The sequence below is a fragment of the Eleutherodactylus coqui genome, chromosome 6 (genome assembly GCF_035609145.1).
Source record: "Eleutherodactylus coqui strain aEleCoq1 chromosome 6, aEleCoq1.hap1, whole genome shotgun sequence".
Lineage (NCBI taxonomy): Eukaryota > Metazoa > Chordata > Amphibia > Anura > Eleutherodactylidae > Eleutherodactylus > Eleutherodactylus coqui.
In genome coordinates, this window is record NC_089842.1 from 48631893 (window position 1) to 48703981 (window position 72089).

Sequence of the window (72089 nt, forward strand, 5' to 3'; positions counted from 1 at the left end):
GCCGGAAGGAATGTGAGGAATGCCACGTTCATAACAAGACGGCCGGCATGAGGTGAGGTGACCGACCCGGGGCACTGGAGAAGCTCAGTCATGAGAAGATGTGGTAAGGATTTTGATGGGGAAGAAATAGGTGAATATAGAAATTTTTTTAGTAATGGCAAAACCCCTTTTGGCCTCTTTCCCATGAGGAAATATCAGCCAGCCATTTTATCAGCCAATGCATCAGATCACATGGCCATATCCCTGAGATGTAAAAGTGCCCGGGCCGGTGAATATAGCGCCAGGCATTTTTACATCGGGCCCAAAAGATAGTCCTGGAACTAACTTTTGGGGTGGAATATGTCAGTTGCTGCATGGGCTCCTATGGGAGGCCAGGACAGTGGCCGGAGGTGGGAGAGAGTTTAGCAGCGTGGCTGCTAAACTCCCTCCCTCTGCTCTCCTCCCCCTCGCAGGCTCAGCTCTGCTCTCCTCCCTGCTGTCTTTTTGCAATGGAAGGGGGTGGGATGGAGCGTAGCTGGCTCCGCCCCTCCCTACCCCCTTAGCTGTAGCCAGAAATGGGAGGAGGCAGGATGGGGCGGAGCTTAGCTCTGCTCCAAACCAGCCACCTCCCATTGTAAAGAACGAGCAGGAAGGAGTGCAGAGGTGAGCCTGCGAGGGGGAGGGAGGGGAAAGGGTCGACAGTATGGTGACCTCGGGGTATATGCCCCGGAGACCATGCTGTGTGAATGGGCGCACAAATGGTAGATTTATGCGCCCGTTCAAGAGCTTCTACACCCAAGATAGATATTACTTACACTATAGATAGGTAATAAAAGTCTATTTTAGTACAACTTCTTTAATAATTTTTTTACCTATTTCTGAACCCCCAAGTGTGCTGTATAGCAAAGTACAGCAGTTATTCCAACCTTTCTTAGAAAACTCCAGGACAGTGATGGAGTTGGTATCCACATCCTTCATAATATAAGGCAGTTAAGGAATCAAAATTAACATCTATGTGGTCTAGGGCAGTGAAAAGTTTGAACTCAGGATCCCTGGTGATCTAGGGCAGTGAAGGAGTTGATATCAGCATCTACAGTGCTCTTGGACAGTGAAGAGTTGAATAGCATCCTTGGTGGCTCAGGAGTTAAAGGGGTATTCAGGGACATTAATAGAAATAATAAAAAAAAAAAACTAATTCACCTTTAATTTCATCATCTCATCCCTGGTGGTCTAGTGTAGCATTTTGTAAAGTTTCTAAGACGGATACCCCTTACTCAGTTAAATTAAATCAAAGCATCCCAAGGCTATGACAATATAACGAGGTTTCCCCTAGAGACATATGGTAGAACCTAGGATCAAGGGTGAAAAGGGATTTGAGGTTTTCTGGGACTAAAATATGGCTGACCTATCCTCAAGAAAGGTCACCAAATTTTAGATCGGTGAAGATCCTCCACTCAGGACCCCTGCTGAACAACTGTTTGAAATGACTGTGGTGCTCATTCTGTCTCTTCACATACCAGTGACGTCACATACATTCATTACGTGTGTAGTGTACAGAAGTTGATGTGCACATGTGTTCTGGAAGTTTCTGGATGGTCTATGTTGTTTTGTGTTTCTGTGTTTTTCCACTGTCTTCTATGTGTATGAATATGATGTGTATTGCACTTTTGCAGCACTGCATGGGTCACTGTCTGGGTTATGTCTGGGAAAGTATCTATTTGTATGTCTATATGTGGATGCAAGGCGCATAAAAGTGGTTGTTTGCGTGAGAGAGGAGTCAGTGAATTCTGAGCTAGGACAGGACTAGGCCAGTACTCAGACACCTTCAGTCTGAGTCCTAGAAAAGATGAAAAAGACTGAGCGGATCCCCCTATAGGCCGCGAACCCCTTCTCCTTCCCCTTTTTCTGTGGAATACAAGTGGAGTTTGCCCACCGTGCAATGTGAGGTGAAATAGGTTGCAAAGACCCATGAGAGTGGACTGGTAGAGTGGTGGTGGAGTTTCTCCAGAGTTGGTGTCCGGGACCAGGGAACCACAGATAACTAGGCCTGTGTAAGTCACTCTGTTTTTCTCGTGTTTCCTCTCTGTTGCTTCGCGTGTTCTGAACCCTCACTATTTTTGCCGGTGGATGTATAGAGGACTGTTGTGAACTGTTATTTCAAGTTTACCGACCATTCCCGGTTTGGCCTTTTGAATTCTACCCCGTGTGTGGACTCTTATTTATTCCCCTTGAGAGATCACTGTGGAGGAAGGAACGGTGGCGTCTCAAGTGACAAGAAGGACTCAGGTAATACACTTGTGGGTTTCTTTATTTAATATATTCTGCCCATGCCCCTTGAATGTGTCCCTGGTTACCCTCCGGGTGGGAGATGATAGAGCCACCGTGACAAATGAACTACTCTACCCCCGCTGTCTCCTAGGCTGGGGCTTGCTCCTCGGATGCTGCACGTGGCCTTAGTGCAACTCAGACCCATTCAATTCTGTGAAACTGAACTGCTATACCAGTCATCACCGTTATGAAATGTACAGTGCTGTGCCTTGCTTGCAGTGACGAGGCCGCAGCGCTCAGACAGTTTAAACAGCTGATCAGTGGGGGTCCCAAGCACAGGCCCCACCATGGTTGTCTAGGCTGCATCCTTGGTGGTCTAGGACAGAGAAGTTAAAGAGAACATATCACCAGGTTCATGCTAGTAGAATGACAGGTAGCACGAACTTGGGACAGGGATGTACAATAGATTGCAAGCAAGTATTAAGAGAAACCTCTTTTTGTATAGGGAGAGACCTGTCAGTCTAGGCAATACGGCAGGTAGCAGGCCTCCGTGACTATCAGCCCGGTTCGGAATGGATTTTTAATCCGTCATCGACATCCACTGAAGGTTTCTATTAAGTCACATCATTCAGCACCATGTCCATCACCGACATAAATAGTGGTCAGCAACAAAAAAGTTGCTTGCTCTTTGAACTGCCAACCACGCAAGGGTTAAATAAATGTGATTAAATAAAAATGCATTTCAAGACATTTTTCCATATAACCATCTTTTTACCTTACAACATACATCGTGCTTCAGGAATGCATAATATCTGGCTGTAGGGACTATAATAATTGAGTATGCACACATAAACAAAACTATATCACGAGAGAGAAGACTAGAGACGTCCCGTTAATCAAAACATGGATATCAAAAAGGAAAATAAATGGCACCTTCCATTTTTTGATAAGTTGATATGTGAATAGTGCCATCTAGTGCTGGACAAGAATAGTACACTGCATCTGTCCTGCACTGTAACATTTTACAGCATAGCCCAGGAGTGTGGAGCGGTGTGGTGATCTGCAAGGCCATCTACACAGGAAATACACACCTGGGAAAGACCTAAGGGCAAAACACATGGGTGCATGCGCTAATACGCTATCCCTACAGAGTGTATTAGCGCATGAACTGGGTTTGCTTTCTTCAAACTCAGACCTATTTTTTTTTTTAAAAAGCAGGAAGATAGGTCCTGCCCTTTCTTTCTCGCGCGGAGTATTAACGCACAAGAATCCCGATAATGAAAAGATTGAAATCAGTAGTTTCATTTTGACCCGTTATGCGGCCGTGAATATCATGGACACATGACGGGATTAAAACACACCGATGTGTTTCCCCAAGGTACCAAACGGGACAGCCATTTGTCCCGCTTTCGGGACGTCTGCCCTGCTTTTGGGACGTGGGTTCACCATGAAGGTGATTACCAGCCAGGGTGCTGGCTGGTAATTGCTCACTGGCGCTGCTGAGAGATGTAAACAATTACGGCAGTCTGTGCATCCGGGATCTTCCTCCTCTGACTTCTCCTTGTATCCGCAGGAGGAGAGGAGAAGGGAGGAGTCCGGGCGCACACACTTCCGCCAGCAGCAATGCCAAGCAGAGGAGCAGCGGCACTCTGAAAACCAGGAGAAGGTAAGTATATCGGTTTCAGGGGAGGTCTATTACTACCGGGGCTATTGTGGGGGGTCACTGTTACTACTTGGTTTGATATAGGGGACACTATTACTACTGAGGACACTGTGGGGGTCACTATTACTACTGAGACCGCTTTGCACATGGCAGCATACCTCAAGCTGATTTAGGGTATGTTGGCACTCTGAAGACCAGGAGAAGGTAAGTATATCGGTTTCAGGGGAGGTATATTACTACTGGGGCTACTGTGGGGGTCACTGTTACTACTTGGTTTGATATAGGGGAACACTATTACTACTGAGGACACTATGGGGATCACTATTACTACTGAGGCCGCTTTGCACATGGCAGCATACCTCTAGCTGACTTAGGGTATGTTGGTATTAGTGTATCTTGATGCCACCAGAAGCTAGAGGGTTGAGAGGAGGAATGCCCCTCTCACACCCCTAGCTCCCGATTGGCTCAAGCCTTGAAGGTCCTTCTCCATTGCTTTTAGCCAACCCTACTGCCTTAGGTTGAGGGTTGTGTTTCAATGTAGCCTTACATTATCAGCTTTACAGTGGGTAATGTACGCCTAAGAACAAAACTAAGCCTCACCCTAAAGCAGCAAGACCGGCAAAACGCTATGTAGACGCAGCAGCTGTGACTCTCACCACTGTTTCAGCCAGGCGCTTGTCTGGAATGGCTCCTGGCCACCCGGAGGATGACCCCTCAGTCACTGCCGACGGCTGTCCGTTGCGTTCCGCCGGGCGGCTGCCTGTTCCCTGCTGGGCCGCGGAGCCCTGTTCCGTGACGTCCATTCCCCCGCAGTCATTTACTGCCGAAGTGCTGCCACAGACGCTCCTCTTGCTCCTGCAGCTGTCCCGCGCCTCCTGCAGCTGTCCCGCAGCTGTGCACTGTGATCAGTGATGTGCTGCTGCACAGTGCGGCTGGCCTGCTATGACACTGTCTGCCCACGGCGCTATGCTCTCTCTGCAGAAGGTCAACATCTGGTGGGGGGGAGATGGGTCCAACCGCCCTGGGTCTGCTGCTGCCGGAGAAGAGCTGGGTCGCCGTGCCTTGAGCTGCAGCCTGCTGTATGCTGCCAAGCTCCAATGAAGCCTTTCTTTGTGTGCTGCTAGGACCTGCAGCACAGCCAGACGTTCAGCCTATCAGGAAGAGGGGGCATCACCCCCTGTCAATCTTGACTCCACCAGGACTTCCTGGTGGCGTCAAGACACACTAATACCGGATATGTTTACACATGGAAAATTTTGCAGCATTTTCGTATTCCAAAAAACAGTGAAAATCTGCACCATTGGTGTGGATTTTGACTTGAAATCAGCCTCATATCCGCAGCTGATCTCTAAGGTGAGCAGATTTTCCCAGAGTCAAAGCGGGACAGAGAGCTGTGGTCAGGGGTGGGGCTTATCACGAGGTATGATTTTACCTCTGACATTATTAAAAGTACAGGGCAGTTTCAAAACAAAACAGGGAGGAGACACTATTACTGCTAGGGGACAAATAGGGGGCACTATTACTACTGAGACAATTCTGCAGATGGCAGCATACCTCCAGCTGATTTAGGGTATGTTTACACGTGGCTAATTCTGCAGCACTTCTGCATCCAAAAAACAATAAAAATCTGTACCATTTCTGTGGATTTTGACAGGAAATCAGCTGCGTATTCGCACTCCCCTCACCTCCAACAAAGGTTTCCCGCTGTTAGCTCTCCCCGACTTTCAGTTCCCAGCGGCCTGCAGTGGTCTCACCTGACCAGCAGCTGCACACCTGACCAGGTCGCTGGGAACCGGAAGCTGGGGAGTGTGGACAGTGGGAAGCCCTCAGAGGAGGAGAGGGAGAGCGCCGCTGCGTATCTCCAGCTGATTTCTAATCAAAATCCGCACCAATGATACAGATTTTGACAGTTTTTTAGATGCAGAATTTGCTACATTGTGTAGCATTTCTGCCGTGTGTGAATATACCCTAAGTCTGCAACACCCCAGAGGGATGACCACGGACACTTGACCACTGTGCAGAGCTGGGAGGGATAAGTGTTGGCTTGTCACAGCGGCACTTACCAGGCTCTGGTCCCTAAGGGACATCACATAGCCATGGCCAGAGCAGGATCGCAGGCCACCTTCAACACCCATAGGATAGGGAATGCCAATAAACAGGTTAATGGGGGTAGTAGTACTTATCACTCGTGATGCCACCGTGGAGAAATAGTACAGAGACTCGTGTATTGTACCTCGGGTCCCCAGGAACGGTTCGGGCCCGGTATAACTTTACTTGAAGATTTAACAGTACAAAACAGGTATTTAAAGCAAGACAGGTACAATTCACTTTCAATGCTGGCAGGCTAGAGCTCAGAGAGGATACACAGGATGAATACGGTTCTACAGTCCACGTTATCTGTACGGTACCACTCCTGGACTGGGAACACTCCAGAGGAGGAAGGGGGGTAGGGGTCACTTCACAGACACTCCAGCAGACAATTACTGACAGGAAGGCTTACAGAATAAACACCCTGCATGGCAGGCGTGGGTGTAACTCAGTCGCGTACCTCTGTGCGGTGATCCTGACTTTGGACGGCCGCACAGGAAAAGCCTGTAGTGTGAACTGGTACCTGTACGACGGGTTCCTCTATACAGAACTATTGTAATATGCTGTCTCTCACTGATGGTGGGACTCACTCCATTCACATTCGAACTCCAAACGCTATGGGATATCTCTCCTCTTCCTCCATCTTCAGCTACATGGAAGCTGAAGGTGCTTCTATGAGGCTCTGTGTTAGGTCAGTGACTCTGGTAGCAGAAAAGAGGGACTGCTTTCCAGCTCTCAAGCACTCCTATTTATACTTTTACTCGTGCCACATGACATGACAAACATACATTTACAGACAAGCAATGATTTTATTACTATTAATCTCTCAAGCGCCACAGTTGCGCAACAAACACACACACTAGATATGACAGGACAAGCTTTGTACAGTGCATCTACAGGAGACAAGACATGTATGACATTTATGGAGGGGACCAGAATGCTGTTCTGGGCCACTACAAGTCAGCTTGAGGTATGCTGCCACGTGCAGAGCAGCCTCACTAGTAATAGTGTCCCCTATACCAGCCCTCAGCAATAATAGAGACCCCCACAGTGACTCCAGTAGTATTATTGCTCCGTTATACCAGCCCCAGCTATAATAGTGACCCCTACAGTATCCCCAGCAATAAGTGACACCCCACAGTATCCCCAGCAATAATAGTGACACCCCCACAGTATCCGCAGCAATAATAGTAACCCCCACATTGACCCCAATAGTATTATGGCTCCCCTATACCAGCCCCAGCTATAATTGTGACCCCCAGAGTATCCTGGGCAATAATAGTGACACCCCACAGTATCCCCAGCAATAATAGTGACCAGTACTGGTGTATCTTGACGCCACCAGAAGCTAGAGGTGTGACAGCTGTCACCAGGAGTGAACGCCCTAGTCACACCCCTAGGTTCTGAGTGGGAGAGAAGATACAGCAGGGACCAGGGGAACTTCACAGCGCTCATCTTTCCTCCACCTTTCCCCTGTAGCTTCTGTCACTATGCTCCCCGCTAACCTTCTCCCTGTGGGTGCCGTAACTCTGCTCGCCGTTGTCACACTCAATGCCGGCTGTGTCTGACCATGTGCCCCTGCCGCCATCACTGTCTTTCCCGCTGTTACCCTGGGGCTGTACATCTCCCGCTCGTGCATGGCGGTCCGCCCTGCAGGCTGGCACTCTACATCTTCAACCCCCCCTGCCCCTGCAGGGGACCAGTTCCGCAGCCGGACACTAACAGGTACGCAGCAGGCAGGGAACAAGCGGGCCCGCTGCAGCAGTGAAGAGGGGAGCTAGCCGGCGCACAGGGAAAACTTACAGCGTGGGAGCAGTTCCGCCGCCAGACACTCACAGCCGCGCAAGCACCAGCCAGGGAAGAGCCCCGGCTGCCACTGCTGTGAGGAGGGGAGCTTGGCGTGCTGCTGGACACTGACAAACCGTCAGAAAAACGTGAGGGAGCAGCCAGTTCAGCAGGATGCGGGATGCGAGGGGGGCGTGCCCTTAAAGTTTCCCTGGTCCCTGCTGTATCTTGCTTCCCTATCCGAAGCTAGGGGTGTGACAGGGGTGTTCACTCCTGGTGACAACTGTCAGACCCCTAGCTACCAGTGGCGTCAAGATACACCAGTACCATAATGACCTCCCACAGTATCCCCAGCAATAATAGTGACCCCCACAGTATCCCCAGCAATAATAGTGACCCCCCCACAGTATCCTCAGCAATGATAGTGACACCCCACAGTATCTCCAGTAATAATAGTGACCCTCCACAGTAGCCCCAGCAATAATAGTGACCCCCACAGTATCCCCAGCAATGGTAGTGCCCCCCCCAAAGAAGCCCCAGCAATAATAGTGACCCCCATAGAAGCCTCAACAATAATAGTGACCCCCACAGAAGCCTCAACAATAATAGTGACCCCCACAGAAGACCCAGCAATAGTAGTGACCCCCACAGAAGCACAAGCAATAGTAGTGACCCCCACAGAAGCCCAAGCAATAGTGGTGACCCCACAGAAGCCCCATAGTATTATCTCTCCCCTATACTAGCCCCAGCAATAATAATGACCCCTACTGTAGCCCAGAAGCATTAGTGCCCCCCTATACTCGCGCCAGAAATAATAGTGACCCCCACAGTAACCCATAGTATTTGTACTCCTTTGTACCACGCCAGCAATAATAGTGACCCCCACAGTAACCCATAGTCTTATAGTGCTCCCCTATACTTGCCCCAGAAATAATAGTGACCCCCACAGTAACCCATAGTATTAGTACTCCTTTGTACCAGCCCAGCAATAATAGTGACCCCCACAGTAACCCATAGTCTTTTAGTGCTTCCCTATACCAGCCCAGTGACTCACACACAGTGACCCATTTTACCCCCACAGTAGCCTTAGCAGTAATAGTGACCCTCACAGTGGCCTCAGTAGTAATAGTGACCCTCACAGTGGCCTCAGTAGTAATAGTGACCCTCACATTAGCCTGAGTAGTAATACTTTTACTATGGAGCTGATATAGGGGGCACTATCACCAATAGTGTCCCCTATATCTACCCCTATACATCCCAGAGCAGCGCCACAGAGTGATTACCAGTCAGGGAGCCGCAGCACCATGGCTGGTAACCACCTTCAGGCTGCTTTCGCACATGCTACAAAATCGCGTGATTTTCTCGCGATGCGGCAATACTACAAATCACATGTATGTGAAGCCCATGCTCTCCAATGCATTCTTTGACATTAGCTATGTTTTGTCGGCTGCTACATTGCAAGAATACAAAATCACGACCTGCTCTATACAGCCGCGATTTCCTATTTTTTGTAGCCCATTTTTCCCTATGGAGCCTCTCTGTTTATCGCAGTGCATTGTACAAATGTGCGATTTTCGTGCGATGCAATTTTAACATTAGAAGGTCCTATTAACCGTCTTGTGATAAAATCACGTGATTTTATCGCATGAGAAAATTGCGGGTAGCCGCGACGTAATGCGAGATTTTTTCACAAGAAAAAGCATAGTAACATAGTTCGTAAGGCCGAATGAAGACATTGTCCATCTAGTCCAGCCTGTTATCCTCCTGTGTTGTTGAGGAAGGCAAAAAACCCCAAGAGCAGAAGCCAAATAGCCCTTTTGGGGAAAAAATTCCTTCCCGACTCCCTAATGGCAATCAGAATGTTCCCTGGATCAACCCCTAATAGTTCCTACCTGCCTGTATACCCGGATTAACAATTAACCTAAGATTTATAACCTATAATATCCTTCCTCTCCAGAAAGACATCAAGTTCCCTCTTAAACTCCTCTATGGATTTTGCCATCACCACGTCCTCAGGCAGAGAGTTCCACAGTCTCACTGCTCTTACAGTAAAGAACCCCCTTCTGTGTTGGTGATGAAACCTGCTTTCTTCTAGACATAGAGGATGTCCTCTTGTTACCGTCGTAGTCCTGGGTATAAACAGATCATGGGGGAGATCCTTGTATTTTCCCCTCATGTATTTATACATAGTTATTTGGTCGCCCCTTAATCGTCTTTTTTCCAGGGTGAATAATCCCAATTTGGATAGCCTCTCTGGGTATTCCAGTCCTCTCATTCCATGTATTAGTTTAGTTGCCCTTCTTTGAACCCCGTCCAATACCGTAACATCTTTCCTGAGCACCGGTGACCAGAACTGTACACAGTATTCCATGTGAGGCCTGACAAGTGCCTTATATAGTGGGAGGATAATGTTCTCGTCCCTCGCCCCTATACCTCTTTTAATGCACCCCAATACTACTGATACTACAAAATCTCGTGTATATTGCAGCGATATCGCAGCGATTCTGTAGCGCCAATATCGCTGTTGCCTGTGTGAAAGAGGCCTCATGGTGACCCCATGTAGTAAAAGCAGGACAAATGGCTGTCCCTCTTGGGACCATGGAGGGAGCAGGACACAGGGTCCCAAAGCAGGAATGTACCGCCTAAATTGGGACGCCTGGTCACCTTTTGCGCTGGACACATAAAAGATTTGAAGCCAGCTCCATATCTGACCGCAAAAACTATTCGAAATACGATTCTGTATTGACTTCTGTTTTGTGTTTTAAACCGCAAACAGGTGGATGACAACAGAGATACAAACGCACACAAATATGTACACTTTCATGTACGTAAACGTGTTATTTTAAAAAAATAAATAAATAAAAAGAAATATATATATATATATATATATATATATATATATATATATATACACACACAAACACATCTAACCCTACTACTAATCACTATTACAGCACTTGCTGGGGCTTTTTAGTCCTGCAGATTACTGAAAAATACATGTAAAACCCTTACAGGAGATTTCTTTTTTTTTTTTTTTTTTTAACTAACTTTATTGACTGCGCCGCGAACAAACACTGAATTTGTGTCTGGCAGACATGCGCGCTGTACGTAGGTGACGTCGTACGTAACGTCGTGACGGGGTCGAAGGGAAAGGAAGGAGTTTCGGGGCCTATCGTTCAACATGAAGACGGAGGTGTCAAAATAGGAAGCCTATAGAAGAAAGCAGCGGACGGCGGGTGAGTGCCCAGAGGAGGAGGCGGCCGCCTGCCTGTGCCGGTACTGAGGGGTCAGCTGGTTACTGTTTGGAATGTCGGTTGTCTCCTCGCTGGTGTGTGCAGCGACCAATCAGATCTCCGCTCTTATGGGTGTAGGGCAGTTTTGAAAATGTAAGAAGAGCTGTGATTGGTGGTTGCGTTCCTCACACGTACACTGGGGCAGCCGGCCGTTTCTTGTAGGTCCCAGCAGGACATGAACGGCACGTTTGTCCACCAGTAACCTAAAGCCTGTCCTGACTGCAGCTGTTGTTTCCTGTTATCAGCCAGTTAAGAGAGGCCGACTCTGGTGTTCTTTAATGGAATTACCGACAGGAAGTGCAAAGAATCCACTGCACGTGCGGTTTACGAGATGCCGCGGTCCCCCGGCGCCACGTCCTGTCTTTACCATGTCTGTGGGATCCGCGGTCACGCACTGTGTACTCGCTGCCGCACATGGCTCTCTCGCGACTCGCAGACCGTGACCATGATCCTGCAGCGGTTTACACGCACGATCATGTGACCGAGGCACCGCGCTTTTCTGGATCCGTCGTACTACAACCCCCAGTACTGCTTGTCTGACGCCGCTCTCGCCCAGCCCGCTCTTTACCACGATTAGCGCGGCGTTTGAATCGCGGTACAACGCCTCCATTGATTTCAATGGAGCTTCGCAGACGCTTGAGGCGTTTCTATTGCCGCAATTTTCGAGTGTTTTAGCGCACCACATCACATTGATGGAGTGCGTTGAAATATGCAGTACGTTTTTTTTGAACGCACGCGTGAGAGCGTCCTTATAATGGCGTCTGGTCACTCACGAGCCCGGCCCTGGATGTCTCGTTATTAAACGCTGCGGCGTTTCAGACTGAACATGTTTCGATCGATTGCGACTGTCTCTCCGAGTCACCTGACCTGCGTCCGTGCTGCCCGCGTATCGGCTATTGTGAGAGGTGACGGCTTCCTGTCGTATGTCCGTACGGGGCAGATATTCCGCAGTGCAAAATTTGCACCGTCTGTTACAGATCTCACCCCCTCGTTTACAGGGTTGCCGTCCGCACCGCAAATCCGCTGCAGCTAGTTGACGTGCTGCGGATTTAAGTTCCGCATCGCGCGTCTGTTTCCACGCGGATTTTCTCCACGGTGTGAGATCGAGAACGCTACCGTAAATGCGTAAAGTCCGCACGGGGAATCGCCAGCAAGTCCGCGCCGTGTGGACTAAAGGCGTTATCCGGGAAGGAGAGAATTGTAGGAAACGGGTCAGAGCGCTGTTAACGTAAAGGCCAGCAGGGTGACCGCTCCCTGTACCCCCCCCCACTGCGCGCTTCTGCATGCTGGAGTCAGCCAGCCGTGATGTCCCAACACCAGGGACATGTGACTGCTGCAGCCAATCACTGAGTCAGGCCACTGGTTCACTGCAATGGTCAGGGACAGGGGAGTGTATGGTCTGCTATGTTTCCTAAATAGTTTTACTGCCAGGATAACGTATTTAATGGTACGCTGCGCCATTCTTGAAGATGTGACAGAACTGTAGCCTCTGATGGCAGTGTGAACAGAACCTAAATGCCTTCCTTATTCTTTTTTTGAAGGCACAATTAAAAGGGTTTTCCAGGACTGCACCAAGGCCGGCTTCACACAACCAGATTTCAATTGCGGACTCTGCGTTTGTCACCCACATGGCGCTCCGCACCTGTTGAAAACAGAGAACATTTGTATGTCTGCTCAGATGAGCGGAAAGCCATTGCGATTTCCGCAAGCCGGATTGAAAATCGCAGCATGTTCTCATTTTTTGGCAGAATCCACTCGGACGGCTTTAATTGAAGCCATTGGAAGCTGTCTGACCCGCAGCCCATCTGCAGTTGATATTGTGGATAGGCTACAGGTACTCGTGTCATTGCCTAGCAACGGTGTGGGAAAAACAAATATTTCAAATAAAAAAATTCTGTACTGTGCATGACAAACAGCGAGCATCCGGGGTCATCCGCAATGCAGAAAGAGAAGGTATGCGGTGCCGCCGGCCGGGGTCAGGCCCGGACTCTGCTGCGGGCTCTCGCATGCGGAATCCAACTTGTTCATGTGCAGTTGGCCTAATTCTAACCTCTAGGATATCAATAGTTGATTGACGAGGGTCCATCACTCAATCGGCTGTTTGAAATGACAGCAGTGCTCAGGTGATGCCATATCAAACACAACCCTATACACTTTAGTAGCTTTGCCTGATATTGCAGCTCTTTCCCATTCATTCGGGTCATGTGACCAGTGAACGTGTTGTCACATGCTGATCAGTGGCATCCCAAGCGGCAGACCTCACCAATCAACTACTGCTCACTGGTAGTAAAGTCCCGGAAAACCCATAGCGGAAGTGTTTTCACGGATAAGAATATGACATGCAATATGCATGGTTGGTCCAGATTGGACAGCACACGGATGGGTGGACCTGTGCAATGATACTTGGCAGCATGCATATGCCTATGTGAATAGTCTCTTACTGATGATTAGTGCGATGCGATCTTTAACATTAGAAGGTGCCATTGACATTTGCATTTAAAAAAGCGCAGCGATATCGCAGTGTTCAAAAAAACCCTAGTGGGTAAAAGCCCTTACAGTGACGAAGATGATAGTTCATCCTCCCTGACTGCACACTTAGGCCGGCTGTCCACGGGTGTTGCAAAGTCCGGCGGCAGATCTCTGCCACAGGAGCCGCCTCCAAATATCGCCGGTCAGCCCTATCTAATAAATAGGCTGGCCGTGGAGAATCGGGGCATTTTGCAGCATGCCCCGAAATGGTTCAGGCTCTAGCTGGTCATGTGAGCCTTTGCTGATGTGTCATGGGATTGGTAGCACAACAGAGGAAGAGAAAACATGGAGAATTCTCTGCATCAGGCCGTATTTATAATAATCTTTATTTGTATAGCGCTAAGTTATTCCGCAGCGCTTTAGAATGGATTTATACAACCGATAGCAAGTCAAGCCCGAGACTCGTATCGCACAGAACGCTGACACCGCCTCCGTGTTCTGCGGGACACTGCACATTTGCAAGTACTTTTCTCATGCACTACTGCTGCAATTTTTCTGTATCCCAGTAAAAGAAAACTCACCCATGTAAATAGACACATTGCAAACATTGGGGTCTGTTTTCGTACACCTCAATGCACAAAACTCGAGCGAGAATATCAACCAGGTAAATACGGTCTCAGGATTGTCACTGATAAGTAGACAGGAGGCTGCAGTATACATGGGAGTCCAGAGTGTGTCAGGCGGTCAGGGGAGGGGTACAGGGATGAAACAATGTGTTGTCACTAGAGTGCTCTTTGGGTACATTCACATTTAGCAGGAACCGTGTGCATTTTCCTCAGCAGAAAATCTGCACCCAAATTGGTGTGTTTTTTTGAATGCAGGTACGCAGCAGATGTCACCCTTGAAGGGGTAAAGTCTGCTGCGGATCAGAGTCAAAATCTGAACCAACAATGCAGATTTTGATGCAGATTTTCCACTGTGAAAAATCCGCACCATGTCCACTACATATGAATCTACCCCAACATGAGAGGGTCTGCATCCAAGTGTTCAACTATCGCTGACGCTGGTGAAATAAATGGAGCAGTGGCTGAGCCTGTACACTACCCCTCCATTCATTGCCAGTCTCACTGGGGGACACAGGACCCCCATTCTGGCAATCAGTGGGGTTCTGGTGGTCAGACCTGTACCAATCAGATAGTTATTCCTTATCGTGTGCAGAGGGAATAATGTTCTATTACTGGAATACCCCTTTAATTTCAAGGATTTTCAAAATGTTTTTGCTGTCAGTGAATGGAAAGACTTGTTTAGTATGCTGAAACTCCTTCCTACCTTGTATTTTTCACTGATAATGCTACATTTATATCAGGTCAGACAATATTTAACCCTTTCCAATCCAATTTGTATCCTGGTTTTCCTAGGGGGCTTACACTTTTTTTGCCATTATACAACAGCGCGGACGTCTTCCAACATCGGAGCTGTACAGCCTTAAATCATAATGTCTTCAGACGTCAGACAGTGGATTGGAAAGGGTTAAGGGCTCTCTCGTATGAGTGTGTACGTAATAAACAGGCAGTCCTGCATAGATGAACCACTGCCTGTTCACACAGGCCGACAGTCTGATTTTAATGCCTGCCTAAACGGACGTTGCTGCAGGGTACTTGGTGGCCATTCAGCTGAATGATCATTCATGTAATATGTGAACTGGCCAGGGGAGTAGCTGATGCTTAACCCATAGAAATGTCTTCTCCCCCCACCCTCTTCCTACCCCAGCAAGACAACCCCTTTAAGTAGGATTGTTTGCAACTGCCACATAAGAATAAATAACCTTTTGTAATTTAAAGTGATGTTAATTTCTTTTCTTCTTGTCTTTGTAGGTTCTCCTGGACTCTTCAGCAGTACCTTGGGGGGCGCAGGGTATTCTATTAAACCATGGAGCTACCAAATTACAGCCGGCAGCTCTTACAGCAGGTTTACACCTTGTGCAAAGAGCAGCAGTTTTGTGATTGCACCATATTCGTCGGCTCTTTACAGTTCCGAGCTCACAAACTTGTTCTTTCTGCTGCTAGTTTACTCTTTAAGTCCCTGCTGGAAACTACTGAAACCATCTCCATAGACGCCTCCGTCGTCAGCCCCGATGAGTTCTCTCTGCTCCTAGAGATTATGTACTCAGGAAAGTTACCACCGGGGAAGCACAACTTAACCAAAATTATCTCCGTGGCCGACAGCCTTCAGATGTTTGACGTGGCTGTAAGCTGTAAGAACCTCCTGACCGAACTGATGAATCACTCCACACCGAGCCAGAAGAAAGAAGCCCCGGTCAAGCCAGTTACTTTCATTAAAACGGATTTCAAGCCTGCTGCCCCAAGGAGTAATGCAGTGAGTGAAAGTTTGGCTGTTGAAAAGATGTTGTCCCCCACGAGTGTGTCGGGTTCCTCTGTCCAGTCCGCTCCTGAGCAACCCCAAACAAACAAACCTCTAAGCCCCGCTCTACTTGCCAAGACGTCGGACACTAATGACAATCTGCTGCCTGCAAACCTGACTTTACCTGATGGATCTGCAGAGCAGGATTTAGATAATCACCAGGGAGTTGAAACTAAGGCAGAGAATGGGACAGAATCTTCTGGCCTTGACAGAACTGTAACCCCAACACTGCCAAGTGCTGCGTCGGTTCTAGAGGAAACCGAGAACGTTTCAAGTCCTCCAAAAACTTCAATTGCAACATGTGTTCCCGCTGTAGATGAGATCTGTCAGCAGCAGCAATCATCAGAACAAGAGGCTGCCGATGAAGGAATGGATGCCGACTCTGTCGCGGCAGCTACTGAAGCCAATTCCAGCACCTCAGACCTGGATGATAAAGCAGCTGTAGCAGAGGAGACTGCAGAGCCCGCTGCCAAGAAAAGAAGACTTGATGATACCGGTAATTCTACTTCTCATTTATTGTACTTTTACTTATTTAGGGTATGTACACTTGGGGCGGTCATGGTGCACAGTGGGGTTAAAAAGAAATGTTAAATAATCCACATGCGACTGCTCAAAGGTTCAAGGAAGAATATTTACATCTTTCGGCAGATTAAACCTTTCAGGACCAAGCCTGTATATGCCTTAATAACCAGGCCAAATTTTGGAAATCTGGCATGTCTCTTAATGCTATATGACGTAAGTTTATGTCATGGCAGCATGGTACTTGGTGCACCAGAACGTAAACTTACATCGTGTGGATGGCGCGGGATCAGAAGCTGAGCCTGTGCCATCCCGCTGCGGGAGCTGGCTGTTACCAATAACCTCTCGCTGCAACAGTGGAGGTATGGACAGCGATCCCTGCTGTTAAACCCCTACATGCTGCAATCTATGTGGATCATGGCATGTAAAGGATTCACAGAGGGAGCATGCTCCGTCTGTGAATTCACTGGCCCCCCCGCGATATAATTATATAAATTATATATCAAAATGTCTAAAACAAAATGAGGAGGAGCCCATTCTTGTACTTTATTTTAACGGAAATATACTAATTTTAAAAATAAACAACTATAAATGGAAAAAAAAGAGGTGTTGGGAGAATTGACGGTATATTACCTGCACTTGTCCTGTGATGACCACTGCAATTTTCTGTCGAGCTAATTGAGCACACTGCACTTATCTCTGTTGGGCACGTGCTAATCACATGAGCAGCACTGGCTAAAGGCCCATTTAGACCCGACGATTCTCACTCAAAGCCGTCTTTTGAGCGAGAATCATTGGGTCTAAATGCACGGACATTGTGCAGTTTTCGTGCACGAGTCGTTCTTTTCTAGTTTTCTTGAATTGAGCGATGAACTGTTATCGCAGTCGGCAGTGCTGATAAGATTCTTTCAGCTCTGAAATACCAGCGGGACGCGAGCTGTAATCGCTGAGAATAATACAGCTGTTTGCTTATGCAGAACAGCTGCATTGTTTGCCGAGCGGTAGCAGCGATGTCCCGCTCCGTCTGCATAGTTCTTAAGCAGCCACTTGACTAAAGACTATGCAAAGATGATCGCTCAAAACTGTCACTGAAAATGTCTTTTGAGCGACTTTTGAGCAATCATCTGTAAGTATAAATGGGGTCTAATCGTGGACCAGGTATAGTGTTTGGTACCATAACATTACAGTACACTATGGGGATTAGGTAGTTTGAAGATAACGTTGGCAATCTTGAACAGCCGAAAATGGGACAAGAAACTGGCAGAGAAAAACAACTGCAGTTCCTATACCCCTACGGTCCTTGGATAGAATTTTGCCCAAGAACTGAAGTCGCATTAATTTGACTCATTTTAACCACTGTAAGACCAGAAATGTATCACTTTATTTTCATTTTTTTCGTTCGAGGCTTCCAAGAGCCAAAACCTTTTAACTATTCCATTAATATAGCTGTATGAGGGCTGGTTGGTTGTCTTTCTTTTTTTTTTTTTCTTGGAGGACAAGTTGTATTTTTTAATCATACCATTTTTAATGTACGGAACGGAAAAAAGTTTAAACATTAAGTGGGGAAGAAATGGAAAAGAAAATGCATTTGCACCATTTTTGGTGGGTTTTGTTTTTACAGCACTCAGGGCAGTAAAAATGACATGAACTTTGTTCTGGGGGTCTTTCACAGACTAAGCTCCTTATTTAAAATGTAACTCTTATTTGTAACCACTTAAAAAGAAAAGCTTTTGTTGCTTTGGGAAGGCCTCATAAGAACAAAGTTTTATTAACTCTTTAATAGTTCAATACAGATGATCTTCTTTTGTTAGGCACATGTAGTCTCATTTCACCCGTATACCTGAGGGTCATAGAATACCTGGGGCCATATGTATCATGCCCTCTTTAACCAGGTGACTGGTATATAGTCTAAGAGCAGAAACCCCTCATATAACGATATTCCCAATTTTCGTGTTCTGCACCAATATGTAATAGTGCGTAACTAAACCGATTCTTTTGTTAATTCACAATTCCTCTGTGTTTATCATATAGATATTTTAACTCATTAATAGGCCCTATAGGCTCAACAGGCTCGGTAGGCTTATCAGGCTTGACGCGTTTCTGTTGCGCTATCGACTCATCAGGAGCCCTAGAGTTATATTTATGTAGAACCTAAATAACAAAGGTTTGCGTGTCATATGTGCCCGAAGTGTACATCTGAGATCTTAAAATGTACAACAACGTGGGCTAACCATAATATAGGTCATCTGTAAATATCGCAACAACTAACCACATGTGCAGGATTGATAACTGCAATAGTCTGCAGATGTGCACAAAGGTATGATTATAGCTAGGTGATTGATTCCTCAGAGGTAGCCCCTAGGGATCACTGACTTCAAATGTAGCGTGTCAGAATGTTACTCAATTTAAATTACCCTATTATCCCTGAGGTGTATACTATATGCTTCTGCATAGATATGCTAAATAAGCTAAATAACCCTAATCTAGTAGCCTGAGCCTGAGATTTAATTTAATGCTAACTCCTAGTAACTCGGCTCAGGTAGATACGGTAGGTATAGAAACAAAACAAAGTAAAAGGAAATCAAATCAAAAAACAACCTAGCAGCAACTCCAGCCCTGAAGGTCCGTGCGATTACGTTGCTACCAAATTTTTCGTGTTTTTTTTTTTGTTTTGTTTTGTTTTTCTATTTTTAAAAATAAAACTTGCTTTCCACTGCCATTTTCTGAGACCCGTTACTTTTAAAAACTATTTTTTTGTCGATTGGGCTGCGCGAGGGCTCGTTTTTTTTTGTCGTGGTTAGCTGTAGTTTTTATCATTACCATTTTGGGGTGTGTTATTGGGAAGCCTGGATTAAAAGGAATCCTGGAATATCAACCTTTTTTTTTTTTTTTTTTTTCTACAGTCTCCACCATGCACCTTCACGTGCACTGCGAAACCAAATATGTCGGGTATTTTTTTTTATACAGGCAGGGCTTGATGGGCATCTATGCATGGCAGTCCTGGGAGCCTGCATCGGAGCCTGTCATCTGCATCCACCAATCACGCTGCAGGAATACATAGTCTGCTTTGACCCTGGAACCTAAATAGTTAACTAACTCGTATGGCGGCAATTACTGTCAGCTGTCAGAAACGGCTCATAGCCACCAAGTATGGCGCGGATTCTGCTCCCGAGCCCGCTCCATACGCACCAAGACCACACGGCATTTATTGTGGTTAAAAGGGGGCGCTCTTTCTGACCTGTAAATGGCCCCCAGTTGCTAATGTTGAGTGACTTCTGTTGAAGTGAGGAACATGGTGGGTTCAATTTGCATTTAAAAACATGAAAAAGTGGAGACCGAGTTGCACAAATATTTCTAAATATATATCACTTTGCATAATAGATGCATTTATTCGTATAGCACCCGGATCCCTCAGCGGGTAGCACTGTTGCCTAGCAGGAGGGTGATGGCGTTTACATCTTCCAGCTTCTCTGATTTCTTCCCACAACCTGGAAATTTAGAATTTAGATAGTGAACTACAGTGGAGGGGCGGCAGATTAGAGGAATGATAGTATCTGTACCGCACTTTACATATATAGTGCCAACATGTAGTGAAGTACGATCGCCGCTAATTTTCCCCTTTAAAATTTATAAACGCACAAAACGTGGAGCAGCGTGATATCAAAAAGCGACCGCCGCTGATTTGTAAGTTGGCTCCCTCTGCACCACCTGTTGGGCATGGGGCACCTGGTTCGGGGAAGAGGGTTTACCAGTAGCATTTCTTATTAGATTAAAGGCACAGAAATATGACTAGTTTCTTGAGAAAACAGCGCCACCTCTTTCTACAGGTTGTCAGCTGAGCCTCATGTCCGGACACAGCCCATGGACTGGGGTTGTGGATGTATTCGGAATAAAGTCGCCATGTTTTTCTGATCCTTTACAATAACTTTACTAGTAAATGAACATGAATATGTTTCCATGTTTTGTATCAAGCGGTGGTAATGACTTGTTACAGATGTGTACTTGATCTTTTTATATGGACGCCCTGTCTTTTGTATTTAGAAACTGAGAAAGCGTCGGGTGAGTTGGATTTTCTTATCCGTTATGAAAGTATCTTCAGTGAGGCGCTGTCAGACCCGCAAAGTGTCCTCGAAAATCTAAACAAGTGCGATGAAATCAACGAGGCGGAGAAGCAGGTGAGAACTCCCACAGCCCGTGTGCTGCCCCCTCAGACGGCTCTGTGCCCCTGTATATGGTAGTGAAGATCACAGCCGAGATCAATCTAATTCACGCAGGTTACTTTCTCCACATCGTTCATTTTTATAGTGCGCTCGTTGTCAAAAACCAATCCCTCCCCTAGAAGAAGTTGTCGGAGGGGAATGGAACTTCCTACAATGTTGATATAAGTACCGTATTTTCCGGCGTATAAGACGACCCCCCCCCCCCCCCCCCAACTGTCAACTTATACGCCGGGAATACTGTGTAGGGAAAAAAAAACAATACTCACCTCCCATGGCGTTCTGCGGAGCTGCTGCAAGCTGTCACTCCCTCCTTCAATGACATCATTGAATGGCTGTGATTGGCTAACGCAGCACCAGCTTTCATTGGCTGACGCCATCTGAGTTAGCCAATCGGAGCATGAGCTTTCTGGAGGTGGGGATTTCAAGCCCCGCATCCAGAAAGCAATGCTCTGTCGGCGTGGAGGAGGGAGCGACAGCCTGCAGCAGCGCCGCAGAACACCGCGGGAGGTGAGTATTGGTTTTTTTTTCTACAGCTTATACCCGGCGTATAAGACGTCCCCCGACTTTGGAGAAGATTCTCCGGGGCTAAAAGGTCGTCTCATACGCCGGTATTTACGGTAAGTGATTACAATATTAGAGCAGAAGGAGAATTTATTGTGGAAAACTGACCAGTTGAAGTGAGGCTCTAGTACCCTGTTATACCGCCTCTAGCTTGGATACAAGATGTGATACGGGAGGGCATGGAGGCTCTAGTACCCTGTTATACCGCCTCTAGCTTGGATACAAGATGTGATACGGGAGGGCATGGAGGCTCTAGTACCCTGTTGTACCGCCTGTAGCGTGGATACAAGATGTGATATGGGAGGGCATGGAGGCTCTAGTACTCTGCTGTACCGCCTCTAGCTTGGATACAAGATGTGATACGGGTGGGCATGGAGGCTCTAGTACCCTGCTTTACCGCCTCTAACTTGGATACAAGATGTGATACGAGTGGGCATGGAGGCATACAGGTACTGTATGGTATCCTGCGGCATATCCCTTCACACTTGCTGTAATTGAACCACTAAGTCGCGCAAACTCGTAGGCTGCCAGAAATGTTGTCCCAGATGCATGTTCTATTGGCGATAAATCTGGTGACCGGGCAGTTTGTTGTGGGGACATTTCTGTGACCGCCCCCTTGTGTGTGCGGCCGAGCATTATCCTGCTGGTAGCCGCCATAAGAAGAACACGTGGCTGCAGGATGTCCTGAACATATCCATGAGCTGTCATTATACCTCGTGCTACTACTCGGGGTGACCGACTGTCGTTTGCGATGGCTCCCCAGACCATCCCACCAGCAGGGGGCAGTGTGCCGCTCCGCAGCAAAGGCAAGATTGAAGCGCTAACCCCTAGGTTTCTAGACACGAACATGGATGTCATGGGTGCCCAAACCAAACCTTGATTTGTCTCTGAACGCAACCCAGTTCCACTCCGTAGCGTCCAGTTTCATCATTCACAACACCACTACAAATGGAGGCAATGGTGGGTGGGTGTCAAAGGCTGTACATGTAGGGGGGGGCCCTTGTGTGCCCTCACGGATCCACTGGTCCCAATACCCCCTAACAGTCTGGTCAGAATGGCCGGTGGGGGATAATTCATCAATACGACCATCCAGCTCCTCACACCCCAATAATGCGCCCCTCTCAGACTGTTCATCTAATCATCACAACGCTCATCATTTGTATATCTGCCTGAGATGTAACTGCATGCCGGGTTTTGCAGCAAAACGACAACTTCTTCTAGGGGCGACGAGTGTATTTTCTTGAGCTGCCAGGGGGTAACCTCTTGCAGGGAGATTTACGTACATGCCTGTGCATCCTTACCGCATCCATCCCCGTATTTGACCCAGTGTTACACAGTTCCCTCCCATACACTCACCATCTTGTTGCGGCAGAGATCGGCCGTGCTCAGGGCTTGCACAGTACAGAGGAAATCTCAGCCGACCCTGAAGCTTTGCTTTTACTCATGTGTTTTGTACTAAAGGTTGTGGTGGAATGTTGTCAAGCTGAAGAGGGAAGCTCAACGTTCGCAAAACTACTTGAGAAGGTTAAAGATGGGCAAAGCATTGTTGTTGAGACCGTTCTGGCCTTACTCAAGCTGTGCAGGGACACCAATCCAAGTGTCAATGAGGCTTTACGGGAGAAGGAGCCGCAGGAAAAAGGCTCAGTGGAGGAACAAGTGGTGGAAACGGGTGAGAACATTCAAGGGGTTGTCTATTTGTATGTCAATAAAGCTTAACCCTTAATGACCAACTAATTTTTCCTTTTCTTTCATTGTCGCATTCCAGAAGCCATAACTTAGAAATGTTTAATTCTCTTTTTTTAGGAGGATTGGGGAGAAATGTCGTCATTTTGTTTTTTTGGATTTCATTTTTACGGTGTTCAGTGTGCAAAATAAATGTGATAACTTTATTCTCTGGGCCAGCACGATTTCAGCGACACCAAGTTTATACAGTTTTTTTTTATTTATTTATTTTTTGTTTGTTTTTTTTAATGTTTTTGCTATTTTTGTACAAAAAAACCCACTTGGGCCCAGTGTCCACTTGCACGCATGGATGCTACTACTGAATCCTGTAGACATGGGGAGAAAAAAAAAAAGATTTTCTTACCACTCCAGTGCGGATCTCCTCTGTTGCTCTACTGGCTAACACCGTACCAAACCTTTTATCATTATATAAGACCTGCTAAACAAGGAGGGGTGTATTGCAGTTTGTTAGAATTCGAAAACTGTGTCCTGCAAAAAAAAACAAAAAACAAAAGCTATTTGGGCACACCAAGAAACAAAATTAAGAATTGTTTAAAATTCAGCATTTCAGTATGTGAAATTTTGTTCTGCTCATCAAGACCCAACCCACCCTGGTCACAAAAGGGTTTGTAGCGGGATCACAAGTTATCCCCTATGCACAGGATAGGAAATAACTTGCTGATCGGTGAGGATTCCACTGATCTTGAGAATAAGGGGGGTCCCTTGCCCACCTCTTCTTTTCAATGTCTGCTAACTGCACACCCGCAGGGAGGAGGAGACTGAATGGAGCGCTGGTCACACAAGTACATTCCTTTTATTTTCAACGGAACTGGTGGAGACAGGCAAGTGCTTGTGTGTACAGTGCTCCATTCTGTTGTCTCCTCACTCTGGGGGTGCAGTGAGGCAGAGAGGGGACACGGAACTCCAGTTCTCAGGATCGTGGCAGTCTCAGTGGTGAGACCCCCACCGATCAGCAGGTTTTCTCCTATGGATGGGCATAACTTGTGATCCTGGTTACAGCCCCATTAAGTGTCGATGTACTTTGTTTCTGCTTTTTAGTAAAGTACAAGCCTACATTGTGATTATTGCATTTTTGTATACGGTTTGCAATGAATGTTCAATGCTACTTTTTTTTTAAAATATGTATCTTTTTCTCACACGACAAAAGCCTGTACTGTTTGTCATTCAATGAATATATTTTGGAACCTAAAAGGGGAAAAAAAAAACTTTTAATAACAAGCTAATAATGAGCTCTGGGAAAAGCCCCTCCCTTGTTTTTTGATGAGATTTTTGTCTTCGTATCTACAGCACCAATGGAAAAAGAGAAAACCTTGTTCGATCTCCTGATGGAGCGCAGAGAAGAGCTGATCCAGTGTATTACTGAGCTCAGTCCCATTATTGAGTGTCTGGATACGGCAGAGGACGACTTCCTTACCACTATTGAGAAAAAGGTAGTTCAGGTTGTTCTCTCCTAAAGGAAGAGGTTGTCTTTTTATGTCTTGAATTATTGATGACGTTTTCCCAATGATGCATATCCCTTGTTAATGACAGGTGATCATGGACTGCTGTGAAGGAGGATCACACAAGGAAGCCATGGATAAGCTTTTGAGGAAAGCATCAGAAACAAGAACTTTGAGTCCCGATAGTCTGATCAAACTTCTACAAGCTGTGAGAGAAGCCTTCCCCGATCTGCACACTTTACTTGATATTCTAGAACCTCACAGTAAAAAATCCACCATTAAAGGTATGAAACCTGAGTATTCCAGTAATGTACATTTTACCGTTCCAGTAGTCCGATGTCCACTAGAACAGGGGAACCTAGGCCCTCAACCCACCACACAACATGTCCCTAAGTAGTATTGGCTGTGCGCATTAAACTCTATGGGAGATACGGAAGAACATTGCAGAGTAAATCCACAACAAAATCCACTTGCAGATTTTTGCCTTCAAAATTCACTAATTGAATTGATTGAATTCTGCACTGAAAATCTGGCATTTCTGCAACAAATATATTCCTGCTGTGGATTTGGATATCCGCAGCATGACTGTTTTACTGTGGGTTTTTTTTCTGTTGAAGTGAATGGGGATTGTTACATTGTTTACATTGCTGCAGGATAGCGTCTCACAGTCCGCAGCTCACATTCTGCTGTGAATGCCCCATGGCAGCATGTGCGCACCGTGGAATCCAACGCTTATTATTCCGCCTCTGGAAACCGCGACATAAATCTGTAGCAAAATGCACGGCCAAAATTAATTCTTAGACGCAAATTTCTGCTGCAGTTTGGACGAAATCTGCCCTGAAACATCCGCATTGGATTCTGCTAGGCTCTCACACCTATTGGAATTTGCCACCATGTGAAGCAATCCACACCAAAATCTGCAATTGGCTTAATTCTGCTTGCAGTTCCATATCTGTACCTGCATTTAGACATGCAGATTTCAGCGTTGATTTCCACAGCAGCAAATTTCGGTACATATTGACGCGCCATTGAGGACACTTGACATGTGGTGATTATCGCCAAAATTCTAGCTAGAAAAAGCAAATTCAAGCGATAATAGTCCTGTGTACACGCGGACGCTAATTTCAGCAGGATCCGCTGACCATGTGATATGTATGGGGGGGTATACTGACTCTCCCTCAATGGCACATCTCACGGAAAAGAATTGGCCATGTTAAACATTATTTTCTGCTCTTAAAACCCCTGTAAGGAAATGTATGTATGGCCATTTATGTGACTGTTTCACTGGTGGTTTGACCAGCGATTGGCAACACTCTTACCAGTCTGTCAATAACAATAATTTTGTACTTTGGTTGAGGTGTTTAAATACATTGTCGTTGGGTAGAGTTTGTGTGTTTAGATCAAAATCTAAGATCTTGTCAGGCTGTGGAGGTATGATGGGAGTTGTAGTTCACAGCAGCTAAAGAACCAAAGGTTGCAGACCCTCCTTGTAGACTATATTTGTTACACTACTCTAGAAACCTTGGTGAACGATTGTCTTTCTATTTATTTTTTTCCCAGGCAAGATGAGCATAGCGGATTACGGGGCAGAGTTGCTGAAGCAATATCAGGAAAATTTATCTGAGGTCGTAAATGATGCCGACTTGGTTCTTGGTGGACTCTCATCAGCAGCTAACCTAACAGATCATGAAAAAGAGGTAAGTCCCCCGCTGCCATATGCAACATTTTCCAAAATAATTGTTGCAACTATGCATTTTCATGATTGATGATCAAATGTTGTCAAGCTCTTGTGTCTTTTACATCTCTTATGTTGTGTTAATATCGCCAGGAGAGAAACTGCATTGTATGGGACCTGGTGGAATTATTCCACAACACGCAGCGGAATGCGCCGTTTTGTGGAAAATCCCGCATTAAAATCCGCAGGTCTAACGTGGATTTTGATGCGGATTAAGGCTATGTAAACATGGCGGAATTCACCACAGAATATGTGAGCTTCCACGTTAGGAGGTGACATGCAACTTCTTGATGTGAAAACATGATTTTCCGTATCAGAATTGCACAAGCACATTTTGTCCATCGGCAGGGCAATTTCTGTCTTGGGATCTGCAATCGAAAACTGCGGATTTTGATGTGTTTTTTTTTTTTGTTTTTTTTTTTTGTGGCAACATTTACACAGAATATTCCCCATATGAAAATACTCTGGAAATGGGTTTTATGAGGGTATTTAGACATAAAGATTTGGGCGCAGGTTTCCACAGCGGCAAATTCCTCTACGGAACAGTTCCGTTCCGTATGAAAGGTTCCTGATGTGCTTATCTATATGAATCCATCTGCATTTCTGATGTCCCTTTTTAGGTCTCGCTTTCGATTAAATCAAATGTCAGTCAGAATGTGTCCAGGCCGCTGTGTAGCAACAGTTCAAAAATGTTCTAGGTTGCAACCATTTAGCTTCCCATTTCAGTAGATCATGGAAGGCTATTACCAACCAATCATGTTCTTCCCTGGAGTTTACACATTGCCTGTGACATGCTAGACCAGTGTTTCTCACCTCCCGTCCTCAGGGACCCCCAGCAATTCATGTTTTCAGGATATCCTTTAGTACGAACACCTGTGGGAATGTCTGAAGCACTGACAATAATTATATCACTTGTGCAACACTGAGGAAATCCTGAAAACATGACCAGTTGGGGGTCCCTGAGGACTGGAGTTGAGAAACACTCCTTTAGACTTTCTAGCATCCTGTTGACACTGTTTGATCTATATAACTATTGCTTCTGATAGATATGGCCTGGCCGCAGCTCCTTATGTGATACCAGTGCAATGTGGCAAGGAACTTACCACATGTATTGCTTGCAGACAGTGAGTTATACAACCGAGATCTTGAACAGAAACTGCAATGTTCTCTTCTTGAAACAAAGATGGGGGGGAGGTTTGAGTGAAAATAGAAGAGTATTGTTCTCATAATGTAAACTACGTTAGAGAGCGCTCTTTGTTCAATGCCTGCTTCACACATAACGTACATCTTACACCAGTTTAGGAATCTGCAATTCGGTAAAATCTCATTCACTTCTATTGTTCTGTATGTGGTTGCAGAGTTTTGATGCAGATTCTGTAAGTAAAATTCTGCATTAAATATACAAAATTTGCAAATCCAACCTTTAATGGCCAGTGGCTTTGCAACAAACTTGTGCTTATGATTAGCCAGCTACTTGATAACATGCAAAAGCGCAAATCACTTTCATTTACTCAAAAATCCCTTTAAAGTGCAGACCACTAGTAATCTCTCTCCATTGCCTGTTATCAAGTAGCATACATAGTAACACAGTATGCTAGGCTAAAAGAAAGACAAATGTCCATCCAGTTCAGCCTGTCTTGTCGCCAACAAATAACAAAAAAAACACCATCATTTGTCGGCTAATCTGCTAATTTCTGCTAGCATAAAAATGCTCGCTGGGTCAGCCACCCAATACTAATGGTATAGAGATGAGCACTCATGAATAATTATTTATCCACAATAAAGCCAATCATCTGTGTGTAAATGGGAGTGAATGAACTCCAATCGTCATGCTTTGTCAACTGGCGGTCCTTACAGCAGCCTACAGAGATCAGTCCACTGTGCGTGCACATACTGTTCTCTATAGGAGCACACGCACAGTTGCAGAGAGGAGTCCGCTGGCGCTGACTTCCACAGGTAACCGCATGGGAACGGGAGCTGGATGAGTATAAAAACTACATCCCTGGACACCCCGAAACCTGGCCTGTGACCACTGCAACTTAGTTTATGGTGGTGACAGGGTCGCTTTAAATAAAGGCCAGAAATAGTGGTATTCCTCATGTACACGCGCACGGTAACTTCTAAAGGGTAGGTACGCTTTCAGTGAATCAAAATGGAAGTTTCATTTCAATTGCAGCAGAGGACATTAATGATCACATCGTCTTTCAGGTGGTGGAGAATATCGTGAGAAAAAACTGCAATACTCGTATCTTCGGCATACTGCTGTCCTGCGTATTCGAAGAGCAAACCTTGGCTGTTGTCGCCGTCTGGCAGCTCCTACTAGCTATGCAAGATTTAAACCCAGCCATGAAGTCTCTGATGGATGAGATTCATAAAGAACCGGGAGCTGATGTCTTCTTCCAGAGCGGTATGAAGAATATGTAGAATACAGTCATAAAAGGAATAATGCTCATAGAGTTTCTCTCTACATTTGTAGTTTTTTTAATATAAAGTTTCACAATAAAAATGTTTTTCCGTAGCAGTAATGAACAGAGAGAATGAAGTCGCTGAGATTCTGGTGCGTCACAGCGAGTCAATTGCACAAGCTTTCAGGAACTGCGACGTACTCAGCTTGGTGTCGCCTGAGGATGAACCTCTCAGCAACTTGGTTAAACAGGTAAACACTTGTCTGAGAACATTTCAGTAGTTGATTAACAACTTTAATAGGTTCTGTTCACTTTGGTCTCTTATAAGCTGAATTATCGTGTGACCACATTAGTTGTGCATCCGGTGAATGGGGAACTGAAGAGTCCAGATTTCAAACTACTGTATTTACATGCAAATTTGAAGGGATCAGTCAGATCATAGCAACTTATCACCTATGCACAGTGTGGTGGACTGCTGTAACCCCCACCATCTACAAGAACGGGGATCTTGAATCTCCCCGTATGAATGGAGTGGTAATTATGCATGCTGATGCTCCATTCATTTTTATGAGATTGCCAAAGAAAAGCAGAGTACAGCACTCTGTTAGAACTCCGGCCACTACATGGATCGAAGCAGTCGCTTCTGATCTGTTGTACACTGTGTGTGGGCATCAATACATTAGGTCATCAATGGTATCTCCTTGGAAAACCCCTTTCATCTAATACTGGGTGCAGGAAGTAGATAAAGGATTACATTGAGATTTAAATTTTTTTTTTTTAATTTTGGCTTTGACCTAAATCACTGATGAGGGCCAGGGATCGCCATGTTCTAGCTGGTGAGGCCCAAGTGCAAAAAGCTTTTATGAAGCCCTGGCTTAAACAATACATTGTAACAAACTGCAGCTATATGATGGAAAGTATTTGAGCCTCTTGATGTAAGCATTACTCTTTCCATTTACTTGCAGTAAACAGATGTTGAAAATGGGGAATCGGAACCTTTCATTATACAATAATTAAAGGGATTTTCTAGGGCTTTGATATTGATTGTCTGTTTTTAGGATAGGCCGTCGGTATCAGATTGGTGGAGGTTTGACTCTTGGTAATCCTACTGATCAGTCGATTGAAGGGGTCTTAGTACTCCATTTATCCCTAAGAATAGGCAATCAATATCAATGTTCCAAAAAGGGGTTGTGCCATGATTGCAAATTATGTCCTATTCAAAGGCTAGAGGATAATTTTGCGGAATGGTGGGGGGCTGACTGGTGGGACTCCCACCTCTCCCGAGAATGGTGTGCCGGCTCCTCCTTTAACTGAGTAGCAGTAATTGCATATATGCGCTGTCGCTCCATTCACTTTAGTGGGTCACTTCAACTCTCAGCTGCCTCTGGTGGTCCCATTAAAGGTAAAGGACCTTCAGTGGGAATGTACAACCAGTGCAGCCCATGCTTTCAAGGCCCCTTCTCTGGGATCATGGGGGTCCCAGCAGATAGCCCCCCCCCCCCCCCCCCCACTGATTTGCAGGTTAGCCCTTACCCTGTGGATAGGAGTTAGGTGGCAATCATGGCACAAACCCTTTTAAGCTTTGTTTAAACAAAACTGGACAAATGATGGTCTGAGTCGGTTCTGTTCTCAGCTCTACAGGGATTTGGATTGTTTTATGTGCCATATTTTATTACTGTTAGGGGCTTCCATAGAAATATAAATACTTCATAGCAATCAATGTATTGTGACATTGTTTCACTCAATCCCCACTTTCTCTTCTAGATGCTGAACATCCCACAGCAGAATGAAGATGGGGATTTGCCTGCAAAGCTGCTCCTGAGTTCTGCCCTGCAGCGCAGTGTGGCGGTCCTGAAGTTCTGCCAGCTGCTTTGCAGCCTCCAAGAATCTGCCCCTGTCTTACAGCCACTAATTAAAGAGTTGGAAGAACCTGGTGAGTAGTTTGGATCTGTGTATGTTGCTTCCCTGGTGCAGGAAAAGAAGGAAGTGCCAGTATTGTTGAATTTAGATTTAGCAACTTCTAAAGTAAAGAAAAATAGGTAATTTTATTTTCTTTCGGACTATAAGATGCACTGTTTTAGTAAGAGAAAAACCCTACTAAAAATTGCCTAAGCGTTCATGGTTCTAAGTCAATTAAGTCTGGCGTTGCTAGACCAGATCGTGACTTTTTTTAATGATCGAACTGAGAGAACTGTGCGGTGGCGCACTTCTCCCTCTCAATGCCCAGTGCCAATCGGCATGATTCAGCGCTGGGCAGGAGAGGATCACATTCAACTTCTACAGGCATCTGTGGAAGAGAAACACTGACATTGCATGAGCAGATCCTCCCAACTTCAGCATACCATGCAGCAATAATACAGAAGAAAGGTCCTTCACACTAGGACTTTTCTGACCTCACCATCATGTAACCAGATGCCTGGGATGGCATAATGTAAGGCATTTGTGCGCCATCGCAATTTGTTTCAGTGATCAGTAGATAAGGGCAAAGTAAGTTTAACAGAAGCGGATTGCTGGCTCCATTAAGGTGTGTAGGAGCTGAGCTGCAATACCAGACAACACATGGACGAGGCAGGTGCTGTGTTTGCAAGAAGCAGTCATATTTTTCTATCCCTAGACAACCCCTTTCACCTACTCTAGAATACAAATGAGACGCACTACCCTAAACCTCCAAAGTTAGTGACATTAACCCCTCCACTTCCTGAGACAAGGAAAGTTTTATGTTTAATCATTTTGTTTAATTTACTAATTGCCTAATCTATGGATCCAGTTAACTAAGGTTATTATAATAAAATACATAACTAGAAGGCCATGTTGTCAAACCAAAAGGAGGTAATGTCTTAGTTATAAGTTTTAACACAACCAAATTGAACTCTATATAGGCTTAATATTGATAGCTTAGTAGAAAGAAATGGAACAGCGAAGAGAAAGAGAAGGAAGAAGTAAAAAAGAGAGGGGAAAAAAAAAAGTGGTGGGGTTCAGATACATACCAAAGCATTGAATATCGGAGGTGTTTTGAATCTCCTAGCCAAGGGCTCCACATTGCTCTAAATTTCTCCGAGAGGTCTGACTCCTCAGACAGCATCTCCTCCATTGACATAATCTCATTCAATTGCTGTATCCACTCATAGGTAGTGGGTATTTGTGGAGTCTTCCGATGTCTGGGGATAACCGCATGTGCCACGGTTAAGAAATGGCGTACAAGGAACGTTTTAATTGTTAGGAAATACATTCTTCCTATTTATTTATTTTTTTTTTTTGATAAACGTAGTAAGCGTCTGAATGTATTTATACAGGTGAGTGTGATCTCAGTCTGCGAAATTCAGGGCTTATTTAGACGACCGTATATCGGCTGGGTTTTCACGCCCGGCCGATATACGGTTTCCTTGTCTGCAGGGGGAGGAGGATGGAAGAACCAGGAGCAGAAACTGAGCTTCCGCCCCCTGCCACTATTTGCAATAGGAGGGGGCGAGACCGGGGTGGGGCTAAGTACCGGTGCTTAGCTCCACCCCTGCCCTGCCCCTCCCACTGCAAATAGGGGTGGGAGCTCAGTTTCTGCTCCTGGCTCTTCCATCCTCCTCCCCCTGCAGACAAGGACACCGTATATTGGTTCGGCGTGAAAACCCAGCCGATATACGGTCGTCTAAATAAGCCCTCAGACTGATATTGCACTTGTAAATCAGCGAATTTTGCCTGCGATTGCGATGTGTTTTGCGATTAAAAACACATTGCTGCACTTGCAATTTTCACGTACGATCTTCACACTTGTGAAAAACACGTTTAAATAGGAAGGATAGAAAAATTGCATCGCACTCACATGAAAATCACATTTAGATGCGAGTGTGTTGTGGTGTTTTTTTTTTTGTTTGTTTTTTTTTTTTTTACAGACTGCCATTGGAAATAAAGGGCGATTCTTACCCAAGAATTGCTTGAAAATAGGGCATGGTGTCATTTTTTCTCCTGGACCTTTGGTCATGTGAATACACAGATTTAAATCTAGTGTATTCTTTTGACGTACAAGTTCTGTCTGTATCGCACTCGGATGGAACTCGTGTGTAAAAATCACCCATGTAAAATCACCTTCATAATTGTAAAAGTATCCATACATGGCGCCAGTATTTTCTGGTCCCGACTGCCGGATAGAGCTGGAATTGCTCTTTGAAGAGGTTGTAAAATAAGGGACATAGCTGCTTTCTTCCAGGAACAGTGCTAACCTTGTCTGTGGCCAAGTCTGGTATTACAGCTCAGCCAACATTTAAAGTGGGGCAAATTAGCCCCTAATACCGCAGTCATCCCATGGGCAGGCAAGGGTGGTGCCGTTTATGGAAGAAAGCAGTCACATTTTTCTTATCTCGTGCAATCCAATCCATTTGCCTTTTATTGATTTATTGCATGTTTATCAGTCACCTTTTAAATTATATATATTTCTTTTAAGGTTTGCTGGTGGATGGCAAATGCTATTTCCAGAGCTCTATGAAGTGGGCGGTAAACAATGAATGTCAGCTTGATGTTGTCGAAGAAGTCGGCGATAGAAATGAGGAAGACGAAGAAGGGAAAGATGATGAAAATGAAGAAGTGGATTCTGAGAAGGAGAGAGCAGAACTCGCCCAAGAAAAGGGTTCGAAAAAGAATTTTATCTGCAAATCCTGTGACAAGATCTTCCTGTTCCGCTGCCGACTGGAGGTGCACATGAAGCGCTGTCGAATGGCTAAACGAAATCCCCTGCAATGCAAAGACTGCAACGTGGTGCAGGCTTCTAAGAAGGAGCTAGACCAACATCGAGAGGAAGTGCATGGATATCTGATGTCTCGCAATAACAAAGGGAAAAGGAAAATGCTGGTGACATGTGACATCTGCGGCAAAGAATTTGCTCATCCATCAGGTAATGATTATCTGTTTTGTTCATCTTAAGGCCCTTTTACATGGAACAATTATTGCTCAAAATTCATTCAAACGGACGAAAATGAATGATAATCGTTACATGTAAACGCGGGCACTTTTCGTTTTGATGATTTTATGGTTAACTTAAAATCCATCATTCAGCCACTAAGAGATAAAGCAAACACATTTAACTTTCAATGGAGCGCATGCTGTTCTCCGCACGGTATTTTTACACTAGCTGGGATTCTTTACTCTCCGCGGGGAGTTCTCTCGGTACTGATCACTGTGACAGTGCTGTCACAGTGTTCAGTGACAAAGAGACTCCCCGTGAGGAATATTGACGGGCACCACAGTCCTATGGTGCACACATGTCCTATGTTTTTTGCAGGTACGTGCGTTTGCATGCCTGTAAAACAGGACGTGTGAACACACCATAGGGAACCAATGTTTCTAATAGGAGCGTTTTTTGTGCACACAACTGTACGCACATAAACACGCTCTTGTGAAGCCACACTTAGTCAGACCTCATCTGGAAATCTGTGTCCAGTTCTGAGCACCCCACTTTAAAAATGTCCTAGACAAACTGGAGCAAGTTCAGAGATGAGTTTCCACGATGGTGAGTGGTCTGCAAATCATGTCCTATGAGGAACGGTTAAAGGATCTGGGAATGTTTAAATTGTAAAAAAGAAGGCTGAGAGGAGACTTAATAGCTGTCTACAAATATCTGAAGGGCTGTCACAGTGCAGAGGGATCAGCCCTATTCTCATCTGCACAAGGAAAGACTAGAAGCAATGGGATGAAACTGAAAGGGAGGAGACACAAATTACATATTAGAAAAAAACTTTCTGACAGTGAGGGTGATCAATGAGTGGAACAGGTTACCACGGGAGGTGGCGAGCTCTCCTTCAATGGAAGTGTTCAAACAAAGGCTGGACAGACATCTGTCTGGGATGATTTAGTGAATCCTGTACTGAGCAGGGGGTTGGACCCAATGACCCTGGAGGTCCCTTCCAACTATACCAGTCTAGGATTCTATGAGTGTTTTAGACCTCCACCAATCAACAATTTTTCTCCAATCTTACGGATAGAGGATGAGTACAGAAAAAAATAAAACAGCCCCACTCTTGTCCATAGGCTCTCTGTGGTGTTGTACCACGGCTTCATTTAAGTGATTGAGGCTTTCCTGCTGCATTACCACAGTGGCTATTTATCTGAGGGTAAGAAAATAATCTCAGACAATTCTTGGACTTGTTTAGGTTCCTACAATGCCCTGGTCTGCGGTAGTAGGAACGCTGAATTTTAGCTTTTTATCTGCATGAAGAAGAAAACCTGATTTATATCAACACAAGTACAGGAAAAGCGAAGGGAAGGATTTATAAAAAAAAAGTTTTTTGTTTTTTTTCTTTGTGTAGATTACTACTGTGGAACTTTCTTGTGAAGAGTAAAGTTTTCCTTTAAAGGGTTAATGGCAAAATCAACTTTTATCGTCTATCCATAGATGGCTGTTACACAACTTTTTTTTTTTTTTTTTACAAATGGAGATAACTCTATTCAGCCGTTTCCTAGTTATGAACAAAAGAGCACAGATGTCCTGGATTTCTCTATATGAAGGCACTAAATGCCAAACTGTGCAGTAAATGGTAACTTGATACTTTTTCAGGTCTGCAGTACCATAAACGGACGGAGCATTTTGATGAAAAGCCGTTCTCCTGTGAAGAATGTGGCGCCAAGTTTGCTGCAAACTCCACGCTAAAGAATCATCAACGGCTGCACACAGGAGAGCGCCCCTTTGTGTGCAAGCACTGTCACATGACCTTCACCCAAGCTGCTGCACTCTCCTACCACACTAAAAAGAAGCATTCTGAAGGTATGGGACTGGCTGACATGTATATAGATATACACAAAATGCTGCTTATTTACCAACACTGCCTAAATGTTAGTGCAAATGTAGACTAGACAGTAAGGCCCCCTGCACACGGGAGGAAATTCTGCAGCGCGATTTCCTGCAGAATTTCCACCCGTGGCCGCTGCCATAGGCTTGCATTAAAAAACGCAATCCTTGGCAGACGGCCGAGATTTGTTCACGTGAAATCACGCACGGAAAACAAATCGCGGCATGCTCTATTTCTGTGCGGGTTTCACAGAGGCCCGCACAGAAATGTCACTCCCGGGCCACCGGCTCCACTCTGCGCATGCGCCGGCTGGCCAGAAGCCGGCACATCACAGAGCCGGAGCCGCAGGAGAAGGTGTGACGCGGACTGGTCCCTGCAGGGGCGCGGGTCGGGTCCCGCTGCGAGCATTCTTGCAGCAGGATCCAACCCAGCTGTCTGAAGGCGGCCTAACTCTGCTGAATGATAAATGTGTCTAGTCTAAGTTTAGACCACCTATTAGTTGGATTAGTTTAATTTTTGGTGCAATTCATGATAATTTTTGGCACAATTTGGCCAAGCCCCTTTTTTGCGGCAAGTCAGAAAAACTGTCCGACAGCGTCTAAAAACGCATAATAAATGTGCCGTAAAGAATGGAAGGTGGTTTTATGGCACAATTTGCTCCAAAAAAACTCATATTTTGAATAGTAAATCTGCCCTATTTTGCTCTGCGATTGCTGGACTCCTCACTGCAATCACCCTGAACTACCACAAGGTGGTGCTGCTGTTCATGATTAAATGTTCACATCTCTATTGCCTAATGTTACACTTTTCATTCCATACCAGGTAAAATGTACGTATGCCAGTATTGTGATGCCGTGTTTGCACAATCTATTGAGCTGACTAGACATGTAAGGACTCATACCGGAGACAAGCCGTATGTCTGTCGAGAATGTGGGAAAGGTTTCAGCCAAGCCAATGGTCTTAGTATTCACCTGCGCACCTTTCATAGTAAGTCCCATTCAATCATTACATTTTTTGTGAACTTACATTACTTTATTACGTTTATTATTACCATGCTTTATTAAATTTTTCCTTAACCCCTTCAAGACCAGAGATTTTTTTTCAATTTTTACATCCCTGCCTTCTAAGGGCTCATTCACATGGGCGTTTGTGTAAAACTCTTTACCACCCTGGTGGTGAGCCAGCTATCGCCATGTATGGTGATTTTGTTGATTGTTTTTTCGCAGGGCGTGATGTATTTTTATTAGTATTATTGTGGGATTCGTACATTTTTAATCTTTATTTGTTTTACAGTACTCATCATGCATGGTAAATATTCTGATGTTTTAATAATTTGCACTTTAAAAAAACTTGATACCAAATATGTGGATTTTTTCATTGTTTAGATTTTATCAGGAAAAGGTTTTTTTTCTTAATTTTTTAAAGTTAAAATAGTTTGTTTAACCTTTTTCTGCATTATTTAATCTCAATATGGGATTTTTCCTTGCGATCATTTGCCTGCTTGTGCTATATACAGCAATACTTCAATATTGCAGTATATAGTGGTTTTAATGGTGCCTATGAAGCCTGCGAACAGGCAGGGTTTAATAGGCATTCATACATGGCAGCCCTGGGAGCCTTCACTAGCCACGAGGGTGGGAGGTGGGGCTGCGATCATGGCAGCTACACTCAGCTGTCGTCATAAACTGCTAATAGCCACTGGGTATGGAGCGAACTCGACTCTTCGGCTTGCTTCATACATCCTTCATGATCATGTGACATGTATTTACGTTATGTGGTTGTGAGGAGGTTAAATATTTACCACACGCAACCCCTCCCAGATTTTACTTGCACGGTCATTCCTTCATAAAGTTGACTAATTTTTTAAATCCTTCCTGTCACACTTGCTAACAGGTTTTTTTGCCTTCTGTTTCATGAAGCTCTTGGTTAGGCATTGTAATATACAGATTTTTCATGCCCTTATTATACAAGCCTGCCATAGATCTTTGTTTGATAAATCAATATTTTCAGATATCGAGGATCCCTATGATTGTCAGAAATGCAGAATGAGTTTTCCTACCTTGGAAGAGAACAGGCAGCACATTCAAGTTGTACATTCCAAAGAATACCATCCTTGCCCATCCTGTGAGAAGATTTTTAGCGCTCCCTCTCTACTAGAGCGCCATATAGTCACCCATGTCGGAGGAAAGCCTTACAACTGTGAGATCTGTGATAAAGCGTACCAGGTTAGTAAACCAAGACTTGCATAGATACCTTTGACTGTTCACCAGGTTCCATTATGAAATGTTGCCTCCTAATTTTCCACAGCAACTGTCTGGCCTCTGGTATCATAACCGCACTCATCATCCGGATCTCTTCGCTGCTCAGAATCATCGTTCTTCCAAGTTCTCTTCCGCTCAGTGCAGTTCCTGCGAACAGGTCTTTTCTAATACATCCACACTTCAGAAGCATGCAAAGTTGGAACATCCCGGTGAGTGCATGAATGGTAAGAAAAGAATTCTTATACATTGCAATCTGCTTTATGCAAGCATGTACCAACATAAGGGGATTGGGAAGGGTATCCTCTCTCCTTAAGGAGAGCACCTAGAAGGTGTGTGAGGAGGCACCTAGGAGGTGAGCGAGATGATGTATAAGGCCATGCAAGCTCCTCTGGGAAATATATGCAAATAAGGAAAATGAAACAATACCTCTGCAGCGTCACCTGATGGGTAGAAGCATTCCTGCAAATCCATGTCAGACCCTTTTATGCAAGTCTTTAAAACAGTGATCGGAAAGCCAGAAAACCATACTCGTACTGCTGTTTCTGAGTTTTTGCCCCTCATCAGTGTGCAGTAGGTTTCTGATAACCTGAAAAGTCAATACACCTTACAGATGTTCCACGTGGGCGCCATTGGTGACCCTAGAAGACCTTAAAATGCATCTACTCTTCAGGAGAATCAATAACAGAGGATGTTATGGAACGTGTCTGGGCAGACCTGGACTACCAGCTTGACATCAGCCGTGTCAAGGCATGGAACATCTGTAACGTGCATTCAAAACACGAAGAGCTCTTCTCTTTTCATGTCTTTCTGGCTGTTGTATATCAGTTTTGTGTATGAAGAAATCAGCTTTACTTTTGTACAATTACTTTTGAATCGCCCTGTATATAGTGTGTGTGTGTGTGTGTGTGTGTGTGTGTGTGTGTGTGTCCAGGATATTTGTAGACAAAGTAACATTAAGTCTTTGGGTCTTGTCCCTTTTCAGATAGTAAGCTTTATGAATGTGAGAAATGTAAGCAGACTTACCCATCATCGGCGGCATTACAAGTGCACATTAAGTGCAAGCACTCAGGTAAGAGTGGTTACATCCTTCAGTACTTCCTTCATGACAGATCCCCATCTTAGGGTCTGTTCACACGTTGCAGATTTGGTGTGAATCTTCCGCAATGGAAACATCCCCACTTAAAATCCACATCAAAATCTGCACTATTGGTGCAGATTTTAGATTTTGTCATGGATCTGCAGCAGATTTCACCCTTTCAGTTGAAGAGGTGAAATCTGCTATTGGGTCTGTGTCACAATCCGCACCGCTGCAGGATATCTTCACCAAATCCACTCTGTGTGAATGCACCCTGACACCAGTTAGCACTGGCTGAAGGTCCGACTAGTGAATAGGAATCAACAGACCCAAACTATCTCTTCTCTTATGCACACCAAGGTTTAACAACACACTGATATTGTATTATTCCTCGTCCAAGTATTACTGCAATATTGTGAATGATAGTACGAGCATGTGGTCATTATATTAGCATGAGTCGGCACATGCGCAGTACAGATGACGCCGCGCCGTTGCTAGGCGATGACGTGGATTCTGCAGCCCGTCCGCAGTGTCAGCTGCAGATGGGCCGTGGATCGGACGGCTTCCATTGACTTCAATGTAAGTCATCAGCACTCAAATTGAACATGCTGCGATTTTCCATCTGTGATCAGAAAATTGCAATTGATTTTCACTCATGGACATGGAAAAGCGATTTTTCTATAGTATGCCTATGGGCAGGATTTGCTCCAGAATTCGGAGGCGGACGCCTGTGTGCATTGGGCTTTACAATTACTAATGATGATAACACGGCTATGATAGAGGAGATCACAGCTCATCCTCCTGACTGTATACTTATGGTCTGTAGCTTATTTAGAAAACTGTAGAAGCTAAGGATAATTAAACTGGTACCCCCTTCCCCATCCTGCAGAAAGAAATGGTATAGCTGTACTGATGCATCAAGGGAAAAAATGTGAAAAGTAAACCAAAGTCTTTCAGCATTAAGATAGTGAATGATAAGGGGGAGACCTCCACATTGTGACAGGCAATCGGGTGAAGGGGCAGAGATGCAAAATGTGTTTGCGCTGGAGCAGCCCTTTAAAGGACAAGTCCACAAGAGAGATGTTAAAAGTAATTGCCACATTTTATATGATGTACAGTATATAACAATGCTTCTCATTATTAGGGACCCAGCCATTCCAGTGTCTTTACTGCAGCGAGTGTTTCCAGTTCCCGGGCGCACTGCAGCATCATGTATCCACCGACCATTTTAACGAGACAGAGAACACATTTGGTTGTGAACTATGCGGAGAACTCTTCACGTTACAGTCTCAGCTAGAGAAACACTATGAAACGGATCACCCTGACATAGTACTGGCAGAAGCCCAGGCAGCAAACGCTCAAGTTGTGCAGGTACCTTTTTATCTCTCTTTACATGATATGTAATAAGAATCCATTTTCTCAGTCACCAGTGGTTTCAGTTAGCACCTTCTCACCTGAGAAGAATTGTAGAAGAGTGACTAGTTCATATTCAGTCTAGAGAAGGGAGGACAACCTGCTCGTCTCGGCCGTGCTCAGGATCCATGAACAATAAAGAGGTTCTAGCACTTCAGAAGTATAAAATTAATTTATTTCACGTGCATAATCGTAGAATGAACTGTGCCTAGGATATAACATGTTTGCTTTGCTATGATTTAAAATTTTTGCTCAAAGCACATAGACTTGTTATATCCTATGCACAGTTTTACTGTACAATTAGGAGGGGTGTAGTATCTCCTTAAGGGGAGCACCCAAAAAGTGTGGGGAGACACTTAGGGGATGAGTGTGTCCGGGGATGGTATAGTCTCTCCCCAAGGAGAGCACCCAAAAGAGATGTGGGGACATCTAGAAGGTGAGTGAGGAGACTTATAAGGCCATGCATGCTCCTCTGTGTTTTTCTATGCAAATAAGGAAGATAGAAAAATGCTTCTGCAGCGCCACCTATTGGATGGCAGCATTCCTTCAAATCAATGTGACTTTTTTAACAAGTCTTAACAATGGGTCAGTATGATTACTACCATGCCAAACTTATGTAGTTTTTTTTAAAAAGAGATTTTAATTTTTTTAAATTCTTGTGTCGCAATCGTCTGAGCGCAATAACTTATTTTTCCAGAGCGTCATCCCGACGGCCCCATTACATATGGAGGTTGCCCTCTGACCCAGGTAGGGACAGGAAGAGTTTAAAAGCACCTCCCTTTCCACCCATGCTTCAGTGTCTTCCTGTCCCTACGGTGGGACAGAGGAGCAGCTCCAGAGCTGCAGGAGATAGGAAGCTGCGGAGGCAAGAAGACTTACCGCAAAGAAATACTTACCGCACGCTGTGCGGCCCCCCTGGAGGGGTAGAGGTCGGGGCCGCACACTCAAGAGTCCCTGCATCCCCGACCTGCGCTGCCGACGGAGCCGTCAGTCGCCCAGTAGCGCTGGTCTCCCTCGCGCGGATCGCATGTTCGGGCCGCCGCTGCTGTGATGGGATAGTTCCTCCTGGCAGGGGAACGGCAGCGGCGGCCTCCCTGGACCTCGGGCGCATAGCGGTGACGTCATCCGGCGTGGTGACGTCACGCGCACAACGTAGGGGGCGTGGCTACCGGCGAAAACCCGGAAATGGCGCCAAATTTGAAAATCCTCCCCATAAAAGCAGGCTAAACTCCATGGAGGTTCCTGCTGACTGCCAGACAAGTGTATGTGAGTATGTCTACCCGCGACAGCTCAGCACGTGAGGGAGAGATTGACACCCTACCAACTGTAAGTAGGCTATACGCCAAAACATGCGCAAATGGTCACTTGTACAGCGGATGCATATATGTTCCCTTTCTTGTCTCCCCTCTCCCCCACTTTCATGGGTAGATGGATAAGGAGGGTCCAAAGAAAATGGACCCGAGGAAAAAATCGAAAAAATGCGTCCTCTGCAACAAAAGGCTCGAGGAGAGCTATAAAAAACCCCTATGCGAGGAGTGAGTGTATTACCGCAAGTAATGCTCCTGAATCCAACGCTTGCACTGCTATAACAGTGAATTGCTCTGCCTTCACAGATGCACGGGGAAAATTCTCGCAGAGGAGAAAGCAGCATTCAAATCCGATATCCGCTGCATGATAAGGGAAGAGCTGCAGGCTTCCATGGCGTCCCTTCCCCAGGCCCAGCCAGGTCCGTCACGGGTCCCTAAAAGACCTAGACAGACCGAGTCGGCGAGTTCGATCTCCGGTGAATCGCTGGAGCTCCTATCCGAAGGGGAATTAGAGGACCCACCGGTTCCCATAGAAGACGAGAAGAAATATTACTTCTCATCAAACGACATTGCGCACCTCATCAAGGCGGTGAGGGAAACAATGCAAATTGAGGAAGATAACCCGCCGAGAACAATCCAGGATGAGATGTTTGGCGGCCTCCGATCTAGAAGAAAGATCATGTTCCCAGTCAACCAGACGCTGCAGCAAGTGATCATAGATGAATGGCAGGAACCGGAAAAAAGGATCACTGTTCCAAAAGAGATCCGAAACCGGCTCGCATTCGCTACCGAGGACGTCCGCCTGTACAGGGAAACCCCCAAGGTGGACATCCAGATCGCAAAAGTGGCCAAGAAGACCCTCTTGCCCTTCGAGGACACCTCCCAGCTATCCGATCCGATGGATAAAAAAATCGACGGATTAATGAAGAAAGCCTGGGAGGCAACATCCCTCACCATCGAGGCTAACATAGCCTCAACCTCAGTGGCTAGATCCATGGCGCTCTGGCTAAACAGGCTAGAAGCCTCCATAAAGGATCGGGCCCCCAGAGAGGAGTTGGCCAGCTGTCTCCCCCTCTTAAAAATGGCTACCGCCTTCCTGGCTGACGCATCAGCGGAGACGGTAAGATACGGGGCAAAAACCGGAGTCCTCAGCAACTCAGCGAGAAGGGCACTATGGCTGAAGACTTGGGCCGCAGACATTACATCCAAAAATAAGCTCTGCGCCATCCCCTTCCAAGGGGAATATATGTTTGGGCCCGTCCTGGACAAAATCCTGGAAAAAGTCGGCGACAAGAGTAAAACCCTGCCTGACAGACAACCTTTCAGGAAACCATCCTTCCCGAAGAGGATGCGCCAGCCTCCTCCCGAAGTTAAAGGGAAAGGGAAGACTGGAAGATGGTCGTACCCCAAGGGAGGTCGGGGTAAGGAAGTCCAACCCTCCCCTGAACAAACAGGGGGTAGATTAGCGGGCTATCTAAGCCAGTGGCAAGGGGTAACGTCTAACCCCTGGGTACTCCGAATAATCGAAGCAGGGTACCAAATTGAATTCCACTCGCTACCCCCTAGGAGATTCCTTATAACCTCCCCGGGGTCCCTACAGGAACAAGGGAACCTCATAAAAGGCGTTCAGGAACTTAAGGACCTAGGGGTCATTACACAAGTCCCCGATTACGAAAGGGGTGAGGGATTCTATTCCCCCCTATTTCTAATAAAAAAACCGAATGGTTCCATTAGGACTATATTTAATCTTAAAGCCCTAAATCAATTTATCTCGTACAAAAAATTCAAGATGGAAACAGTAAGATCCATCGTCCCACTAATAGATCGAGATAGTGTAATGTGCACCATAGATCTTAAAGATGCATATTACCATGTCCCAATAACGGCAGCCCATCACAAGTACCTGAGGTTTGCTCTGCGGGAGGGAGACAAGATCCAACATTACCAATTCACGGCCCTTCCATTCGGAATCTCCACCGCCCCTCGGGTATTCACGAAAATCGTTATAGAGATGGTAGCCTACTTCAGGCGGAATCAGATCCGCATATTTCCGTATCTGGATGACTTTTTGTTGGTATCAAGGACGGAGAAGACCATGCGTATAGACCTATCCATGGTCTTATCCACCCTAAACAGTTTAGGGTGGATAGTTAACAAGCAGAAGTCCGACTTGAACCCTGGTACACAAAAGGTGTACCTGGGAGTATTACTAGACTCCCACATCCAGGAATCCCGGCTTCCATCATCTAGGAAGGAAGACCTCACCCAAAGAGTAAAATCCTTCTGTCAGGCTACGGCGGTTTCCATTAGAGAAACAATGAAGGTGCTGGGCATCCTGACGGCTTGCATTCAGATAGTCCCATGGGCACAGGCCCATACCCGGCAATTACAAGGATTTATCCTTGCCAACTGGGACAAACGGCAGACATCCCTGGATAAGAAGGTGAGCCTGTCCGTCCGAGTCAAAGAGTCCCTACGCTGGTGGACCTCACAGAGGAACCTAAGCAAAGGTACCTCTTGGTCACAAGAATCTACCGTACCCATCACAACAGATGCCAGCAAAACGGGATGGGGAGCCCAAGTAGCCGACCAAAATCTACAGGGGATTTGGGACCCCCAAGTAGCTAAACGCTCATCCAATTTCAGAGAACTAAGGGCAATCTGGGAAGCCCTTCAGGCGGCAGAACCCCTTATAAAAGGAAGGCATGTCAAAATCCTAACCGATAATATGACAGCTCTGTCATTTGTTCGTCACCAGGGGGGAACGCGACACCCGCACCTGCAACGACTGGCAACAGAGATACTCCGCTGGGCGGAATCCAACGTGCTGTCCCTCTCAGCGATCCACTTAAAAGGGTCCACAAACGTCGCTGCCGACTTCCTGAGCAGACAGAGCATCCATCCAGGAGAATGGGGACTGAATCAGCGAGTCTTCGACCAACTAATCTGCCAGTGGGGAGAACCGCAGATAGACCTGTTCGCCACGAAGAGAAATTCAAAGTGCCAGGACTTTTACTCGCTGAACCCCAGAGACAATCCACGCGGGGTAGACGCCCTGTCCCAAAGCTGGGACATGGACCTAGCCTACGCCTTTCCTCCCTTCCCACTGATCCCCCGCACCATCAGGAAAATCCAAACCAGCCGGGCGTCAGTCATACTAGTTGCCCCTATGTGGGACAAAAGGCCCTGGTATCCCCTGCTAAAAGCCTTGGCGATCCAGGGTCCATTCCTACTACCAGCCGTAGAAGATCTTCTCCTCCAGGGCCCACTAACATACCCAGGGGTCGAGAAATTGAAGCTAGCAGCATGGATGCTGAAAGCATGATACTGCGTGGGAAGGGACTCTCCCATAATGTAATTACTACCCTAACAAAAAGCCGTAAACCTATCACGATAGCCATCTACGATAGGATATGGAAAAAATTCACAGAATTCTGTAAAATAGAGCCAGGGAAAATCCCAGGAATTGACATTCCCGTAATCCTGGAATTTTTGCAGGCAGGCCTAGAAAAAGGCCTTAGTCCTAGAACCCTTAAAGTCCATACAGCAGCACTAGGGTCCTATCTAGATTTTCCCTTGGCAGAACACCGCTGGGTGCGTAGGTTTCTCAAAGGGGCAGAACGGCTTCGACCCTTTGTTAGAGAAACCTTTCCTACCTGGGACCTAAATATAGTCTTAACTAGCTTTTGCCAATCCCCCTTCGAACCCCTCTCACAACTCTCCTTGAGGCTGCTCACACTAAAAGTTACCCTTTTAGTTGCCATAACATCGGCTCGGAGAATAGGGGAATTGCAAGCATTACAGTGTATTGAACCATACATGGTAATACAAGACGACAGGATTACCTTCAAACTAGACCCAGCCTTCCTTCCGAAGGTAGTGTCAAAATTTCATAGGGAGCAGACGATCACTCTGCCCTCCTTCTGTCAAAATCCCCGTAACGAGAAAGAGAGAGAATTTCATAACCTAGACGTTAGGAGAGCTGTTCTAGCGTACCTAGAGGCCACCCGCTCTTTCCGTAAAAATAATAACCTCTTCATTCAATTTCAGGGGCCGGCAAAAGGAAAGACGGCAACTAAGAGCACCATCGCGAGGTGGATCAAGACCGCCATCCAAGAGGCATATAAAGCCAGGGGTCTCGACCCTCCGGGAAAAATTAGAGCTCACTCCACTCGCTCTCTTTCCTCCTCTTGGGCAGAAAAAGGCCAGGCGTCTGCCGAGCAGATCTGCAAGGCGGCGACCTGGTCGAGTATACATACATTTACCCGACATTACAGGGTTAACGTCCAGTCGGACAAAGACCTGAGTTACGGACGTAAAGTCCTTCAGGCAGTAGTCCCACCCTAGGGCCACGTATAATTTGGTATACTCCATATGTAATGGGGCCGTCGGGATGACGCTCTGGAAGGACACGGATTACTTACCGGTAGTCCCTTTTCCAGGAGTCATCACGACGGCCCATAGTTCCCTCCCCTTTAAGAATAATTTATGTTCTTCAAATGTAAATATGACCGAATAAAGGTAAAATTTGGTTTAGTAAACATTGTCCACCGTAATGATTTATAAGTCACTGAAGCATGGGTGGAAAGGGAGGTGCTTTTAAACTCTTCCTGTCCCTACCTGGGTCAGAGGGCAACCTCCATATGTAATGGGGCCGTCGTGATGACTCCTGGAAAAGGGACTACCGGTAAGTAATCCGTGTCCTTCCGTCGACATAGTTGTGCGAGAGCTCATGTTTTGCATGATGTCTCGTAGTTTGCATTGATACCATTTTGGAATACATATGACTTTTTGGTCGCTTTTTATTGCATTTTTTTCTTGGAGACAGGGTGACCAAAAAAGCGCATTCCTGGCGTTTTTTGGTTTTTTTTCCCCTAACGACGTTCATTGTGCGGGGTAAATAAGAATACCGTAATCTTATATAGTGCAAACGCTTACAAACGGGAGAACAGATACAAAAAACAGAATCTAGCTCCAATGAGCGTACAAACTACAAATAAATGGGTGAAGATGTGGAGATGTGCACAATATGGGGAGGGGGAGAGTGTGTGATGCTACACACAGACAATGGTCAGACAAGCCGTATAGTGGCTGAATCAGTATGATTGCAGTGGGCTGTTGATGGCGGCTAGCAGTGATTGCAGTCAGTAGGACAGGGAGCATGTTATCAGGCGGAGCACAGAGGGGTTTGGTTTAGGGGATGGGGTATGCCTCCCTGAAGAGGTACATTTTTAGAGCACATCTGAAGTTTTGTGTGCATTGGGGATTGCCCGGATAGTTTACCGGTGCTGCTCTGGAGAAGTCTTGGAGGCGGTAATGAGAGGTTCGAATTAAAAGGGCATTTAATCTGATTTCATTAGCGGAGCAGAGGGACTGGGCTGGGTGGTGGATTGAGAATGAGGGAGGCAATTTAGAACTGTGCGGTGCTGTTGGAGAGATTAATGGATGAAGGTAGTGAGTTTGAATTGAATTCTGTATTTGACGGGCAGCCAGTGCAGTGACTGGCATCAGAGTTGCAGCTGGACAGGAAGATGAGCCTGGCTGCCGCATTCAGTATGACTTGAAGGGGGGAGAGTCTGGCGGAGGGGAAGTCGATCAGCATCTAGTTGCAATAATCAAGCCAAGAGTGGATGAGGGCAACAGTGAGCGTTTTTAGCGTGTCCACGGTGAGTAATGTTTTACTTTGATAGACCGGACTTTTACGGACGCAGTGATACCAAATATGTGTTTGTTTTATTTGGATTCCTGTATTATAAATATGGCAAAAGGGGGGATTTTATTGACATTTGTATTACTTTTTTTTTTTCTTTAAATAGTAAAACTTAATTGTTCTTGTTTTTACTTCTGCCAGGACAGCCCCGGGGCATTTTTAGAAGGCCCTCAGCTGCCATGACACTCGCATGGCTCCCTGTGATCTCATCGCGGGGGGTGGGGGCGTACGGAACCCCCGAACACCATTCAGGGGATTTAAATGCCTGTCAGTATCGAAAGCGACATTTGAAGGGTTAACGGCTCTGATGAGCCGCACAGCTTATCAGAGCTGGTGCCGCTGGGTGCCTGCTGTAAGAAACAGCCGGCGCCCGCATTGTATGGAGGGAAATCGCCCCCCGATCTCTCTTTATATGTACCCTGATGCTGCAGGACGTGAAAGTATGCCCTGCAGCGTTAAGGGGTTAAATGTGCTACTTCACATTAAAAGAAAGCGCTACACTTTGAATTGCATGATAAACAAAACAGATGAGACATGCAGGCAGCCTTGTCCGCTTTCATCTCCTGAAATAGTCTTGTAGATACATTGCAGAACATGTAGAAGTGGCTCCTGCATACTGGTCTCCTACTGGTGTATGATCACACATCGCAGAGTAAATCGACGCCAAAATCTTTGTCGATTTTCATCTTGGAGTTCAGTGATTGGATCCGCACGACTTCTGTAACAAACGGCGCACACTGCAGATCTCCATATCCACAAATGTTCCGTTATGGATTTTCTCCGCTACAAGTAAATGCGAGTGTAATTCACTTACCTTCTGCCTTACAATTCTGCAGAATTTCGCCCCGCTTTCCAAAGACAAAATTTCACAGCAATTCTAAAAATTAAAAGTATTAAGAATTTATTTCTTGACATGCCCATAGACTGTACCTGGTCAAACATAGCCCAAAAGTTCATACTTTTAACAAAGTTTTACCTCTCTGATGTTTATGTATTTAATTAGATACAGAAACGCGTAACACCCCGCATTTCTCTGTCCCACAAAAAACCCTGTGCTTCACATAGAGTATTTTTTTTACATTGCAGTCACTAGGAAACAATGCTATACATTTAACTTGTGTGTTCTCTACACTTAGTCATCTAGACCAAAGTGTTTCTACTAGAGATGAGCGATCACGCTCGGTAAGGTCATCTCGAGTAACTGCCTTCTCGTCCGAGCGTACTCGGGGGGGGGGGGGGGGGCAGCGGTGGTGAGCCAGGAGGGGGGGGGGGGGGGGGGGAGAGAGATCTGACCTTACAGAGCGTATTCACTCATCTCTAGTTTCTACTGAGCAGTAACCACTCGCTGTCTACTTTCCACAGGTTATCCAGGCTCAGGAGCAAGTGGCAACAGGAGAGCAAGTAATAACTTTGGACGAGTCCCAGCTGGCAGGTTCTCAAGTCATTGTGGCATTACCGGACTCCCAAACCAGCCAAGCCGCTGGCACAGAACTAGTGGCCGTCAGCATGGAGGATTTATTTGATGGAACAGTCACGCTGATCTGCGGAGAACCTGTCCCAGGAGTGACGCAGAGAACTCAGAGCTAATGACCGCTTGCTCTCACCATGGAGTTATTGTTGGTTATTATAGCCTGTTTTTTGTTTTTCTTCCAGGATTCATTTCATGATCTAATTTTCTCTTTTCGCACTCCGGCCCGTTCCCCTTTATTCTTTATATTTATTTTATTTCTCACTTGCCCCTCTTCCTGATGAACTCCTTCCTGTTTGCTGACTTTTGTCTTTTAAGACGTTGCTAGTTTTTTCTAGTAAGTTCACAGATGTCTAAAATCCCACTCTGTTCTGGTATCTTAAAAGTAATGATCATAAGAAATCGAGCGACTTGTCAGGCAGTACAGCGAATCTGAGAGGCTTATTACAGAAGTTGTATTCAGTCTCCTGTGATCATACCAATATAGCTGAAGGAACCTTGATCCAAACTTCAGCTCTTTTTACCTGCAGCCAAGGCTTAAAGGGCTATTCCGGCAGAACTTTTCAATCCCGGCACACCTTACCGCTCTCTGGATGTAAGCTATGCATATTGAACACTCTTACTGGCAATTCGACCGTCTGTGTGATACTCATCAGACCCCATGTTGATTTGTAGATCTCTCCATGCTTTCTCTTTCAATATTCTGTGCTATTAATGCCATGATGCATTAGACTATCACATGACCAACTAGAACCAGTACCATCTCTGCCTGCTGGGAGGACACTGGCATAACCATCTATGTTTTGAGTTCTCCTAAACAAAGTAGAGATTATAATTATTTATCCAGTCAGGAGGCTTAGCTGTGATGTTCTTTATTATAACTGTGACAGGAGCCTCTAATCATCAGCGACTATGATAGAAGTTTGTGTTCCCCTCCTAAAAACATTTTATGTTAGGGTCCACGACAAAGGAATTTTGCTGACTTGAAAAACTGACTAATTTGAGAGCAGGTATGTCCAAATAAGTTTTTCAGCTAGTCAGACTGAGATGACCAGACCCACCTGAAAAGGACGACTCCAGGAAGTTTCAGATAGAAAGAAATAACTAAAAAGGGTAATACTCATGTAGTTAGGGGGCTAACTACATAATGAAAGGGGGAAAAAATACGCCGAGGTCTTTTAGGCCACCTTCATACATGGTGTATTCACTGCTGGCTTTCTACAGAGGAAAACCTGTAGCAAACATTTGTACTGCAGTGGCCAAATCCACACCTAAATGGGGCCACGTTTGTAATTGCAGATCTGCTGCAGGATTAAATCTTTGTATTTCAAGTTTTTTTCCGCCCCATGTGAAGGAGGTTTTTGAAATCCACCCCCTTCCTCCTACATGTCTTATACTATAAATGCTTTAGAATTTCCGCAGCATTTCCTCCTTGTGTGAAGGCGGGGGTATAATGCCTTGTAAGTGTAGCTCCACTCTGTACAGCTCCTTTGCTTACAGTATTAGCAATGTTGCATTAGTCTATCTGACTAATCACCAGACTTTGCCTGGTGCTCCTCAAAGGGGTTTTCCTAATTGGGGAATATGCCCCCCTCTATAAGGCAGAGTAGAGCGCTACTGCAAAGATCAGCTCCAGTTATTTGTTCACATGTTACATGTTCATCACTTTTCTTTATATATGGATACCATATAATGGTATACTTTGTGTTCAGCCACCCAAAGCTCCCTGCGGGGATTACAGCTGATCGCATAGCAGTGGTCTAGATGTTACAGGTTTCCTTTTAGAAGATTTAATGTTAAGGTTCAAAATTCTGTGCTGATTATTTCATAATATATTTTAAGAGGTTAAGGCTGGGTTCACACAGGGCGGATTTGCCGTGGAATTTCGCCGCGGCAAATCCGCCTGTGGCCGCTAACCTCGGGATTAGCCAGCCATGTGGACGAGATTTCTGAGAAATCTCGTCCACACGGGACGGCCAATTCGCTGCGGTAAGTCAGACTGGAACCGCGGCTTCAGGGTATGCAGCATGTCTATTTATCTTTTCTCTCCGCTATGGGAGCGCCAGCCGCAGCGGAAGAGCGAGTGGCCGGGCCACTTCAAAGCCGCCACGGGTTTTTCCGCGGCGGTTCTTGCGGCGGAAATCTCATGGTTTTTGCTGCGGCCAAACCGCGGGATTTCCGGCGGGAATACGCCCAGTGTAAACCCAGCCTAAAGCTCTTTTTTTCTGATACAGAATTGCAAGTTTCCTGCAGCAATAGCATAAAATGTTCACTGCCTCCCAGTAGGGTGAATGATGCTATATACAGATTTACTGCACTTTAATGAGATATGCATGCGGATGCAGTAGAGGCAGCAGTAGCAGAATTTTATAGCTTACAGGGACTTGTTAAGACCCCATTCATCTGTACCAGGGATTCGGGTGATTTTTGTTGTTCAGCTCCATCCTCAGAGCCGAACAGTGAAAATACCAGAACTGCCAGATCCAGCACATGCCATAGCCGAGACAGCATCCATTGACTTTATTGGAATCCTTTCGGCATTCCGACTAAGACTTTATCAGACGAACCGGCGCTGCATGCTGCTCTTTTGTCCAGGATTTTCTGTCGGATCTGCAGCGGAAGATTTGGACAGAAACTCCGCAGATGTGAACCTGGCCTAAAATTTAAAAAATAAATTTTTAAAAGATTTAGCTGAATGTGCAGAGATGTCAAGAAGAAGCTCAGGACTCCATCGACTAGTGACATAAGAGCAGTGTGAAATTTTAAAGTGTATGTATATTTTTTTTACATTGTGAGCCTGTGAGAACATATATTCTTAAGGGTTGTTTATCCCTTTAATTCTATGTGAAAGGAAGAGAAACATTTGGAGTTCTGTATCAGAGAAATTCATCTGCCCCCTCTTTATTAGTGCAATAATAGGCACAGAATGTTGGACTTGTTAAAATAAAGTTGCTTAACGGGTTCTCACCATGTGCCATATTTGTACAGTGCAGGTGGAAACGGGGAGTTGTCATACATGTATAGTATAGGAATGGTGCAGTTGGTGTCAGCTGTAACAAGCGAGAGTGGAGAACTCCTATCCCAGCCGTTTAAACCCTTAGATGCTGCATTCAATAGCAACCATGGCATCTAAGTGGTTAGAGGGAGATGGCTCCCTCTGTCAGCCCATTGGCCCCACTGCAATGCTATTGTGGGGTGCCAATGGGTTGATGTGGCAGCTGGGGCCTAATAGTACCAGTTTAGTACACCTACTAGGCCATGCTAGAGGCAGTGCCAATTAAGTTGCCTCTTAATGTTATGCTGATTAAACAAAAAAAAGTTAGTGTTTTAAAAATATTAAGATCCTTTCCCCTAAAAATGCTTCACACATGAAAAACCGATCAAATGTCGTATGTATACCAAAATGGTACCGATTAAAAAAAATAAATAAAAAATAATAGCTCTGTAGTTGGAAAAATTAAAAAATGCTAGGGCTCTCAAAATATGGCGCTGCAAAGACTAATTCTATTCTAATACTTTTGCACAAATTAAAAAGTATAAAAATAAACTCTATAAATTGATATTGGGGTAATTGTATCGACCCACAGACTAAAGTGAACGTCAATTATACCGGACTGTAATAACAAAATCCAAAACTTTGTGGGATTGCTCTTTTTTTTTTTTCCTTTCATAATCTTTCCCCTCCTCCATTCATGCTCCCACCAAAAGGCTAGTTACGTTTCTCAGCACATTATATGTACGCCAAAATCTATCTTGCTTTTCAGACGAACGTATAATAGTTCAAACTGTGTTTTTGAAAAACGGCCAAGTGATCAACCATATAGATTCACATTATCTCCATATTACGGTCCTCTTAATACGGATCAAAAATACGTTCGTCTGAAAGTGGCCTAAAAACAATTTTCCACCATATGGTACGTATAGAGGCATTGGGGGTCCCATGATATCTGCCCTGCCATCTGAGGCGGCTGCTGTGCCAGAAGCTCAGACTTGGAACATGGTCAGCAGCATTCCATATACTCCTGGAAGAGATGGCCTCACCAGGGGAGGCAGTCTGATGGGTGGTGGTCTCGTGCCAATGTCCTGGAATCAATTTACTAATAAAGCAGCTCAAAAAGTGCAACGGAAAATAGAAGAAACAAAAACTATGAAAGCTTGGGGGCCCATGGCTTTCTATGCATATACATTCAGGCTTAGCTGCACTATGGACTAATATTACTACGTGTGCTGGAAGGCGCTTGTCGGAAATGTTACTTTTTACTAAAAGTGGAAAATGTAGAAAATGCAGGTGATGTAGCAGAATCTGGTTTTTATTATAGATGAATTGCTAACTTTTTCTACACCTATAAGTCTCTATAGCTTCTTCCTGTGGAAGAACTCTGCAAAAAAAAAAAAATTTCTAGCTACACATTCAGGTTTTTTCTTAAATATTCAGAAGCAGGTATTACATGGAGCGGACTAGCAGAGAGACGTCATTATGGGAGTCAATCCTCCAGGAAATGTTGTATCGATATAGAATCTGTACCGTCGTGTCTTGTTCACATCACTGGCTGAGAAAAATAATATTTAAGTTGCTTGTTTCTTTAAGAAAAGGGACGGCTGTTAAAATATAATTAAATATCGTAAATTCTGCACACAATTAGTTTTTCCCCTTTTTGGAGGTTGTTGGCATTTTGTGTGTTTGTATATTATTAGAATATAAGATATTGGATTATACAGAATACGCTTTATAAATAATAAACTTTTTAATTTAAAGGTGTTGCTTCGTTCAGTGTGCAAAATATTGTATGACTTCCTTCAGTTTGTATTTTTTCTTCCCTTTTTTTTTTTTCTGGCACTTTTTACATCTCACAAAAACATTGTGAATTTGATGTGTTTTTCAAAACTTTTCTTTTTGGAGTTTTATGTTATTTTATACAGATATTAGAGATGAGCGAGCGTACTCGGCCCCGCCCCTTTTTCGCCCGAATACCGCGATTTTCGAGTACTTCCGTACTCGGGTGAAAAAATTCGGGGGGCGCCGTGGCGGCGCGGGGGGTTGCAGCGGGGAGTGGGGGGAGAGGGAGAGAGAGGGCTCCCCCCTGTTCCCCGCTGCTACCCCCCGCACCGCCGCTCCTCTCCCCGCCCCCCGAATCTTTACGCGCGAGTACTGAAGTACTCGAAAATGGCGGTACTCGGGTGCGTAAGTACTCATTACGAGTACGTTCGCTCATCTCTAACAGATATGTTTCTTTTTCATCCTTTTTTTTTTCCCCTGTTCATGGACAACACTTGAAAAAATAGAGGGAGGAGAAAAAAAAAACACCTGGAGCATGATGTGTCTTGGGGGGTGCAGTAACCCCATAGTGAGATGGACTATGGACATGGGAGTCCCATTCTCAAGACTAGTAGGAGCCTTAGTGGTAAGACCTCTAAGTGAGGCGGGAAGGAGTTATAGAAGTGAGTATAGGTGCTTTTTTTTTAGTTTTAGTTCCTGAAAGGGGGGCATTATTACTAAATGGGAGATGTCAGGGGCATTATCACTGAATGGAGACCACAAGGGCAATTATCAGTGAGGGCATTAAAGGGAGTGTTACTGCTGAGTGGGAAGAGTAAAGAAGGTATCATTACAGAGTGTGGGAACTTTTAATGTCTTTGAGGAGCTGAAAGTGGCACTTAGTGCCTGAGCCCTACCGGGAGCATGAAATGGTGGATGCTATTACTGTGAGCTGCAGATTAAAAAAGAATGGATCGAAAGTACGCTTGCATGAATAGCTCTCCATTCAGACTCCTCCTCACTTTGGGGGGTGCGGTAACCCCGTAGTGCGGTGGACGAGGGACATGGGAGTCCCGATCTCAAGACTGGTAAGAGCCTTAGTGGTGAGACCTTAACCAATCAGCAGGTTATCACTTATCCAGTGGATAGGGAATAACTTGTAATTGTGGTACAACCCCTTTAGTCCTGAACCTGGTAAATCTATTTGCCCATTATGGCCTAATGGCCAGACAATCGCAAACTGATTTGCAAATAGGAACAGAAAAAAATCTGCTTCTCTTTAGTTACCAGTAGATATAAGTTGGCAAGTAAATTCCCTATTAAGGAGCTGTATTTCCCACATATAAAATTATGGAGGATCCAGGCTTTTCCCCAGATATCTTTTGAGGACCACCCAATCATCTCGCTTAAGAGAGGGCGGTCCTACAATTCGAATGGAGTCCCAACAATACATTCATGAGTCACAGTGGACTGATTCAGCAATGTTCCCATATATGTCTGAAAGAACAAAAGGAGCGCTCCAATGTGCAGGGTGTTAAAAGAAGAAGTTAATCCAATAGAGGTTCCCACCTGAAAAAAGTTGTTAGTGACTCAACCCGACAATGCACTTATAAGCTGCAGCCACCTCTGTGCGGAGCAGGGGATTGCACCTCCGTGTAATGGCAGAAGACAAAGAATCAATGGGAGTACCACGGCACATTGAGACACACCAGGTGGAGCAGATCTGTCATTTTATTACAGGGCAATGCGTTTTGGCATCGGAACAATGTCAAAATGCATTGTCAAGTCAGTCATCTGACAGACCTCCGCCTAGTATCTTGCCACACCATCATCCAATTATATTCTTTATCTTTCTACATCTGCATTGAGATCCGAGATTATGGTCTGCAATTTTCGTGCAGCTTTTGCATTTTCAGTTTTAAAGTACCCTTTAGTCTTTCTACTTTATCACTATTCTGAGGATGACCTTAGTGGGGAGGGCAGAGAGGAGAAGCCCAGGGAAGAGATGGGGTAGGGAGAAGCCCAGCCACCGCCCACCAGCCAGGAGTGCTTATTGTGTGCATTGTGGTGGCTTAGAAGAAGAGCTCTGGCTGACCTCCCAGAGTGAAACTTGTGGAGTGTGCAATGACCTGCATATCCAATCAGTTACTTTACCCCCAAAAAGCTATTTCGATGCCTCAGTTCTCTTCAGTTTGTAATCCGTCCACCTTCAGTTAAAAACTGATCAGCTTTAAAAGGACTACAAATACAGGTGTGAAACCACCCTAAATCATAGTACAGGACTTTGTAGGGAATCGGGAAGGAATTTTTTCCCCTTAAGGGCTAATTGGCTTCTGCCTCTTGGGGTTTTTTGCCTTCCTCTGGATCAACAAGGAGGAGGAGGCAGGCTGAACTAGATGGACATTGCCTTCATTCGGCCTTACATACTATGTTACTATATGTGTGACTTTGTCCTTAAGAACTGCAACAACCATTACATGGCTGCTTTCTTCTAAGCACAGCAACACTCTTGTCCATAGGGTTGTGTGTGATATTACAGCTCAGCTCGATTGAAGTGAATGAATGAATGAAAGAAAGAAGGGGCCCATCTAATAACCGTATCTAAACGTACATAAATAGTATGTCCATGGTCTGCCTGTTCATGACACACTACACCAAAACAAGAATCACAGCACAGCCATCACTATAAAATAAGACAATCCTTAATATCAAACTATTTTAAAAATAAGCAGGAAGGTATACAGCCATAATAAAAACCAGACTAAAGGTAAGAATACAATAAGAGTGCAAATAACCGCTAAACGGTAACCAAAAGACACGTAGGAATCAGTAAAAAGAACTCTCATACTAATAATAAGTGCAAATGCAACAGTACTAAGGCCGCTTTCACGCGGCCGTTAAAATAGGGCAAGATTTGTGTATTGCGAGACGCACAAATCTCACACAACTATAAACCCTATTCTTTTGAATTGGCTCATATACATGGGTGCTTTTTTCCCCCCATATGACAGCGCGGGAAAAAATTGCGACATCACCTATTTTTCAATGGGGCCGGCAAAAACATTGCACGGCATGTGATGCAAGATTTACATAGTAACATGGTATGTAAGGCCAAATGAAGACAATGTCCATCTAGTCCAGCCTGTTATCCTCCTGTGCTGTTGATCCAGAGGAAGGCAAAAAAAAACCAAGAGCAGAAGCCAATTAGCCCTTTTGGGGGGAAAATTCTTTCCCGACTCCCTAATGGCAATCAGACTGTTCCCTGGATCAACCCCTAATAGTTCCTACCTGCCTGTATTCCCGGATTAACAGTTAACCTAAGATTTATATCCTGTAATATCCTTCCGCTCCAGAAAGACATCCAGTCCCCTTTAAAAAACTCCTCTATGGATTTTGCCATCACCACATCCTCAAGCAGAGATTTCCACAGTCTAACTGCTCTTACAGTAAAGAACCCAATACAAGATTGACGTCTAGTCACAGATTGTTTCAGCAGACAAACTGCCTTGTTCTGTCTACATATAGTGGAAGGTCTGGTCTTCCATCTTCTGGCAGGGAGCCTGGGACGCTGACCCACTATGGGTCGGTTTCCTCTCCAAGCGGTTTAGGAACCAAAACTGCATGTACTACTTTCTAGAACAACGGGGCAGCTAGTTCCGTCAGCCGTGGCTGTGGGTCACTCATGGCATCTGTGAGGCAGGAAAGTGATCTGTCGGGACGGAATCCCATGCGGAACCGAGTTTGGCTGCGTATCAGGCCATGAATTCTCCTCTATTGTGAATGGCCAGACTGTTGCCATAAGGAGTACTCTGTAGTTAGAAGTGGTCTTCACAACCCTACTTGAGTATTCTCCACGGATTCTACCTACGCAGGTACAATGCATAGGGTTCTGGTCCGACTTGGAGCCTGTCCAACAATCGCTTTAGTAAGCTGAGGAGTTGGAATGTCATGCATCCTCTCGTGTCTAATTTTACGTAAGTCAATTTGCTCTACGGCTGACACTCCTTCCCTTAGGTGGGAGCATTTGCATCAGCAGAAGATTGCTAGGGTTCCTAAGCAACTTTGCTTTGACGGGGTCATTTTTATTTCTCGTGGGGCGAGTCGGGTGGCAAGTTAGCAACTAGGCTTCCCATCTACGGTGAGTTCTTTGTTTGGCTTTCTCTGACGTCCATGGACTCTGTCTCTGGAGTTACTGGCCCTGGGATTGCCATCTCTGGGCGCAGATGCCATTTGTCACGGTCCGCTCATTTGGCACAGCCCCTCTACAACCAGTATAGTGGGGAGACACCGGTGGTGTGAGTTTTCCGCTCAGTACCGGTCTAGTTCAGTTTTCGGACTTCGCCTTATACAGCGCGAGACGTCCAATAACCAGAGCGATTCAACCACACGGATCCGGAATGACGCTGCGATCCTCCTGCACTATTTCCTCCTACATTTTTGCTTGTAGGAGGTGGTGGAACAGTATATGTTTATACTGCAGATGTCACGTATTGTGCGATATTGCTGTAACATCAACTTTTTTAGTGCCTGATTAGAGTCATGCGTTTGCTCTGACATCTTGTGAAAAGCCAACCCTAGTTGACTACCCGAAGAGTCGTCACTCCCATGGCTAGACATCTTCGAAAACACATAGGCTTCATGCAGAAGATCGATGCTGTGGAAAATGCCACGGTTTCAGTGAGCTGCTCCTTTCTCACCGTTCTACAGCAGTACGTTCATTTAATGGCAGGCTGTCTGGAAAAACTAAGACGGGCTGAAGATCCTCTTAGTGCAAGTCCTTTCCCCCCTACAGGTACCAAGGCAACAGACATCGCGTGTGGGAGTTGTCGGGATACACGGCATCAGGGCCATGCCACACTTCATGTGTGTGGCCTTGGGCCAAACATTGGTGCCAGTGCTCTAGGTACCACACACTCTAATGGGAGTCAGCTGCCTGTACGACTGCCTCAAGACAGTCGACCCAAGGAACCGTGAGCCTCCCCACCAGCTTTCCACCCATGGTCATTGTACGACTCTGACCAAGACACGATTGGAAACTGCAGTGTGTCTTTGCTTTTCTGGCGTCTGGAATCTATCTGCTTCCTTCTTCATGACGGGACTATGAAGGTGGTGTTTACAGTCTGGATTTTGGCGGAGGCTGCCGTTCAACCAGATCAGCAGCTAGAAGGCTGAAGTTTTCAGCTCCGTTGCCGCTGATGACACCACAACTCTTTTCTGACTGCCTGTTCATACAGTAGGTGTTACAGCCAAAATTTGTTTCATGTGCTGAGGTCAGCTAGCCTTGGCTAGCAGTCTACTTTTCGAGCAGGAGACTCTATCAGGCGTACTTTTCTACAGTCGTTTTATCATCAGTACAGGGTTGTTATACACTTGTTGCATATTCCCTCACAGCAAGTGCTCATTGAAGTGAATCCAGAGCAGACTTCGGTCAACACTTTTATTGATGGCGGCTCATCTTAGAGACGCCCGCTGATCACAGCTTGCCCTGTCTGACTGTGCAAGATTACCTCAAGCGGTATCCTTCAGTCACCCTAGCTCTCTGCTGGTCTTCCTGACAACACAAGTCATGTCCTTGGACGCTGGGGTGGTCTCCTCGTACTAACCCCGCTCCGCGGCAGTACAGGATTCATGTGCCAGGAACATCGTATCGTCTGGCCGTATTATGGCACATATTACTCGGATAGCGTGTGCCTCGTCGGAAGCTCCTTGTATGCCGCTCCCCACCGGTGGATGAATGGTACCTTTTCTCAAACAGTTTCTGCTTCATCTCTCAGCATGCTAGATGCTGGGCCATCTGTTAACGCTAGTCGCAGTGGAAGAGCTTGTTGCGCTTTGTTACACCTGCGGCTTCTTATATCCCCCCCCCCCCAACCTCCTTGGGTACTGCTCTGGAATGTCCCAAGGTCTTGCTGTGTCCCTCAATGATACGGTCGAGAAAACAGGATATTTAGTATAACTTACCGTAAAATCACTTTCCCGTCACGTTCATTGGGGGACACAGCACCCACCCAGTCTGGTATTAGGACTGTAACATATACTCCTCTTCTTTGGAGTGTGCTCAGTGCGGTCACACATGGTGGTAGAGTGGGTTACAGTTCTTAATCATTGTGATTGTTTAATATTGTTCTCGTATCCTACTGGCTGCTCCTACTGCTTGCATACAAACTAATCTAGCTGAATGCCTGCAGGTGGGATATAGCTAGTGGGAGGAGTTAACACTTATGCTTAGTGTCGCCTCCTAGTGGCAGAAGCTATACCCAAGGTCTTTTTGTGTCCCCCAATGAACGTGATGAGAAAGTGATTTTACGGTAAGTTATACCAAAAATCCTGGTATTTCTACTGTTGTCAACATATATATCAGCAAAGCAGACCAACAAACTACGCTTTGGCGTGATGAATATTGCAGTTGTCTACTTTTGTCCTCAGACGTCATTCAAAGTTGCCAGTCCAGACACTCCGAGTTATGTAGCTAGCAGTGGGGTTTGGGGATTTCAATTACACTGCGCAAAACGGGGAGGGCACAAATATACAACTGTACTGTGAGGCCTTCTGTTCTCACATATTGTGCCTCGCATGAATTATGGCTTATTTAGTTGGTAGTTGCTTTTTTTGTTAATATAAAAAAAGGAAAACCATACAGGAAAACAAAGTACACACTGCGTGTCAGCGGCCTCAGACGTTGTCCAACGTCGGCAAACCAGCCACTAAGAATTATTTGCAGGCCCTAGGCTGGTGTCACATCTGTGTCGGAACTTCGTCCGGAGGTTCTGTCGCAGATCCAGGAGCATGTAGCACGTTTTCTTCTGTCCAAAAGCTGGGCAGAAAGCGAGCGGATTATAGTCTATTGGGTCCGTCTGGCGCTGTTTGGTTTCGTCCAGAGAAAGAACTGTTCAGCCATGGGAAATCCCTTTTCCTGCTCGTCGAACAGAGCAGGAAAGTGAAATCCCCAATGCAAGTGTGAAACCATCCTTAGCAGCTAGCAGTGATTTTCTGCAAACTACAAAGTTAGGGCTCGTTCACATGACTGTATGCATAAAATGCTGCGCGTGTCCCAGGTTAGCAGCCAGCCCTCCATCCTCCAGCTATGGGAACATAAAAAAAAATACTACTTCAGCCATCCACAAACGCAAAGCCTGAACGCAAGTATTGCACAGCCACTTGCAAAGCAAAGACTGCCCTTCAGGTTAGTGGAATAAATTCCTTTCGAACTGTGATGCTCCATAGCTAACCCATAGTACCAGGTACACAGCCACCATTTCTTTGTCCAAAAAACTGTCCCTGCCCTGCACTGCCGTGGGTGCACCTGACCACAGACACATAGTCCAGCAAACCTGTAGTCCGAGCCATCATGTGGCTGACCCACACAATCTGAAACCAGGCATGATTGTGTGTGACAATGGGGCCAACCTGCTGGCAGTCCTTCGCCTTAGCAATCTCACACACCTACCTTGCCTGGCCCATGTGAGAATAGTGCAGTGCTTCCTAAACAATTACCCAAGTTCTCATCCACTACAGGAAAAGACCAGGAAACTGGGAGATGCTTACACAGTGGAATTCCATATTGCATATGTTGCAGAAGCTAGGCCAGCAACTGAGAGTGATCACAGAGTACCAGATGGTGTACGCCATTAGTAGACACTGTATGAAGATCAGTCACTTGACGCCTGTTTAGAGACTGCAGATCAAAGACGTATATGCCGTTTTAGCATGCTTTCAGGAAGTGACCAAAATGGCCAGTCGTGATGACACACTGATTAGTATGACCATCCCTGTTGTTTACTTGCTGGAACAGATGCTACAGGGTGTCAAAGACAATGGCGGGTTGTTGTCACGGGAGGTGGAGGAAGGGATACCAAACTCTCAATGGTCCAGCCAATCTGCCATTACGCAACTCTACAGAGAGGTTGGCTTTAGACAAAAAAGGGAGGCGTCTTCTCCAACACGTTTCTCCACCCATGGTAGAAATATGGAGGAGGAAGAAGAGGAGAGGGATAATATAGGTCCAGAGGGAGGGGGCTACGCAATGTTCCTTCTATACATCAACTCCAGCTATTCTGTGTGGATGGTGGGACCAGACTGAGGACACTTTTACGCTTATTCCTGAGTAGTGTTTGCAATCACTCTTAGGCAATTTGAGGCATAAGTGTTTTTCTACTGCAGTGCTAGCAGAAGGACTGTCGCATAGCCTATATCAAAACATCAGATCATTACTAGGTTGCAACAAGGCCAAAATAACAAATCTTATTCCAGCAGTGGAGAGAGACCGTTAAGCAGCTTGAGCAGAGCATTTCCCCATGGCCACGGGGATGCTTCCACAATGGATTGCAGCTCGGCTTCTGCCATGTTTCCTTCTTCAAACAAAAAAAATTTTCTAACGCACAAGAAAGAAATTTTCCTTGGAGAAGGTCCGTGCTTGGCAGTTTTATTCATCTGGTAGAATTTATTCTATAAAAACTTTGACATTGCTTTTAAAACATGCAGCACACCTGCTGTCTTCGTTGGCACAATTTTTAATCTAAGAGAGCCTATGTGGGCCTTCTTTTGTTTTCAGTGACACCTCTGAGCTATGATTGACCCATAAACCATTCTACACTATTATAGTCTTGAGGAGTGTACACTTTATAAAAGCAATGTGGATGCTTCTTTAATGTATATATCACTTTAATAATGTTCAATTGTGTTGTTGGTCTACCACACTCTCCTTGAGGAAACCACAATGTAAGTTTGAGGTATGGGTCAGGTAGCAAGGAGATTGGTAGTTGAGACCTATGCATGGGTTGGTTGATAGGAGTTGGTATAAAAGAGAGGGTGTGGTAGTCTAGAGAGTCTAGAGGAGAAGCATTGAGTGCTAGCAGCAGAGGAGTGAGATTGAAGAAGCCAGTGCGGTGGGAAGCAGAAAAAGTGTGAGTACCCAAGTTATATAAAGTCTTGAGAGAAAAAGTAAGAAAACTTGGATAAAGCAGGACTTTCAGCAAGATACAGAAAAGAGACACAACTAGAAGAATAAGAAATGGCCTACCTAAAGTAACTGAAACTACCTAATATAAAAGCTTCATACCTAAAGAGATAAAAGAAAGAGAGAAATGCAGAAGAGCAAAGCATAGATGAGTCCCGTGCTTGCTTACTATTAAAGAGCCCATCAGTGTTCAGATATGATTTCTGCACTTATTCAAATTACTGTAACTGAATTGCTTAAGTAAAGTCTACCTCAAGATAAAGTAATGCTAATCTGAATGAAGTATTGAAACCCTTCTACAAAAGAATAAAGTGTCTCTTGATTTCACCGTTCATCCTGCCTCCTGCAACATCTGCACTGAGGTACCACACTACACTTCAGGGGAGAGAAAAAGTTTTATTTTTTTTCCCCCATTTGTATTATTATTTTGTCCGGTGCAGGTCTCGGCCTGTATACGGACTGGTGTCACGAACTTGACTAATACCATTTTACCCTGCCCAACTCTGTGGGTAGCACCAAGAGCTAAAGACAAATTATTATTTTTCCAACTCTGCACCGCCTTCTGTTAATGAGGGAAATAGCAGAACCACTGTGATCACCATCATTGCTGCACACCTCACCACGGTCTGGCTGGTTGAACTATTTTGACCAATTTTTGGGAGGAGCACAGTGTTCCCCAAATGTGTGGCTATATTCACATGCAATTTCGGGGGGCTTTGGCTGCATTGGGGACCTTCTAGAGGGCAAATTAGGGAACCTGATTTTTACTCCCATTGACTTTAATGAATCAGCCATCCTGATTTGTGATGATTTTCGGGAAATCATCTCGATACTTGCTTCTTAACTTTAATAAACAGTAAAATAAGTAACTGAAACAGTCTCTGAATCTGTTGTATGCATCCAATAACTTGTAAGTTGCCTTTTAGCGCTAAACAAACATTTCTCTAGTGATAAACAAAAATAACTCAAAGTGGACCTCCGATTCATGAAGAATTGCTGGGCAGCAATCAACAGGTTAATCGACCGTAACAGTTTTGTAAGCCAATCAAACAATCCATAATACATTAAATTTACAAGACTCTGTGACTTAATCCTCCATTATACAAGGATTTAGTTGCTAACCACACTGCCATATTTTGCCTCCGTCTTACAGACTGGAATACAGAAGTGTGGCTACTGACACAAACTCCAAGCATCATAAGAGCGTATGATGCTCGGAGTTCTGGTCAGGAGACACACGGTCAGACTGGGATACACTTCCGCATTTCTTATTTCTCATTGCGGGGAAACACAAAAAGGGGTGGAAGCCATCAGGCTCCTCATTCAATGCAGTCTTCATCTGTTTGGAGTTCTGCATTGAGCAACAACTCCTTTCACGGAGCTCAAAAGTGGGATACTGACTCTTGTATGTAGGCCATGCCAGAAACCCTGGTAGAGAACCCAGCTGGCTGTTCTCTCTTCAGCATGTGAGACAATGCCAGGGATCCTGGTACAGGCACCCAGTCCTTCCTTCACACATATTCTGCCCTAACACTATATAAAATTACTTTATACAGTCCTCAGAACCTTTGAGACCTCTTCAAACATGTGATCTCCAAAGAGCCTATCACAAAATAGTATACATTTATATTTGACAAGAAACCAAAAGCAGTAGCACTGAATGACCACTTGAGGTGAGCTTTCATCCACAGTTTAACACAAATATCAACATCTCATATCTGAAAAAAAGAAAACAAGATAATAACAAATGTTGAATGTTCCTTCACAACCAACGCCCTTGTATAGATTCCTCCTACCTCCAGAAAAGCACTAATCTAGACTAGAAGATTATATTTGCTGAAAGGAGTCATGGTCCAATCTATTGCACCTGGAAAATTTTGTAATGTTTTGGTTTGATGGTTCTTCTCAATATCATACAACAATATATACTCAAAAGAAAGTAGATAATAGTAAGGAACAGCTTACAAATAGAGATGAGCGAGCACGCTCGTTTAAGGCTGATGCTCAATTGAGCATCGGTCTTGTCGAGTAACTGATTACTCTTCCCCCCGCCGACCCCCGCATGGTGCTCGGTCGAGTAATCAGTTACTCGACAAGACCGATGCTCGGTCGAACATCAGCCTTAAACGAGCATGCTCGCTCATCTCTATTTACAAACCCAACTGCCCCCTACAATGATTGCTCAATTTTGGAGGATCTTAAGGATTACCCAAAGAACTGTTTCTTTCTTGTCCAACCTGGATATCAATTGTATTTAATATTAGAGCACTTCAGAAGTTTCTTAAAAGATTTTTTTATTTCCTGGTTTCTCAAGCCATATATGACAGGGTTAGTTAGCGGTATGAAGACAGCGAAGGTGAGACCAACAGCCCGATTGTAGTCTGCAGAATAGGACTTGCCTATGCGTATATACATGAAACCAATACTACCAAAAAATAACACAACGACCATAAGATGCGTTCCACATGTGGAGAAGGCCTTCTGGCGTCCAACTTCAGACTTAATCTTCAGTATATCAATTAAAACCTTAATATAAGAAAGAAGTACACACACAAAATTCACCATGATCATTGAGCTGGCGACGGACTCCACTATTTTAAGTAATCTGATGTCTGAACAGGCTAAGTCAATGAGAGGAGGGAAATCACAAAAAATGTTGTTTATTAGATTTGGACCACAAAAAGGAAGCCGAGAAATTAAAATCATCTCAAAAACTGGACAATTAAATGCCCAAAAGAGACACCCAAGGACTGATTTTATAAACAAACCAGTAGTCATAATGGCGGAATATCGTAATGGCTTGCAGATGGCCAAGTACCGGTCATAGGCCATTAAGGTGAGAGTGTAACATTCAGCAACTCCCAATACATGTAGGAAATAAGCTTGTAAGAGGCAACTACTGAAAGATATCTTCTTCTCAACCATTAGATTGCCTAACATTTTAGGGATAGTGACAGCTGTATAACAGATTTCTATACAGGATAAAGTCCCAATAAAGAAGTACATAGGAAACTGGAGACTGGGCTCCAGCAAGACCAAGAGTGCTATCAGCCCATTGCCAAAAACTATAAATAAGTAGATAAATAGAAATACCATAAAGAGTAAACCTCGAAATTGTTGTAGGTCCGAAAATCCAGACAAAATAATATCTTGTATTTTGCTGACATTGTGGTACATACTTTGTAAATTCACTGAAAATCAGTAATACAGGAGGAGACACAATGAAATTTCAGTAAACCGATGATAACATCGATTAGCAAAAACTTAGTGCTGTATCTTATATTATTGAACACATGCAGTTGTCACATTATGACCATGTCCCTAATAGCAGCCTTCATTTAAAATAAACATATAGGGGCACATTATAAACTTTTTTATGCCTGTTCCCGGCGTAAAAAAGGCACCATTTTTTGTGCAAAAGGGTATTTGTGCAAAAATTTGTGAATCTTCTTTCTTTTTGAAAAGTGGGCAGGGCTTGTTGGGAGGGGTCATGGCCGCCCTGGGCTCACAGATTAATGTATAATTTATACCAATGACTGGTGTAAATTATACCAGAAATGTACGCCAGGTTCGTGCATTAGGGTCTGGGATGTACTTAATTCATGAAGAGGCCTGCACTATGCCCTGGAGGAAATTATACTAAGCCTGGCATCAGAAATGCTGGGTTTAGTAAATATCCCTCACAATGATATATGTTTATATGAAGTACATGGTTACCAGTAAGCAGACACCTGACCATGACTTGTGCTTCATCAGATGAAGGCCCGACTTTTGCCTTCTCAAGAACTGCTGTGACCACCTCTATTCCTCTGAGAAGGCTTGAGGTAACATAAAAGGCACCTCTACCATACAGAAAGACGACACTATTATTAATGGCACATGGTAGTTGGGTGTCCTGTTGCAGAATTAGCAAAAGAGCCCATAAGCTTCAAGTTACAGCTCGGCTTCCAATATGTTTGTGAACATGACTCACGTTCATCAAACTAAAACTGTCAACACTTATCAGTGTTGAGGTAGACATCATGGCTCACAGTGAGATTTCCAAATTATCAAAATTAAATACAATGGGGTTGAGATCAGGCCAGTTAAGCTCCTCCAAACCATTTTAGTTATGGGACTTAACTATTCAGTATCAAAAAGAGACTTCTTCAACTTGTTGCCACAAAAATGGAAGTCCACAGTTCTCCTTCACTGGCCTATCCAAGAAGAAAGTCATCAACAAGTGTTCATTCCCAAAACTTTACATTTAGATCTATCCATTCAGAAATAACATTTCCCTGATATCTACTAAACCTAGACTTATTTAAACTTGCAGGCAATGAATCAGATCATTTTACTGTACTCGTGATCTCGGGCTTCTCTATCCATACTTGGTCAAAAAATCATGACTCAACAGTTCCTGTACTGATATTTGTAAGGGGTCAATCCTTAGGCTTGAGAGTGTGAACTGGACCCCATGCAAGGATTACACAGTCAAATGCATAGATACCGCTAACCAGAACGGGCATTTACTAACTATAAGACAATGGGAGTGGCAGTTACAGTCTCAATAAAGGCGACAGACTTATTGGTTACGTTTATACAGAGGCACACAACTTGGCAGTTTGCAGATGCACAGTCTCTAATACTTTAATTTATAGGTAACAGCAACACCTGTCCCTTGTTCACACTTTGGTACAGTTTTATCTCTTTTTAACCAGTGCACAAACTGTCTCTATCATAAGCGTGTTGGGTGGGTTTCCACTTAGCAGGACCCGCTCGGCCTCCAGTCTTTAGTGCAACTTATCACACACCAGCAAGCCTTAGTACACTCCTCATAGTACTAGAGATGAGCGAACGTACTCGTCCGAGCTTGATACTGGTTAGAGTATTAGCGTGTTCGAGATGCTCGTTACTCGTAACGAGTACCACGCGATGTTCGGGTTACTTTCACTTTCATCTCTAAGACGTTAGCGCGCTTTTCTGGCCAATTGAAAGACAGGGAAGGCATTACAACTTCCCCCTGCGACGTTCAAGCCCTATACCACCCCCCTGCAGTGAGTGGCTGGCGAGATCAGGTGTCACTCGAGTATAAAAATCGGCCCCTCCTGCGGCTCGCCACAGATGCGTTCAGACATAGAGGAGGGAAAGTGCTATCTTGCTGGAGCTGCTATAGGGAGAGTGTTAGGAGTATTTTAGGCTTCAAGAACCCCAACGGTCCTTCTTAGGGCCACATCTAACCGTGTGCAGTAGTGTGGAGGCTGCTTTTTGCAGTGCTGCACATTTTTTTTTTTTTGGTATATCGGCCATGCAGAGCATTGCGCCCTGCAGTACTCCAGGGCCACAAGCGCTTAGGCAGGGACAGAAGACATATTGATTGAATATAGGCAGTGGGCCTTTGCAAAAAAATTTGGGGAAAAAAATCTATTTGGGCTGCCTGTGAGTGTCCTCAGTGTTCTGGGTCTGTGCTGGGTGTAGTAGTTCTCCAAATTCATACGCAGCCAGCTAAGTGTTACAGCAGGCTTGCGCAAAATTATTTCCTGGCGCTGTCTGGGCTGTGAAATCACCGATGTATTGCAGTTCACAGTGCAACACTCTGCAGTTCTTTGACATACTCCAGGGCCAGAAGCGCTTAGGCAGGGACAGAAGACATATTGATTGAATATAGGCAGTGGGCCTTTGCAAGAAAATTTGGGGAAAAAAATCTATTTGGGCTGCCTGTGAGTGTCCTCAGTGTTCTGGGTCTGTGCTGGGTGTAGTAGTTCTCCAAATTCATACGCAGCCAGCTAAGTGTTACAGCAGGCTTGCGCGAAATTATTTCCTGGCGTTCCATAAGCGAAGTCAGCCTCCAACCACAGGCCAATAAGCGGCACATTTAATTACAGCGTTCTGATTCTGCATTACTGGTAATACAGCATGCTGAGGGGTAGGGGTAGGCCTAGAGGACGTGGACACGGCCGAGGACGCGGAGGCCCAAGTCAGGGTGTGGGCACAGGCCGAGCTCCTGATCCAGGTGTATCGCAGCCGACTGCTGTGGGATTAGGAGAGAGCCACGTTTCTGGCGTCCCCACATTCATCGCACAATTAATGGGTCCACGCAGTAGACCTTTATTAGAAAATGAGCAGTGTGAGCAGGTCCTGTCGTGGATGGCAGAAAGTGCTTCCAGCAATCTATCGTCCACCCACAGTTCTGCGCCGTCCACTGCTGCAACTCAGAATCCTCTGGCTGCTGCTCCTCCTTCCTCTCAGCCTCCTCACTCCATTACAATGAGACATTCTGAGGAGCGGGCAGACTCCCAGGAACTGTTCTCGGGCCCCTGCTCAGATTGGGCAGCAGTGGTTCCTCTCCCACCAGAGGAGTTTATCGTGACTGATGCCCAACCATTGGAAAGTTTCCAGGGTCCGGGAGATGAGGCTGGGGACTTCCGGCAACTGTCTCAAGACCTTTCAGTGGGTGAGGAGGACGATGACGATGAGTCACAGTTGTCTATCAGTGAGGTAGTAGTAAGGGCAGTAAGTCCGAGGGAGGAGCGCACAGAGGATTCGGAGGAAGAGCAGCAGGACAATGAGGTGACTGACCCCACCTGGTTTGCTACACCTACTGAGGACAGGTGTTCAGAGGGGGAGGCAAGGGCAGCAGCAGGGCAGGTTGCAAGAGGCAGTGCAGTGTCCAGGGGTAGAGGCAGGGCCCGACCGAATAATCCACCAACTGTTTCCCAAAGTGCCCCCTCGCGCCATGCCACCCTGCAGAGGCCGAGGTGCTCAAAGGTCTGGCAGTTTTTCACTGAGAGTGCAGACGACCGACGAACAGTGGTGTGCAACCTTTGTAGCACAAAGATCAGCCGGGGAGCCACCACCGCCAGCCTCACCACCACCAGCATGCGCAGACATATGATGGCCAAGCACCCCACAAGGTGGGACGAAGGCCGTTCACCGCCTCCGGTTTGCACCGCTGCCTCTCCCCCTGTGCCCCAACCTGCCACTGAGATCCAACCCCGCTCTGAGGACACAGGCACTACCGTCTCCTGGCCTGCACCCACACCCTCACCTCCGCTGTCCTCGGCCCCATCCAGCAATGTCTGTCAGCGCACCGTCCAGCCGTCGCTAGCGCAAGTGTTTGAGCGCAAGCGCAAGTACGCCGCCACGCATCCGCACGCTCAAGCGTTAAAGGTGCACATAGCCAAATTTATCAGCCTGCAGATGCTGCCGTATAGGGTTGTGGAAACGGAGTCCTTCAAAAGTATGATGGCGGCGGCGGCCCCGCGCTACTCAGTTCCCAGTCGCCAGTACTTTTCCCGATGTGCCGTCCCAGCCCTGCACGACCACGTCTCCCGCAACATTGTACGCGCCCTCACCAACGCGGTTACTGCCAAGGTCCACTTAACAACGGACACGTGGACAAGCACAGGTGGGCAGGGCCACTATATCTCCCTGACGGCACATTGGGTGAATTTAGTGGAGGCTGGGACTGAGTCAGAGCCTGGGACCACTCACGTCCTACCCACCCCCAGAATTGCGGGCCCCAGCTCGGTGCTGGTATCTGCGGCGGTGTATGCTTCCTCCACTAAAGCACCCTCCTCCTCCTCCTCCTCCGCAACCTCTGTCTCGCAATCAAGATGTGTCAGCAGCAGCAGCACGTCGCCAGCAGTTGGTGTCGCGCGGCGTGGCAGCACAGCGGTGGACAAGCGTCAGCAGGCCGTGCTGAAACTACTCAGCTTAGGAGATAACAGGCACACGGCCCACGAACTGCTGCAGGGTCTGACAGAGCAGACCGACCGCTGGCTTGCGCCGCTGAGCCTCCAACCGGGCATGGTCGTGTGTGACAACGGCCGTAACCTGGTGGCGGCTCTGCAGCTCGGCAGCCTCACGCACGTGCCATGCCTGGCCCACGTCTTTAATTTGGTGGTTCAGCGCTTTCTGAAAAGCTACCCACGCTTGTCAGACCTGCTCGGAAAGGTGCGCCGGCTCTGCGCACATTTCCGCAAGTCCCACACGGACGCTGCCACCCTGCGCACCCTGCAACATCGGTTTAATCTGCCAGTGCACCGACTGCTGTGCGACGTGCCCACACGGTGGAACTCTACGCTCCACATGTTGGCCAGGGTCTATGAGCAGCGTAGAGCTATAGTGGAATACCAACTCCAACATGGGCGGCGCAGTGGGAGTCAGCCTCCTCAATTATTTTCAGAAGAGTGGGCCTGGTTGGCAGACATCTGCCAGGTCCTTGGAAAGTTTGAGGAGTCTACCCAGGTGGTGAGCGGCGATGCTGCAATCATTAGCGTCAGCATTCCTCTGCTATGCCTCTTGAGAAGTTCCCTGCAAAGCATAAAGGCAGACGCTTTGCGCTCGGAAACAGAGCCGGGGGAAGAGAGTATGTCGCTGGATAGTCAGAGCACCCTCCTGTCTATATCTCAGCGCGGTGAGGAGGAGGAGGGGTAGGAGCATGAGGAGGAGGGGGAAGAGACAGCTTGGCCCACTGCTGAGGGTACCCATGCTGCTTGCCTGTCATCCTTTCAGCGTGTATGGCCTGAGGAGGAGGAGGAGGATCCTGAAAGTGATCTTCCTAGTGAGGACAGCCATGTGTTGCGTACAGGTACCCTGGCACACATGGCTGACTTCATGTTAGGATGCCTTTCTCGTGACCCTCGCGTTACACGCATTCTGGCCACTACGGATTACTGGGTGTACACACTGCTTGACCCACGGTATAAGGAGAACCTTTCCACTCTCATACCCGAAGAGGAAAGGGGTTCGAGAGTGTTGCTATACCACAGGACCCTGGCGGACAAACTGATGGTAAAATTCCCATCCGACAGCGCTAGTGGCCGAAGGCGCAGTTCAGAGGGCCAGGTAGCAGGGGAGGCGCGGAGATCAGGCAGCATGTACAGCACAGGCAGGGCAACACTCTCTAAGGCCCTTGACAGCTTTATGGCTCCCCAGCAAGACTGTGTCAACGCTCCCCAGTCAAGGCTGAGTCGGCGGGAGCACTGTAAAAGGATGGTGAGGGAGTACGTAGCCGATCGCACGACCGTCCTCCGTGACGCCTCTGCCCCCTACAACTACTGGATGTCGAAGCTGGACACGTGGCCTGAACTCGCGCTGTATGCCCTGAAGGTGCTTGCTTGTCCTGCGGCTAGCGTCTTGTCAGAGAGGGTGTTTAGTGCGGCTGGGGGAATCATCACAGATAAGCGTACCCGCCTGTCAACCGACAGTGCTGACAGGCTTACACTCATCAAGATGAACAAAGCCTGGATTTCCCCAGACTTCTCTTCTCCACCAGCGGACAGCAGCGATACCTAAGCAATACGTAGGCTGCACCCGCTGATGGAAGCATCGTTCTGTATCCCCATCAAAAACGGGGACCTTTTTGCTTCATCAATCTGTGTATAATATTCCTCCTCCTCCTCCTGCTCCTCCTCCTGAAACCTCACGTAATCACGCCAAACGGGCAATTTTTCTTAGGCCCACAAGGCTCAGTCATATAATTTTTCTAAACAATTTTTAGACGTTTCAATGCTCATTAAAGCATTGAAACTTTCACCTGAACCAATTTTTATTTTAACTGGGCTGCCTCCTGGCCTAGTTACCAATTAAGCCACATTAACCAAAGCGATTAATGGGTTTCACCTGCCCTCTTGGTTGGGCATGGGCAATTTTTCTCAGGTACATTAGTACTGTTGGTACACTAATTTTTGGGGGCCCTCGCCTACAGTGTAATCAAATTAATTTTTAGCCCACCTGCATTACAGCTGACGTTACATCAGCTGTGTTGGGCACTGCAATGGGATGTATTTATGTACCGCCGG

At 45.8% G+C, this 72089-nt stretch overlaps 2 protein-coding genes across 5 annotated transcripts; one reads left to right on the forward strand and one right to left on the reverse strand.

Moving 5' to 3' along the window:
- The first annotated feature begins 10919 nt into the window (after nucleotides 1–10919).
- Nucleotides 10920–53351, forward strand: ZBTB40 (zinc finger and BTB domain containing 40). Of its 4 annotated transcripts, none has more exons than XM_066606748.1 (18): nucleotides 10920–11019; nucleotides 15420–16462; nucleotides 20527–20660; nucleotides 22728–22935; nucleotides 24297–24439; nucleotides 24540–24732; nucleotides 26009–26145; nucleotides 28392–28590; nucleotides 28703–28839; nucleotides 30353–30521; nucleotides 33021–33467; nucleotides 35127–35333; nucleotides 36181–36345; nucleotides 37369–37583; nucleotides 37666–37843; nucleotides 38602–38688; nucleotides 39839–40065; nucleotides 48487–53351. In XM_066606748.1, exons 2-18 carry the CDS (start codon nucleotides 15475–15477, stop codon nucleotides 48709–48711), a joined length of 4059 nt encoding a protein of 1352 aa, XP_066462845.1. In that variant the 5' UTR covers nucleotides 10920–11019; nucleotides 15420–15474; the 3' UTR covers nucleotides 48712–53351. The 4 variants fall into 4 exon arrangements, with proteins under 4 accessions (XP_066462845.1, XP_066462847.1, XP_066462846.1 ...); XM_066606750.1 differs by having other exon boundaries at nucleotides 37666–37828; XM_066606749.1 differs by having other exon boundaries at nucleotides 28706–28839.
- Nucleotides 53352–64548: 11197 nt separating this feature from the next.
- On the reverse strand, nucleotides 64549–65481 carry LOC136633570 (olfactory receptor 6N2-like). The gene has a single exon (XM_066609332.1). It carries the CDS (start codon nucleotides 65479–65481, stop codon nucleotides 64549–64551), a length of 933 nt encoding a protein of 310 aa, XP_066465429.1.
- Nucleotides 65482–72089: the final 6608 nt, after the last annotated feature.

Bases quoted from the DNA above. Each gene is read 5' to 3' on its own strand.
- LOC136633570 (XM_066609332.1), bottom strand. From the start codon at position 65,481: ATGTACCACAATGTCAGCAAAATACAAGATATTATTTTGTCTGGATTT.
- ZBTB40 (XM_066606748.1), top strand. From the start codon at position 15,475: ATGGAGCTACCAAATTACAGCCGGCAGCTCTTACAGCAGGTTTACACC. The intron at 22,936-24,296 runs GTGAGAACATTC...TCGTATCTACAG, and splicing joins GGAACAAGTGGTGGAAACGG to CACCAATGGAAAAAGAGAAA. The intron at 26,146-28,391 runs GTAAGTCCCCCG...ATCGTCTTTCAG, and splicing joins TAACAGATCATGAAAAAGAG to GTGGTGGAGAATATCGTGAG.